This window comes from Cryptomeria japonica, chromosome 10 (assembly GCF_030272615.1).
Source record: "Cryptomeria japonica chromosome 10, Sugi_1.0, whole genome shotgun sequence".
NCBI classification, from domain to species: domain Eukaryota; kingdom Viridiplantae; phylum Streptophyta; class Pinopsida; order Cupressales; family Cupressaceae; genus Cryptomeria; species Cryptomeria japonica.
Window position 1 is genome coordinate 292722028 of NC_081414.1, and position 72089 is coordinate 292794116.

Consider the following 72089-nt stretch of genomic DNA (forward strand, 5'->3'; position numbering starts at 1 on the left):
GAATCTTGCTTCTCCTCTTGTGCATCAGGGGCAAAATGTTTTAGATAAGGAAGTAAATTTGGGTTGTAATATGATGCTGGAAGTAATTGTTTCTGATACGGAATTGGTTGAACAGGTAAATGATTTATTTATTAAACATGTCCCTCAATCAATAGGGGAAGTTGCGGATAGAGTTATTGATGCAATTGATAATGATTTAGGTGGGATTAATTCTTCCCTTCCTATTAATTTAACAGCTAACCCTTTTGAGATCCTGGCTTCTAAGGAGTTGGGGTCTGTCATGGCAGATGACTTAGCTTCTCCAAAATCTGGTAAGACTTTGCCAATTGTTCAAACTTCTTTATTCTTAACTCCACCTGTTGGCTCGCCTAGATGAGGTAGACCCCCTAAGAAAGCTCAGACTCAACTAGAAATTGATGCAGGGTTACAAAAAACTTTGTCCCTTTTTCCTGGTATTGGTCAGGGGAGAAAGACTTTTTCCCTAGGAAGACCTAAAAAATCTAGCTCGACTCCATTAAAGGGGAAAAAGAAAAAGGGGAAGCCTATGCTGACCAGTCCTCCTGTGATTAGGTTAGGGGATGTTAAAAGAAGCCTACAGAGTTGTTTTGGTAATAGCAATAAAGCTCTGGATGTTGAGAAGAGGGGAGCTTCGGCCTCCCCTCAAGGACAATGAAGATTATCTCTTGGAATGTTAGGGGCTTAAATTCCCCTAACAAGAGACGCTTGATTAAATCCCAGATGGATTTAATTAAGTGTGATATTTTATGTTGCAAGAGACTAAATTGTCTCAGGCTTCCGCTGATGTGCTTTTTTCATCTTGGAAAAGGTAGAATTTTGTTTCTCACCCAGCTAATGGAGCTTCAGGAGGCTTAGTATTACTATGGAATAATTTCAATATAGATGTGCAGTTAGTAACTTCGACTGCAAACTGGATGTTGTTTTTTTATTATTAGTAAGATTTCTAAGGTTAAGATTTGGTTATTTAATGTTTATGCTCCTTTTGCAGTTCAGGCAAAATTCAAGTTATGGGGTGATTTGAAAAGGATTTCTTCTCCCTTGAGGCAAGAGTATTTAGTCATATTTGGGGGAGATTTTAATGCAATCATAGACTCAAGTGAAAAAAGAGAAGGCATTTTACCATCTAAAAAAACTATGGTTGATTTTGGGAATTTTATTTTTGAAATGGACCTCTTTGATTATAAGTTTCAAAATGGGGTTTTACTTGGACAAATATGAGAAGGGATTTTTCTCAAATAGAAGAGAGGCTAGATCGTTTCTTTCTTTTAGAATCATGGTTACAATCAAATTTTGAGTTTTTTTCCCCTATTTTGCCTCTGTTAGGTTCTGATCATTTTTCGATTTCATTAACTATTTTGGAGGTTAATCCTAGTGTTAAGTCTTCTTTTAAATTTGAACCCATGTGGTTCAGGGATTCCTCCTTTTTACCCCTCCTTAAGGTATGGTGGGAATTTTCTCCTTTCTGTCCAGGGTCTCGAATGTTTCAGATTGTCAAGAAACTTAGATTTTTGACGAAAAATTTTAGAGAGTGGAATTCTTCACATTTCAAGAATATTTTTCATGAGAAACAAAGAATTCAAGATATGATTGAATTCTTAAACACGCATGCACTTACTCATGGTATGGTTTCACATGTGTTTGAAGAATTAAAATCTCTAAAATCATAATTAGAAGAAGTTTTAGCCAGGGAAGAATCTTATTGGAGACATAAATCTAGGGAAGTTTGGCTTTCAGATGGGGACAGAAATACAAATTTTTTCCACTCTTCCACCAAACTAAAAAGGAGCCAAAATAAGATATCTTGCATAGAGGATCCCAATGGGAAGTTGCTTACTGAATTAGAAGACATTGCCTTAGAAGCAGTTAACTTTTTAAAATCATTATTGTCCTCGAAGGGTGGGTGTGGTTTGAATGATTTTATTTCTGATATTCCCTCCTTAGTGTCCCTTGAGGATAATAGGATGTTGATGTCTCCTTTCTCTTTAGAAGAAGTCAAATATGCGGTTTTTGATATGAATCCCGACAAGGCCCCGGGGCCGGATGGGTTTACCACTTTATTCTTTCAAAAGTGTTGGGGCTTTGTGGGAAAGATATCCTCTTGGTTCTTGAAGAGGCTAGGAGAAATAGGTCAATCTTAAAAGAACTTAATACCACATTGATTGCTATTATCCCTAAAAAAGATGTCACTAAGACCTTTTCTGAGTTTCGTCCTATTGCGTTATGCAACACCCTGTATAAAATCTTTACTAAGGCAATTTCCCTTTGATTGGCAAGAATTCTTCCCAAAATCATCTCCTTAGAGAAAGGTGGTTTTGTTCTCGGTAGGGAAACACCGAAGGGAGACATTGTGGCTCATGAAGTGCTACATTCTATCTCTACTCAGAGGGTCTCATCCATGATTCTCAAATTAGATATGATGAAGGCCTATGATAGGGTTGAATGGGAGGCTTTAGGTTGTGTTCTTCTCAAGTTAGGTTTCTCCAAGGCTTGGGTCAAATGGATCAATGGTTTTATTTCCTCTGCAAGATTTTTGGTTTTAATCAATGGTTCTCCTTGTGGTTTTTTCTTCTTCTAGAGGACTGAGATAGGGGGATCCTTCGTCCCCTTTCCTGTTTATAATTTTAGTTGAATCCTTTAGTTGGGCAATTAAGGCTGCAAAGTCAAAAGGATTATGGAAGGGGATTGCAATCCATGGGGTTCCCATTCCTATTTCACATTGTTTATTTGCAGATGATACTCTTCTTGTTGGTCAAGCTTCCTTGAGGGAGGCAAATACTATAAATGGAATTATTCAAAAGTATGTGACTTTTTTTGGCCAAAAGTGAATATTGAGAAGTCAAAAATATTCTTCCTTAACACATCACAGTTAGTTCAGTAGAGATTGTAGTACTTTTGGGGTTTTGAACCTAGTATCCTTCCTTGTAAGTATCTCGGTATACCTTTTTTCATCAAACAAGACAAACTAACCTTTTGGGATAAGCTTATTTCTATCATCTCAAAGAGGATTTTATCTTGGAGCCATAAGTGGTTAAGCCTTGTAGGGAAACTTGTCCTGATCAAATCTATGTTGAATGTGGTCCCTATTTACCTTATGTCAGTGTTAAAAACCCCTAAATCAGTGTTGGTGAGCCTACAGGACACTCTTAGGTCCTTTCTCTGGAATAGTAATAAATATGGGAGGAATAAACTACCTTTAGTAGGTTGGGATAAAATTTGTCTGCCCAAGGATCTGGGGGGTACAGGAATTAGGAACTTGGAAAAACAAAATCTAGCTTTGGGAGCTAAATTGGTCTGGAAATTATATGAGAATTCTGATTCTTTTTGGGCACAAATAATGTTTGCAAAGTATTTGAATAATGGACCTAGGCAGTATATTTTTCAAATTTCAAACTTACCTTTAGGATCGGTTATGTGGAATTTTATTTGCAAATCTTGGAATATCATTTTGCCACATCTTTTTTGGATTGTTCATAATGTGAAGAAGGTTATATTTTGGGATGAGGTGTGGAATGGTCATACTCCCTTATGAAATATAAGGGATTGGTCCCCTTTGATATCTACCCTTTCTTCCCTTTGGGGGGTTTTTGTGGCAGATTACTTCAAGGTAATTCGTAGTGGAGATCTTAAGTAGGCTAAATGGAAGTCCATTGAGTTCTTGGATGTTGAGCAAGATCTCAAACTGCATTATGCAAAGGTTTTGGAAGAAAGAATGATTATCCTATCTGACCCTGAAGATGAACTTGTTTGGACAAGGAACATCTCGGGCAAATATACGATTAAAGATGGATATAATTCTCTTGTGTTTGTTAAAGACTAATCCTCTTGGCCACATAAGATTTTTTGGCATTTGGCCTATCTACCGAAAGTTGGGGCTTTCACCTGGTTAGCAGTTTAGGATAGGGTACTTACAGGCATGTGCTTGGATAGACTTGGTATCACTAATGTTTTTTCTTGTGTGTTATGCAACAAAAATTTGGAATCCTCCTCTCACCTTTTCCTTCACTGTGATTTTACATTTCAATGTTGGCAGTGGCTTTTTGATAAATTGAATCTGACTTTTGTTATAGGGAAAGATCTCATTTCTCACTTCAGAGCTTGGCCTCTTCTGTTTGCTTCATCTTTCTATGCTTGTCTTTGGATTGTTTCTCCTTCTATTTTAATCTGGAATATTTGGATAGAAAGGAACAATAGGATCTTTAAAAAAACTAGCTCTTCTCTTGAGGAGATCTTAATGAAAATTGAATCTTCTATTTCATAATTTGTCTTGACTTATATCTTTAGGAACCTAGAAAATCTTTCTTCTTTCTCGCACTAGGATAGTAGGGTGACTAGGGTCTGGAAGCTGTTATCTATCTTGCCTTCTCAAGGATCAATTTTGAAAAATAATGATGCTTTAACCAAAAGAAATGTTTCTATATGGAGCCTCCTCCTCATGGGCATTTTAAATTGAATTTTGATGGTGCTTCTCATGGAAACCCCAGTTTGGCAGAAGTAGGTATGGTGATTTTTGACCATCATGCTAATTTTGTCCAGGCTAGAAGTCACACTGTTGGGCATAAGTACAATAACTTTACAGAATTTAATGCCCTATCTCTGGGCTTGGACATGGCTATATCCTTGGGAATTAAGGATCTTGTAATTGAAGGGGATTCAATGGTAACCATTCAATGTGTTATGAAGAAGAAATCTAACTATTGGAAATTACAATATGTTATGGATTTAATTTTACAACAGTTGGCTTTTTTTGATTCTTTCTTGATCACTCATTATTTTAGAGAAATTAATAGAATTGCGGATTTATTAGCAAATTTAGTTGTTGATAGTAATGCATATTTGCGGGATATAAATATGGAGGAGATTCCGGCTTCCCTTCTGAAACATCAACAATAAGTCTTTTTGGTTCTTCCTAAGTATGGATATCATAAAAAAATTTAGTTCCCTTATGCCTTGAGAGGTAAGCATGTTTGGTGTATATGCGCAAGTGGTAAGGATGCTTAGTAGGCAACTCCTAGTTGGCTGTTAAGTATGGTTATGATCTGGCATAGGCAACAAGGGTGGGTACTTTTTATGGTATTAAGGTGTTGCCCTATCAACAGTTATGATTCAGCTTGTTTATTTGCTCTGCTCTCGCACGAGTGTTTTAAAGGTTTTATTGTTATGTGTTGTACGTAGAGAATGTGCTTTGGTTGTAATCAGTCATGGTTATTTATGTTGTCATCATGGTGGAGTAAGCAATTTGTTATGCGGCATTGGCTAGGATATGAAGTACTGCTTTCCCTAGCCGCCACCATCGTGTGAAGTCCTTTATTTATGTGTTATCTCATATGAGCTTTAATCTTGCTTTAATTGCCTTTACTTGTAATCATGAGGTAGTATGATTTGATAGGCTCATGTTTTTGGTGGTTGTTTGTCTTTAAAAGTCGATATCATTTTCAATACAATAGTAAAAATTTGAATTGATCTTGTTGGGATCTTTTCATATGTCGAGTGCTATTGCTCTTTCAAGATATAGGGTCATTGTCAAGTGCCAGATTGAGGGGTATAATGAGGTTCTGAGTAATAATTCTGAAATGCTTGGGAAGGTGTTTTGTTTGCTTACTCCTCAGGTGGATTTTGAGGTTCGCAGGGTGGTGGGAACTCTCTGGTTGCAGTCTGGTCCTTCCTTTTCTGGCTCTGAGATTTTGTCTCAATTTCTTACTATTTTCCATGACATTTTGCTTGATAAAGATTTACTCCAACTCTTAGTTCATGCGTTCATCCCTCCCCCGATTTGGTCCTAGGAGCTTGTTAGGTCTGCATTGGATAATTATCATTTTGAGCTGGGTTCTTTTTATTATGGGGGCTTTCTTCCTCATTCTGATCTATTGGATAATGGGAGGTGTGGGGATTTATTGTTTGAGTTGAGAATGGGTTTAATGCGATAGATTGGGGGACACTTTGAATGCATTTGAAACCTTGCTAGAATCGGTTCCCTCACAGTTTGTGGATAAAGCATTGTTGGTGCTTATGGGTTTACATTCTCTGCTATCTTTTGGTTTTTTGGCCTCCGCTCCTCCACGGCTAGAATTTCCCTTGCAAACCATCCCTCCTTTGAGAATGGATAGAGAGCCTCATGTTGAGAGCTCAAGTTCTTGGTTTCAGATTTAACTATTTTATGCAGATATATGTGGGTTGATGTCTTTTGGATGCAGGTTTCTGATCGGTTGATATGTTCAAATTTTGGCGAGCCTGGGAAGCCTTGATGCTACGAACCTCTTCTACAGATCATATATCACGAGCTGGATGATTCTCTCTCATGTTTTTTTGGGTCATATGGATAATTAAATGTATATCTTTGAAAGCCATGTAATGGGAGGGTGATCAAAATCAAATATATAATTGGGTGTATGGGGTTTTTTAATTTTTTGCTTTTTTGGGCCACAACCGGAGGTTTTCTTGCGGGTTCTTTCCTGCCGGTATGCCCTTTGAACCCGTTTGTATCAAAATTCAACATAAATAAAATATAGTTTAGTGGCTTGCCCACTTTTATCGAAAAAAATAAAAATTTAATTTTTTCACTATTCTACTTAAATAGTATAATTTATAATATTAATTTATAGTTTTATAATATTTATTATAAAAAATATTAATAAAATTTTTAAAATAGATTTTTAAAAATTCTAATAAATATTTTATAAATATAAATTTAGAGACTTACTTCAATATTTAATATTTTAAAGAAAAATGTATTTTTTCTATAATCTCTATTTATATCATTCTTATGGTTTTTAATAGTGGAATATAATAAAGTATTTTCTTTTATCCGCCATCCTCCTTGCTCACAACATCAACGTTACTTGCAACTAACCATTACAAGTTGTTGTTGTTGTTGTTGTTGTTGTTGTTGTTGTTGTTGTTGTTGTTGTTGTTATTGTTATTATTATTATTATTGACATAATTGATTGATCATTAAACTTAGGAGAGTGGAAGTGAACATATAATTAACATTAAATAATTCAAAAATTAATTAAATTAAATTTTAAAAAACTAATAAAATATTTTTTAACTTTTCATGCATTGTTACAAACATGTCAAATTAAATGCATCTATTTTCATTTTTATTGATGGGTATCTATATGTAAGTATAATACATCTTGGTATAATTATTTTTTAATGTAATGCTTCAACAACATGCACACACAATTTTACTTTAAACAATTACTTTTATATTTATAATATTTTATTTAATAATATAATAGTATTATATCATTATTATTAAACTGAAAGGCGTATTAATACTCACATAATGGATTGATAGATATGTGAGGTTAAATATCCTATGTGATTAAAATTGGCAGTTGTCATATTGTATGACACGTCATAATTACAATTAGTTTTACTATAACTTAAATAAAAATAATTTAGATAACTGTAAATAACCTAAATTAAAATAAATGCATGAAAAGAAAAAGAAAACATTTAATTTAATTTCTCCTCTAAACTACCACTCATTCTCAGTTTAACTATTAATTAATCTTGTCTATCTCCATCATATTAAGAGTTAACTTTGTCATTATGTCAATCTAAAAGTATAATAATAATAATATAAAGATACAATAATATAATAGTTATTATTATTATTTGCTTTGGTGAAGAGTTTAATAGAAATATAAAAATATAGTAACATATTCATAATTAAAATTTAATATTGATTACAATATCATATTATAATAATAATTTAATATTAATTACAACATAATAATATAATTGTTTTTTAAGTGAAATATATATATCTTTTTCGGCGTACTTTACCTATATTTCTCTAAAGATAGTTATACTAGTTAATAATAGTGCAGTATTAATAAAAATAAATTATAACCCTAACTCTAACCTAATATAAAATTGTTTAATATTACATTAATAGTATATTTTATTACTAGTATAACAAGTGCCACGTAGTGGCGAGTAATTGCCTTTATAATATTGCAATAAAAATATTTATTGTAATTCTTAGTTATTATGATTTTGAATCATTGTTATCTTAAAATTATATTATTTTAATTAAATTTTTGTAATATTAACTATAGCTCTTACTTTATTAAAGTAATAATAATAATTATAATATAATATAAACATTATATAAAATATTTGTGTTTCTTTCAAACATTATTGCTATGGAGTAGGAGTAGGGGCAAGCGGTAGTAGGGCAAGATTTGAATTTGAATACCAGTAGGATGTGAAGGATCAAGGGGAAACAAGAAAAAAATGGGGAGACATAATGGAGGTAGAAATATCACAGAATGGCAGAGTATTGGATGGGGATTCGAAGGACAGGAAACACATTCCACATTGGCTGTTTGAAAATGTTTGTTGAGTGGACAAATGTGCCCCTAAACAATATGCAAAGGAACCACCATATCAAGGGCAACAAGAATAGTTGCCATAGGGTGTGAAGGAAAAATTCCTGAATACTACCAATAACAAACCTAACAATCTAGCCTTTTGAAATAATTCTAGATGGCAAGAGCAAGGTAGATTAAAAAATAATGCATATAAATGGAATCCTCCCTTTCACAAAGGAAGACAATGTGGGATGTTATAGCAATACATTTCTCACACTACTGATTCTTCCAATAATTAGCAATCCAATAACTTTAGAAATTGCAAACAGAGTGATTGGAATCAAATAAGAAAAAAATGAAGAATTAAAAAAGAAAACAAAACAAGAGATTCATCAACCTAAAAGGCTTGATGACCCAATCTCTAACACTAATTTGCCAATTAATAGACTTTCTGTTTGCATTCAAAACTCTCAAAGTAAGCATTTGATAGGGAGGCTTAAGGGAGTAGGCATGATCCTCAAATGGGGCAATGAATGGCCAGACATTAGTGAGGTTAAGAAATAGGGCATAGATAAATGGAGAGAGGAGACAATGGTCATGAATTTGGCAAATGGTTTCTTTCTGATTGAATTCCCTACCAGTAAAGATAAATGTAATTTCATTGCCAAAATTTCATATCTAGCAAATGGAAGAAAGGTCCACATCAAGGATTGGTGCCCTAACTTTGATCCTTGGAAATATAAGGTGACCAAAAATCTGATATGGATGCGTCTATACAACCTCCCAGTAGAATACTAGTCAACAGAGACTGGTAGAAATTGGTAATAGTTTAGGTTCCTTTGTAATGACCGAAGGAATTGTGGAAGATAGCTATTTAGGGACATATCCTCGAATTTGCATTAGTCTCAAGGAGAAAATATCTATTCCAAAAGAGAATGATATTCAAATGGAAGGGAATAATTGGTTGCAAATTATGGAAAGGGAAGGTTTGTTATCTTTATATTAGGGGTGCAGATCCAAATGTCATGGGAACTCAGATTGTAAAAAAGATAGCAATAGATAGCACTATGTTGCAACCTACTAATGGATTGGAGATAGTATTGATTGAGGCAACCCTATAGGTCGAGGGTAGAACACCAAGTACAAACAATAATTTGGAAAAACACATTAATGGAGAACTAGAAACCAAAGCAGACATGGAACTTGGATTTGAATCCAATATTCAGGATTTTTCAGGCAGATCAACAATATCTCAGTTCAAAGAAAAAAAATTATGATATGCATATCTTGGGGAAAATGGATGATCCTTTCAATCAAGAAGAAACAGATATCAACAAAACCTTTTTATAGCCAATACAATAGAAACTTTAGCAGCAATAGTGGAGATCTCAAATTTGAATTAAGCATTCGATACCTTTACCACCCCCCTAAACAAGGTGTCTTAAGAAGCAATAGGTGAAGTGGAAGGGACATTGGACTCAGATTCTGATCAAGAGGAGAGTTTTGAGGAAGCTCAAATAGATATTCTGTTAGAATATGGTATAGAGAAAACACAGTCCAAATTGAAGAAACCAAAACTAAAACACAAACAGAAGAGGGGTGCTAAAACAAACAAAGCAAAGTCGGAAATGGTTGACATTGCCAAAGGGGAAATGAAGCTTAAAAGTGGGAAGGGGATTCCCCTTCCTATGGAGAAATGAGGATCTTAACATGGAATGTTAGGGGCATCAATGGCCCTATCAAGTGGCACCTAATCAGGTTTCAGATAGACCAAAGAAAATAAAATTTATTATTATCGAAATAAATGAAATGGAGCAAAGAATCTAGTATCAAGCTAGAATGAGAGGTTGGAGGCAATGGGTTGGCTTGTTAATGGAATCGATAGGTGCGTTTGGTGGCATAATAAAAAGGAACTTATGGAAATAATTCACTCAATGGTTGTCCCATATGAATGGTGAGTTTGGGGTGTTTGGGGGAATAATTCAATAAAGCAAGGGGGTCTACATAATATCTCTAGAATTCAACAATATTTCCAAGCCTTTGTTGATTCTAACAATTTGCGGGATGTTCCAACTAAGAATGGGAGATACACATGGACTAATAGAAGAAGAGAATTTATAGGCATAGTAGAAAAAATAGATCACTTCTTCCTTTGGGGAGAGGAGGACAATGTCCTGCACTCTTTTGAGTCATAAATTTTTCCATTCACAAGGTCAGATCAGTTTCTTGTTCAAATAGCAATCAAGCTGAAATATCCTAAAGGTGGATGCCCATTCAAATTTGACAATACGTGGTTAAGGGACTCATCACTAGGTGAGCTAATTCAAACATGGTGGAAGGAAGTAAAGATGGGTAATCATTCAAAATTGTATCTATTCAGTAAGAAACTTGCTCATATAAAAAGTAGACTTAAATAATGGAATAGAGAGCATTTCAAGAATATTTTTGAAGAAAAGGACAATTTTGTTGAGGATTTGGAAGACCTAAATGATAATATCATTAATCATGGCATGAGATCATAAGAATTTGAGGAAGAGAAGTTGAAATTAGAATTGGATGTTTTTAGGACCATTTTGAGGAGACATATAGCCATTTGTAATGCTTTCTCATATTTCAATTGGCATAGTTGCTAACTAATATTCCATCCTTTCTTTCCAATAAGTGTAATTTGTGTCATCGAACTTTGAAGCCTTGTAGGTGAATTCGTATGCCATCCTGCATCTTCCTTAAGTGGTTAAACTTCTTAAGGGGAACCTCACTCTGATACCAATTGTGGAACACACCACAAGACTGAGAGGGGGAGTGAATAAGTTTGAACCTCTAGATACTTATTATTTTATAGATTTGAATCTTCAAACCACAACTTTATAATTACTCCAATAGTGAATCATGAAAGCAAAAATCATTGTAACAAACAAGTGAACACTACTTTTACGTGGAAAGTTCCTGAAGTGGGAAAAACCCACAGTGAGAATCACACTCACGAAATGAATATAATATATTATAATGTTCTCTTTGGAACTTAATTCTATAGAGAGGACTTGAAAAACTAAGGTGCACAACCTTAGGACAATATACAAAAGACACAAAAATGAAACACACTATTTCAAGGCAAGATACAAAAAACTACCAAAAGACTCATTGTCTACTAGCAAAGAAAGATATAGATAAATCAAAATGAACAAGATCTATTAATCATGAAATTGACCTTGAACCACCATGTCAAGAGACCAATGGCATGTCAAACATTGTCTCAACACACTATCATGTTGTAGATATCATCATCAAAGCTCTACACAACTGTCTTTCACACATCACCAATATAAAATTTGTTTGTGAATCATTCACATTAGCTTCACATAAATACACATACATCTCACACAATCACTCATGCATCTGCACTTCTTTGTACAAGATTAATCATTAAAACCCTTGATTAGGTCAGCCACAGACAAAATATGCATTAGTACATAAATCTGGTCACCCAGACCGATAAGAACCATTGGGATCCACTCCAAGAAATAAAGAGGACTAAAACACATCATACCACATACATATAAGTGAATTCCAATTAACCTCACACACTAACACATCCTCCAAAGTTGGCATCAAATGAAATGTGTAGATAAACATTAAAATGCATTAACCAATTGGCCCAAAACTATACTCCAATGCAAATTATAGAGTGCGTATCTCCACATGTCACGGTGAGACCCAAAACACTAACCACCCTCATTCTTCAAAGAAAACCTGGACCAAAGAAAATGATCCAAGTAAGATAAGTCAATCGGACTAGCTGGAACACAACACAACTAAGCATGTCGAACATAGAATAACATAACTTTACTTTCTTGTAAACTTAACACCCAAAAACTGAACTGGGACACTGCACAAACCAAATGAACATGTCTTCCAAACTATAGCACCTGAACCAACATATCCAAAAAAAACCAAGCATTATTCAAATCTATTCTAATGAATAACCTCACTATCATAAACATCAACAATCAACTCTCCCAATTGAGCCACAGAGGACCTGCAAACTTGATAGTGCATTATACACATAAAATAAACTTTTTATTCAAAACCACAACATAGAATCTTCACATACTAGAGGAATGCAAAGTATCCTTCCACTAAGACGTTAAATACTCTTTCCTACATATTGACACTTCCACTACACCATCCTTCCACAAACACTTCAACATCTTCATCGGACCAGACACCAATACCAAATCTTCACTAGATCATAAAACAATGCCAAAATACTCACTTCTAGACCATTTGCAACATATAGTGACATTAATGGCAACACAAGATAGGTTGACATCAATGACAACACAATACAATGACTCAAGTTTCTAACAAACCTTCACCCATCCTCGTTCAAGCTCCTTCTATACTACGCTTTCCTACAGATTGATGGGAAGATTAGCCTTCTTGGCCCCATTAATAGGAGAGCATGGGCATGGATATTAAATATTATATAAAAAATAATTTTAAATTTTAAAATAAATGACAGAATATTAGTGTGAAAGATATGAATAAAGAAAGTTAAAACATATAGATTTTGATATTTTGGCAATTAGTTTATCCAATGGTCAATGACAAGGCTATATAGTATAATAATTATATTCTTCATCAAGTTCGAGATAAGTACAAAGCAATACAAAATATAAAACTAATTTATTATCCAATACAAATTTCATGCAATACCACTCATCATCGAAATTACTAGATGGGTCTAGCTCCTACAACTAAACTCCAAATGTATAGTTTGGTCCTCCTTGATGTTTGTCAATTCCTTTGAATCTACATCAAATAATTTTGTTGGGCTTTCCTTATGCTCAATCATATTGTAATTAATTAGACATAAGGCCTTATGTGCATCTACAAGTTTCCTTACTTTCTTAGAGGCATCAGGTTCCTCTTGATAGAGTTGATGAAATTATATGTAGGTAAAAGCACATAATGTGTCATAGTTTTATAAAGGAAGTGACCAACACAACTAAAACTATTTAACTTTGACTGCATAAAAGTGACATTTCTAAATTGAATTTCAAAAAGATGTAAACTAATGAAATGTAGAAATATTAATGAAATTTATGTCTGTTATTTTTTAAATTTAAAAAAAATGACATTTTTTTAATATATTCAAAGACAAATTTTTTATTGCTAAAAAATGTTGAAAATCAGGTGTTCTAGTTGGCGTCACCACAAAAAATGAAAAAAAAAAAAAAATTAATTTTTCAAATAGATGACACATATATGCAGTGCTAAAAAAAATTGATGTATATTTTTCTTGTAATAAAACTTTAAAGTCCAACATAGCTAAATTTGGTAGTTTTCATTCAATATCACCTTTTGTCTATTAAATTTTTCATTATTAAAAATTTAATAGACAAATATTAAAAATTCAACGATACTGAAAAAATATTTTGTACAAAACTTTAAAATCATTGAATATTTTTTTTTTAATTTCAAATCAACCTCTTCTTGAACTTAAAAAACCTATGTGCAATGTTTAAAAAATAAAAAATAATCAAAATATTAAAAAAAAATGTCCAGACTCCTGATTTTGAGCTCTACAAAAGAGTATTTTTCAACTTTTGGGAAAAATATTCTGCTTGAAGAAAAATACAACAAAAATTGAAGAGTCTAGAAATGCAGAGGAAATGGTGATTTGGTTGCCAAATCACCTGACACATAGACAAGTTTAGTTGATTGAACAGTCTCTTGCCGGTAGTTGTCCCCCAGCCGACCAAATGACTAAATTTCGTGTTTTTTGGTTTGTTTGTTTTTTGTCTTTTTCACAAAGTCAACCCATGGTTAATTTGGAGGTCATCTTGAACATATTTTTGTGGGCGACTTTTGAAAGGTATTCTTTTATCCAACTTTATATTTTTTACATTAATTTCAATTTATTAATTTAGAAAATGGTTTAATATTGATATTATGTGTGTAATCTAAAATATTTTCTTTTAAATAATGCCAAAAAAATAGAAAAAATGTTTATTGTAAATCAAAATTAAACTAGATAACATTTTGATTTGGTTCATTAAAAACAACCCTTGTATCAATTAGATTAGAAACATTTTGATTTTGCGTAGAGGGTGATTGGGTCATCCTTCTAGGCTTGGAGGCCCCTACTTGTCCTCTCTCGAAAAGACAAAAAGTGTACATGCCCATCTAGGTGTGATGACACTTGAGTCGATGGAGATTCCAAGATGTGGGTTGTTAATGTTGCCATGAGGCTTTGAACTTAGGATAAGAAGTGTTTGAAGTGTTTTTTATTGTGTTGAGACCAGTGGAAATTGGGCTAAATTTGGCCTACAGACATACACATTGACGTAAATTTTTTGACAATCACACTATAACAACCATTGTGTCTTCTTGTTTGTAGTGTTTGATCTAATTGGCTAGAAGAAATTTATGCACAACACTTCTTATTTAACATAATTTACAGGTAACATAGATATTTAGATGATTATTTAGTATGTGTAACATGATTTGTACCTAACACAAATATCTAGATGATTTAGTACATGTGAAATAATTTACCTGCCATATATATCTAGATTATTATTTAGTACATGTGACATAATTTAGCTAACATAGATATAGATATATGATTATTTCTAGTACATGTGAATTTACTTATTCATGACATTCATAGCCAAAATTAAGGTCTACTTAGGAGAGTCCATAAGTTGTCTACTTGATATGAACATGATTTGTTGGTAGTGTACTGAGCATGTATACACAACTAACTTTTGTAAGCAATAAATTTTTTGTGTAAATATTTCAACCATTTGTTTCTCTGTAACATACATGACCAACAAAAGCAAATAGTTGAAATATTTACACAAAATTTGAATCGATTACAAAAGCTAGTTGTTAGTACTTGTAAGTCCATGATACATTACCAACGAACCATGAATCTCAGGCAACCTATGAACTCTCCTCACACCTTATTTTGGATATATTAATCATGTATAAGTATTCACATGTAAGTTGTATAATCTTCATAATTTACGTAAAATAGCTATCTACATGATTATTAAATAGTACATGTGAATACTTATACATGATTTGAATATCCATTTGAAATAAGGTGTGAGGTTGCATGAGATTCATGGTTCATTGGTAATGTGATGCAAGCATGTACTAGCCACTAGCTTTTGTAACCAATTCAAATTTTGTGTAAACATTACAACCATTTGCTTTTGTGTAACATGATAATGTGACCAACAAAGCCAAACGGTCGAAATATTTACGTAAAATTTGAATTGATTACATAAGCTCACTTTACTAGTACAAGTTTATTATGTATTACCAACAAATCATTGTTCTCATGCAACTTATGAACTATCCTCATGCACCTTATTAAAATATATATATGAATCATGTATTTAAGTACTCACATGTTAGTATAAATAATCATCTAGATATATATATGTTAGGTAAATTATACATTACATGTACTAAATAATCATCTAAATGTCTATGTTAGGTAAATTATACATCACATGTACTAAATAATCATCTAAATATCTACGTAACATAGAATTCTACATCATGATTATAAGTCTATATGTTGCCTAAGATCCATGGTCTTTTGATAATGCAATGAGCATGGTTCTCAAACAATGTATGGACTCTCCTAGGACCTTGATTTGGAAAAGAACATGTATAAACTTGTACATATGGATGTACATGTAAATGGACCACACATTAGATTAGTTAAGTGGACCATTCATTATTAGTTAACAAGAGAGTCATCATCAGTTAATTATTCATGTAGACCACTGATTATCTGTTAAGTGGACCATTCATTATCATTTTGTACATGGACTTGACTTAGAATAACTTAAACATGCATATTTAAAGTTGGGTCCAATTCACTTGACATATATGTGCATGTGTGTATGTGTATATAGGGGTCTAAAAATCTGAATTAATACTCAATAACAATTTGTCCAATGGGGAATAAAAGGACTAGATTACGGAAGTATAATCAAATAAAAGAGATAAAAAAGGGATACAACACCTACTCAAATAAAAATCCACTGACAATGAAGTGGTTGCAATTCAGGAACGACAAGAAATAGGTCCTAGTCATTCCAAAAAAAAATCTTTGGTATGGCCAATTTGATGGAGATGAATGAAGACTCTCTTTTCAATGAGATTTCAACTGAGGTTATGGTACCAGAAAGTACATTAAAATAACACTGCAAAAAAAATTGGGATAAATATTTTCAAGATAAATCTCTAATTGGAAGAGCACAATTATTTATAAAGTTATTTAGGAGAAAATAAATGACTCTTGTTTTGGAGTTGTTGGGCATTGATAACAAGAAGAAATCATCAGACAAATCAATAAATCAAATAGAGGTTGAAAATTTGCAAGAAGCACTTAAATGTATTGAGAGCACGATTTGAGCCAAGTTGATTTAAGTGTTTCCCATAGAGCATTAATGACTATGATTTCTAGTAAGAAATTATCACATAGAAGACAAACTCAAGCAATTTCCCAATTATTGAATGTCTCTAGAAGAACTATCTAGAGATATATTAGGAAAAGAAACAGGTTGGATGAGAATGGAAGGACACCTGGTCAATGTCTATATCTAGAGTTGCATCATCTATTCAATAAGAAGACTAGTATAGTGGCTTTGACTTCGAGCAAAGGTGTAAAATCATGCTGCATACGCTGAGGGGGCTTAGGTGTAGGATCAACTGGTGTAGGCTAAGGAGGAGGTGCAGGATCAACTAATGTTTATGGTGGAGGGGTTGTAGGATGTATTGGAATACCCTCCTCTCTCCTCATATCACCTTGAGATGCTCTACCACCATGGCTTCTAGATCCACCTCTATGAAGATATCGTCTCACTTGTGTCAATACAGAGTCAAGTGGGATCCCATACTCAGAAGAAATAAATAGATAAGCATCCAATAAATCACTAGAGAGGTATGCACTCATCTAACACAAATGATCAACCTTTGACAATCATGTAGCATCAAGGGGAGATGGTATGTCTACATAGATGTAAGGATCATAAATGCTAGATGACGCATTTGTAGCCTAAGGAATGGTAGTCTGTTACTACAACAAATATCTCTCGACGCGATCAGATGATATCTAATCTACCTAAGTGGTAATATGCACAATGTTGGAGAAAATATCTCGCTGGTATCATCAACTACTGCAGCTACTGCATGTGCTAATTCCAAACATTTTGGCAGAACCAAAAGGTTTGGACCAGCTAATGCCCGTTTATTAACGAGCACTGGTGCAGCAGGTGATCTATACTTTAGAGATATTAAATTTCCACCATTCATGATGAATATTATGTTGAGCTTCTTGATTTAATTGTCATAAAGTCTCCCTCTCCCCTACCCAGCATGTGATGGAATATCTATGTAATCTACATCGTACTGCATGTGAAACTCTGCAAATAATTATTTGCAAAAATAAAGTGGCAACTCATCCTTTTGTAGCCATCTATGATGAGTTGCTGACCATCTAGGATAGATGAATGGGGCCACAAGTGGATCAGTGCATATGGTGACCAAATAAGCCCTAACTTTAGGTCTCCCCGCATAATAGGGAACGTGGTATGCACCTATGTCGTAGATACATCCTATGAGATGGTTTTCCATCTCACCATGACAACCACACTACACGAGAGACAATTATAGAAAAAATCAATGCTAATATCGTGATATGGATTAGATGATTGAACAATGTTAATCATATTTAATAACTCATCTCTAATGCTATGTGCCTTATCCATGTTTGGTTGGGTAGGGGTGTTATGTAATGTATTATCAAGATGGTGTAGGGCACGTTGTAGAGCCTCAAGGATTTTGGCATGAAGTCAAGCCCTAGCATCACTACAATTGGAGAGCCTTTGACTAGACTGACTAGAAGTCTAGTCACCCCCATGATGAACACTACCCTCAAGTCAATGATCAACCATTTGGAAAATATCTACATGTAGTTATAAAAGCAAATAAAAATTTAAAACTAAATCAAACTAATTTAAAGTAATTAAAACTAATTAAAAGTATTTTTAAAACTAATTCAAACAGGACTAGATCCCCTTGTGTAACATTGTCCATGTGAAAGATCAACAACTATTGATGGGGAAGACGGGAGCTGGAGGAGTTTCCTGCGTAGGAGTTGCAGAAGATGGGGAAGACAATGATGCGGATGAGGATGATTTCATCCCTCTCCTCCTTTCACCTTCTATGTCGTCTGATGGGGCTCTTCGTGGCTCTTCTTTGCTGGAATGGTGGGTGGAGGAACTTGGTACTGAGGAAGGAGTGGAGGCTGCGACAGCGATGGAGACGTTTTGGCAAGGGTTTTTTGTGGCCTCTATTTTTTGTCAGCAGGGGTGTGTGATGGTTCCTGTCAATGGCCTCTTTTCTGCTCTTTCTTTTGTGGGGTGTGTTTTCCTGTTGGTGTTTGGGCAGATCTGGGACCCTGGCGGATCTCTTGTGGAGAGGCTCTATGTGTTCTCTCCTCTCCTTTGTGTTGAGGATTTGTTGTTGTTCTGGCCTTTGGTGCTCTGGTTCTTCAAAGGAGCTTCCTTTTTCGGTTCTTCTCTGTTAGGTTACTCTCCTATGGAGGTGGAGAGTTGTCTTTGGTGTGAACCTTTGAGAGGGGTTTCTTGGCTCTTGCTCTCTTCCCCTCCTTGTCTATTAGAGGTGACCATATTTCCTATGGAGGTGGATTTTTGGTGGAGGGGAAAGGGCTGGTTTTTTCTTGTTGCTAGAGAGTGCTGGTTGTTGTCTTTCTGCTTCATTCTTCGTCCTATAGAGATGGAGCTCTTTCCTATTGAGGTGGAGAGATGGAATGTTGGGGATTTTCAACTTTTGGTGCTCCTCTTGCAGAGTTCTCCTTGGTGTGAACCTTTGACAGGGGTTTCTTGGCTCTTACTCTCTTCCCCTCCTTGTCTGTTAGAGGTGACCATATTTCCTATGGAGGTGGATATTTGGTGGAGGGGAAAGGGCTGGTTTCTGCTGGCTGCTGGAGAGTGTTGGCTGTTGTCTTTCTACTTCATTCTTCATCCTGTAGAGGTGGCGCTCTTTCCTATTGAGGTGGAGAGATGGAATGTTGGGGATTTTCAACTTTTGGTGCTCCTCTTGCTGCTGGCTATGGTTGCCGGTTTCTTCTCTCTTGGGAGTCTCCTTGGGTGGGGTTGGAAGTTCTTTTTTCCAGACTCCCAGCTTGTCTCCTGGACTGGTTCCCTTTTGTTGTTTCTTGGTTTGGCCTCCTTCCTTCAGGTTTTTGGAGTCTTTGTTCCCCCTTCTTCTAGTCGTGGGTTCCTGGTTTATCCTATAGGCGGGACAGTTGCTAATAGTTTTAAAGGGCATAGTCTGTATTTTTGTTGTCTTTGGTTTGGGGAAAATCCTGTGTTTGGAGTTCTGAGCTCATCATTTAAGGCTGAGGGTGCTTGGAAAAACCCCTGGTTGCTGGTTTTGGGTTCCATTTTAAAACCCAGTTTGAAGGTTGAGGGAGCCTTTCAAAACCCCTTCTGGCCAAATTCAAATTGTATGAATATCTAATGTAATCTGGTGTTGTTATTGAAGGTTAGGGGTACCTTTCAAAACCCTGATAGTTGGTTGAGGGTGCTTTGTATACCCTCGATTATTACTATTTCGTGCTATAGTTTGGAGCTGTAGCTTTGTTGGGTGTGGCGTGACTATGCTGGTTGTTGTTGGTTTTAGTCATCTTTACTGGATTTTGCTACGGTTTTTCATAGTTTATTTCTTTTAGCAGCCTACTTTGTTGGGTTCTAGATCCCAGTATAATCTATTGGGTTTCGGGTCCCTCCAAAACCTGTTGTATCGGGTCCCCTCAAAACTTGTTTTTCCCCTAATCAAAAACTAATTCAAACATATTTAAAAATGATACAATTCTAATTTAAAGTAACTTGAACTAATTCAAACTATTTTTAAAACTAATTCAAACAAATTTGAAAATGATACAATTCTAATTTAAACTAATTCAAACTAATTTGAAAATGATGTAATACTAATTGAATATAAAATGATACAAATTACTTTAAAGAAAAAATAAAAGTAAATACACATACACACATACATACATATATACATAGACACATATAAATACACACACACACACACACACACACATACACATGCACATACACATACACATATATACATATACACACACATATATACATAGACACACATACACATGCACATACACACATACATGTATACATACATACACACAAACATACACATACACACATACGTACATATATGCATACACATAGACACATACACATGTACACACATACATACACATACACTTGAACACACACACACACACACACACACACACACACACACACACACACACACACACACACACACACATGCATACATACACACATATGCATACACATACACATACGCACATACATACATACATGTGCATATACATAGATACATACACATGTACACACATGAACATACACACACATGCATATACATACACACATACATACATACACACATACATATACATACACATACATACATACATTCATACACATAGATACATGCACATGTACACACATACATACACATACACATACATGCATAAACATACATATGCACACATGCATACATACATGCATACACATAGATACATGCATACACATACACATGAACACACACACACACACACACACACACACACACACACACACACACACACACATACATACATGCATGCATCCATACACATTTAAACACATACTTACACATACACATGAACATACACACACATACATACCAATACATACTATATATATACTCACATAGACACATACATACTATATATACACACACATGTACATAGACATACACGTACACATACACATACACACATACATACATATATATACATACACTCATATACACATACACACATGCATGCATACACACATATACATGTACATACATACATACATACATACATACATGTACACACAAATACATACACATTCACACATACATACACATTCACACACACACACACACACACACACACACACACACACACACACACACACACACACACACACACACACACACACACACACACACACACACACACGCACACACACACACACACATGTTCATCTTTGTATGCATGTGTATGTGTATGTGTATGAGGATTGAAGTTTGTATGCGTATGTGTATTGATACAAAAATTTTATGGTTTAATAGTAAGGGTAATGAGAAAATGAATATTTTTGTGTCATGGTTTAATAGTATTGCTTAGATTTTTGTTATGGTTTCATAGTAAAGGTTTCCAAAATTTATTTAATTTAATGTATTTTTTAGTTGTTTAATAGGTTTTTAGAAAATTGATAAACTAGAAGAAAAAAACACATAACAAGAAATATATTTATTTTTTAAATCACAAAAACAAAAGAAACAAGGGAAGAAATTTGTACATCCCTGAAAAAAGATGACTCGACACTGCTCTCTCTGGGTTTCAATCGAACTCCCAAAGCTCTCAGGTGCTAAATGGCAAGGGCTAATAGAAAAGCGGGCTTATATAAAAAACAATCCAACCAAAATCAATTCGTTCAAACTATTTGTGCCATCTAGGCACCAAATGTGTGCCAACACGTGCCATGCAGCTACAAAATAGTTCGACCGGACCGATTTCGGCCGAACTCATTTTGGTCGAAATTATGAAGTTGGCCTTAAGTGTGACACAACATTGTGCTTTGGCCCATGTAGATTAGTTCATCTAACCAACAAAGGAACTAAAAATGTATGAAAATAAGGGTTAGTGTGCATATAATTAATGAATGCACTTACATTGGCCACCAATTGACCAGGTTCTCCTGTAATAAAATTTTTAAAATAGTATGTTGCTTCCTTGAGTTATCTAAGGCTCTTAAGACATTACACTCAAAGCAATCAAGAAAGGTTAGAAAAACAAAAAACCACTTTTATTTTTTTTGTCCAGTTAATGTGAGATTTTTTACCTAGCCCATACCAGGTGAGGCCAAAGATGGGGGACCTCGTCCCCCAAAATTAAACCCCTTCTAACCAAAGAAAGAAAACCTCTAAACAAATACAAAGTAAGAAGCAAGGAGAAAGTAGGGGCATCTCGATAAACTTTAACTCTAAGAATTCACTCCACACTTAGTGTGAGAACAAAAAAGCATGTTCACCGTTACCTCATTTTTCTTCTTAAATTCCTTTGCACCACTATCTAGTTTTCCTCTATATCCCTCAAACACTAGATCTCCCTAGGTTTCTCTAGGGGTTTTCCTTCACCCCCATGAGACAAAAATTTTGAGCTCACCATCTGATCTACCCTCACCTCATTTGGTTCCTTTGTAGCCTTAATGCTATCTTTCCTCTCAAGAGGGGATGCAACCAACACCCTCAGTGAGATTTGTAGTTTACTTCTTTGTCCACTAAATAATGATGAGGTGAGACACCTCACCTAGAGTTTTATATAATTGGACAAGTAGCTAATGTTTTGTAATTTAAAAATAATACTAATGATATTTATAATAAATTTTATTTATAAAAATTTTCATTATTAGATAAATAAAATCTTTAATTTCATGTTGTACATTTGTTCATTTAAAAAATGATATGACATCAGATTTTTATAACATCTAAGTCTACCTATTCTATATAATTTAATTTCACATGATATCTTATTATTTCTATGAAAATCTAGGTCCATTCTATATAAATCTATTTCAAATGACAAATCTAAAAAGTCGTATCTTATCATATTTATATGAAAATCTAAGTCCATTTTATATAATTTAATTTCACATGAGAAGTCTAGTCAATAGAAAAATATTGCATCATATTTCTATCTAAATCAAAGTCTAATCTATAATTTAATTTCACATGGCTAGTCTAATCAATAGAAAAATATGACATTATGTGTCTATGAAAATTTAAGTCTACTCTATATGATTTAATTTCACATGGCAAGTCTAGTCAATATAAAAGTTATACACCATCATATTTCTATCAAAACTTAGTCCATTCAATACAATTTAATTTCACATGGCAAGTCTAGTCAATAGAAAAGTGATATGAAATCATATTTCTATCAAAATTGAGGTCCATTCTATATAATTTAATTTCACACGATAAGTTATATCTTATCATATTTGAATAAAAATATAAGTCCATTTTCTATAATTTAAGTTCACATGACAAATCTACAAAATGAAAAAATATCACATCATATTTCTATAAAAATCTAAATCAAGTTTACAAAACATCCATTTCTGCAACAAAACCCATATTGACTCCAAATCAACACCTGTTTTTCATTATAATTACCCACCCTCTCAATATCCTGTCAAAATGAATATCTATCCAATACTCTGTACACACATTTTAACCATATTTATCAATTTATTTAAAAATCAAAATCATCTTATATTATTACACTGTTTCTTCTCATCCTCCCATGCCCAACCTTTTCTTGTTTTTTATTATTACACTATTTCTTCTCCACTTCTGCTGCGGTTGTATTGAGGAGGAAGCCCACGATCTTCTTCTCTTCAAAGCCGCCTTAAAGTACTCTTCTGGTTCCCATGCCTATCTGAGTTCATGGGAGAAGGGAACAGAATGTTGCCTCTGGGATGACATCTCCTGTGATAACACCACCCACATAGTCTCTGTTGATATTCACGGACTTGGAGGAGGAGTCATATCTCAGAGCTTGTGCAGACTCACTTCTCTGACAATCATTGACCTCTCTGGCAATGGACTAACAGGTACTCTGCCTCCCTGTTTAGGAAATCTGTCTTATCTCATAAAACTGAACTTAAATGGGAATATGTTGAGTGGGAACATTCCGTTGTCCTTTGGGAACATGTCATTGCTCCAATACTTTGATGTTTCTAGTAACATTTTAGGTGGCAGTATCCCAGATTCCATGGGCAATCTCTCTTCACTGGAAACTATGCAGTTGTCTTATAATACTTTAAGTGGTAGTATCCCAGATTCCTTGGGCAATATCTCTTCACTGAGACTAATGGATCTGTCTCATAACAGTTTAAGTGGTAGTATTCCAGATTCTTTAGGCAATCTCTCTTCGCTGGAAACTATAAATCTGTCCTACAACTTTTTAAGTGGCAGTATCTCAGATTCCTTTGGCAATCTCTCTTCACTGAAAGTGATAGATCTATCTCATAATACTTTAAGTGGTAGTATACAACATTCTTTGGGTAATCTCTCTTCATTGGAAACTATGTTTCTGGGTTATAACACTTTAAGTACCAGAATTCCAGATTCTTTGGGCAATCTCTCTTCACTGGAACTGATGGATCTGTCTCATAATGTTTTGAGTGGTAAAATCCCAGATTCCTTGGGCAATCAGTTTTCACTGAGAACTATTTATCTAAACTATAACATTTTAGGTGGTAGTATCCGAGATTCCTTGGACAATCTCTCTACATTGAAACTGATAGATCTATCTCATAACACATTAAGTGGTAGCATCCCAGATTCCTTGGGCAATCTCTCTGCACTAAAATGGATGGATTATAATACTTTAAGTGGTAGTATCCTAAATTCCTTGAGCAATCTATCTTCACTGAAATGGATGGATTTATCTAGGAACCAACTAAATGGAACTCTTCCCTCCTCAGCGCTACCCTCTTCACTTGAACAGCTCTCACTCTCCCTAAACGGCCATCAGATTATTTCAGAAGCTTGGTTTCAAAAGCTTGGAAAATTAGAGTCGCCGTCCTTATCCGATTGTGTACTTAATATCAGCACCGCCTGGATTCCCCCATTCCAGTTAAAAGCCTTATCATTGACATCTTGTAAGATACATGGTCAAATCCCCTCATGGATTTCTACTCAGTTCTCACTTGAAGAGTTGAAATTAACTGACAACAATCTTGTTGGAGAAATTCCCTCTTGGCTACTAGATATGAAGCTTTCATACATCAATTTCACAACAAATCATCTGGAAGGTCGCCTTTTGCTAAATAGTTCAGCTTGGAAGGGAATTACAGCCTTGAATATGTCTAACAATGCATTATGCGGTCAGATACCATTAATTTGGCCTCCTCGTATAATACTATTGTTGCTCAATGACAATTTGCTGACGGGGAATAAATAGACAACCCCGCACGCAGTTTGGGAGGGGAAGAAAGCGGAAGGGAGACCAGTGGAGGCAACACTACTGCTGCGTACAAGAACAGGTAAGTGGTAATGTACTTTATGTAATGCTTATTTACCAAAGAATACATTTAATTAATATACTAGGGGAAAGGACCCAGTAGTCGTGCACCCTAACTTCACGCTTCTCAAAATCTTACTTGGAAATTTCGAATCACTCCGATTTTTTTACAGCAGCTTACTTGGCAAGTCCCCTGCTTATAACTAAGGTTTCAGGGCCACATCATCAAATATGATGCCACATCAGCATGCTTTTTGCCAAGGTGTCCAAAACAGCCCCAAAAAAAAGTGAGACCAATAGGCATGCAAAAGAGACCCCAATAGTTGTGCAGCCGATGTGGCATCACCTGATTAGTTACTTTTTACAATATTAGTACATTTCTTAACAACTATTGGTACATTTCCTAACAACTGTTGGTACATTTCCTAACAAAAATTGATATTTTTTGTTTCAAACAATAGGTTTTATTTGTTCAATTTTTGGAACAAAAGGTATCAACAACCCTCACAACAATTGGAACATGCTCAACTACTGGGTCCTTTCCCCTAATGCTCATCTATTGTATATGGTAAGGAATATAGGTTATTAACAAGTTAATGTTTATTTACTGTAGACAGTAAATAAGTAATTAATATCCTAATTTATATAGTAATGAATGAATATGTTAATACAGATATGATGAATGAAATTAATGAATATTGAATACATATGTTAATAAATGTAATTACTGCATACTTGATATATCTATGTTAACAAATAAATGTTAATACATAGTTAAGAATGTATGTTAATAGATTAATGTGAATACATGTTAAGTTAGGAACATGTAAATGTCGATTATGAAATGGAAAACAGTATTAAATTGTAAAATATAATTTAAATGTGATTACATGATGAAGGCTATAGGGAGGAAACTCCTTTATCTTAATGGAGGGATTATGATAATCCCTGATAGGCAGTATATATATACTGATGATCTATATGCATATATGAATGGCTTGGGTGACAATATTCATCCAAGAAGAGATGGATCTGGTCGGTCCCCTCTAATGGACTTGGATGATGTGATGCATCATCCAAGGCAAGGAATTGACATATGGGTGTTCCTTGGATGGCTTGGGTGTAAGAAATTACATTCAAGATAGGAATCGAATTAACCTTCGATTTCCTGGATGGCTTGGGTATAACCAGTTATATTCAAGACAGGATTCAAAGTAACCTTTGATTTCCTGGATGGCTTGAAACCAAGATGGGTTCCAAGAAGGCGAGCTCCACAGTCACCTAAGGACATATCTCTGTGTGGCATTCGTATCCTTTTTATTAGATGAGAATTGTGATTAATGTTAATTAGGTGTTCTCAAGTTAAAATTGCAAGTAGATTAGTTTTATATATATATATATATATATATATATATAATTGTTGTATACTAACAATCTGTTTTGCAAGAAAGTGATCTCTAACTAGTAGGGACATTACAGTGGTATCAGAGCATAATCCTACCAACTTATGGGAAGGATTCATAGTTGATGATCACATATCAGAGGAAGAAAGGCGCAAAAGCAATGGCTGATCAATTAGCCAAACAACTTCAGACCTTCATGGAGCAAACCAATGAGAAATTCGAAAGAATGAACCAATTAATCCTCCAAAGTACAAACAACAACAATAGAGATATGCCAAACCCTAGAATAGAGACACACTCTAATCACGCCGATAACGAACGATCTCCTTAGAGTTCTAGACAAACAATTCCCGAATTTCTGCCTAGAGAGGAACGTGTGGGGGAGGAAGAGGAACTGACCACTCTTGGGGTGGAGGAAATCACCCAAATTTATGCTAGGTTAGAGTCAGAAGTTCAAAGGGTGGTTTCCTTCAGGGACTTCTGTGAGTCCAAGACTAGTGAAGGTAGAAGAAGGAAACCTATGGGTAATGACCTCAAAGCTAAAGTCAACAAAATGTCCCTACCATGCTTTGATGGGTCAGGGAAAGACATCGCCCAAGCTTGGGTACAAAAATTAGACACATACCTCTCATACAGTCCCATGACCGAAGGAGATGCTATAAAATTTGCCATACTACATTTAATAGGAGCAGCCCATTATTGGTGGCATAACGGTCTCATTACCCTAGGACACAAAAATGTCTCCACCTACAATGAGTTTACCCAAAATCTCATCAGCCGATTCAACCAGAAAGACTCTGAATGGTACTTCCAAGAATTAACACACCTTAAGCAATTAGGAACCATTGAAGACTATATAGGCCAATTCCAAATCTTGTTAGTAATGGTCCCTGACCTATCCCAGAGAAGGATTACCTACATGTTTTTAGAAGGCTTGAAAGACTCTATTAGAAATTTTGTAAAACCCCTAAAATCACAAAATATAGGGGAGGCCATTAAGAAAACTAGGATGGTCGAATTTAGTGCTCCCAAGAATACCTCAACCAAAACACCACATAGGAATGAGGTTTCCCAGAGGGACCGCCGAGACAGGCCTTACCGCTTTTGCAAGAAACCTTGGAGTTTGAATCACCAATGTAAGGAGAAAGAGGAACTCAGGGAGAAAGTGTTATGTTTCAAATGCAAGGCTCCATGGGGGAGAGGCCATGAATGTAAAAGAGGACAGATAAGTAACACAGAAGAAATACGAGATGAGGAAAGGCCTTATAAAAGGGTCAGATTTGAGAGCAACGAACGAAGTACCTCGGTAGTCATCACCCAAGGAAGTGAGAATAGATGCTTCAAACTCAAAGAAACTATCAAAGGATAGAAAGTAATCGCATTAGTTGACACAGGAGCCTCACATGACTTCATTAGCAAACACTTAGCAACAAAAAGAAGGTTAAATACTCAAGAGTCTAGAGGGTTTGAAGTGCTCATGGGCAACAGAGTCATAGACAAGTGCACTAAAATTATATCTCAATTGGAAGTCACCCTGGGGGGACATACCATTACAAGGAACTTCTTTGTGGTGAACCTAGAGAATGACATCATTTTGGGGATGCCATGGATAAACTCATTGGGACGCTTCACCATGGATAGTCCCAATCAGGAGATATGCTTCCAACATGAAGGGAGGGAGATAACATTAAAGGGAATTCTCGATGGCTCTCCAAAGATAGTATCATGCAATAAAATGGAGAAAATCCTTAGACATGATAAAGGAGAGTGGGCTGCCCAATGTATGGTCTTGGATAAATCTCCAACCGAAGGTAAAATCATTCAGAATGATATACAACCCATCCTTAGGAGACTCAAAAAAGTCTTTGAAGACATTCCTCCAGGTTTAGCCCCAAAAACGGGATTTGAGCATTCCATGAATTAGAAGAAGGAGCAAAACTGGTCATTACCACTCCTTACCGCCACCCCCACAAATTCAAAGAAGAAATTGAAAAAACCATAAAAGAATTATTAGAAATGGGACACATCCAACCAAGCAACAGTCAGTTTGCTTCATCAGTTGTATTGGTCAAAAAGAAAGATGGGACGATGAGAATGTGCATAGATTACCGGGCCCTGAATAAAAAGACTAAAGAACATATACCCTATCCCAAGAATTGATGAACTAGTGGATGAACTCCACGGAGAAAAATATTTCTCTAAAATTGATCTAAGGTCAGGATATCACCAAATTAGAATGAGGGAGGAGGATATACCCAAAACAACATTCAAATGTCACTATGGACATTTTGAGTTTTTGGTTCTACCAATTAGTCTCACTAACGCCCCGACCACCTTTCAGTCATGCATGAATCATACATTCAGGAAACAGTTGCAAAAATCCCTTCTAATATTCTTCGATGATATACTCATTTACAACAAAAAATGGGAAGAACATCTCCTGCACATCAAAGAGGTATTAAATATTCTTGAGTCTGAATCCTTATACACTAAAGCCTCCAAGTGTGAATTTGGGATGAGAGAAATCATCTACCTAGGACACAAAATTAGTGAGGCGGGAGTAAGTGTGGATGAGGAAAAAATCAAGGCCATCAAGGAATGGCCCACCCCTAGAACATTAACACAACTAAGAGGGTTTGTGGGACTATGCAGCTACTATAGACATTTTGTAAAAGGGATTTCCAAAATAGAAGCACCCCTCACCGACCTAACTAAGAAAGGAGCCTTCACATGGAATGACCAAGCCCAACAGGCCTTTGAACAACTTAAAATAACCATGAGCTCATGTCCAGTATTAGCCATTCCTGACTTCTCTATACCTTTTGAACTACAATGTGATGCATATGGGGAGGGAATTGGGGCAGTCCTCATGTAAAAGAAACACCCCCTAGCTTTTGAGAGTTGTAAACTTATCGAAGCAAAAAGACACTACTCTATTTATGACAAAGAAATGTTAGCCATAATGCATGCCTTGGCCAAATTTCGCCAATACCTCATATGTGGGAAGTTTGGTGTGAAAACCGATCATAACAATCTATGCTTCTTCTTGAGCCAAATGGACCTTAATGATAGGCAACAAAAATGGGTGAGAAAAATACAAGCCTATGACTTTGATATAGAATATGTAAAAGGGGTGAATAACAGGGCAACATATGCATTATCCCAAAGGGCACACCTCAATGCCCTTACTAGCATCTCAAAGGACTGGAAGGGAGAAATCCTAGATGAATATAACCAAGATCCACAAACAAAGGAAATCTTGGAGGGAAACGTTCCCAATGAAGACTTTAAAATTAGGGGAGACCTCATCTTGTACAAGGGAAGGGTATATTTGACCCCTCAAACCAAATTCAAACACAAGCTCCTATAAGAATTCCATGATAACCCCCTGATAGGACATCAAGGATACTATAAAACTTATAAACACATAAGGGAAAAGTATGCATGGAAAGACCAAAAGAGAGATGTCCAGAAATGCATACAAGAGTGCCTAACTTGTCAATGCAATAAAACCAAACTCACTCACCCAGACAGATTGCTTCAACCATTACCTATTCCCAAATAGAAGTGCGATAGCATTTCGATGGACTTCATAATAGGGTTACCAAAAACACAAGGAAAAGATAGCATTTTTGTGGTGGTAGACAGACTCACGAAGTATGCCCATTTCGTTGCAGTCTCCACTGAATACAAAGCCTACCAAATAGCCAATTTGTTCTTTAGAGAAATTTTCAGACTCCATGGACTCCCTCTAAATATTGTCAATGACAAAAATAGCAAGTTTATTAGCCAATTCTGGCAGAAACTCTTCAGAATGGCAGGAACGGTCTTGACCCCTAGTACCAGTTACCATCCTCAAACGGATGGGAAAATTGAAATAGTGAACAAATGGATAGAGGGATACCTAAGGAATTATGTTACAGGGCAACAGACGGCCTGGGTCAAGTGGTTACACCTAAGAGAACATTGTTACAACACGACACACCACATGTCAATCGGGATGAGACCTTTTCAAGCCTTGTATGGCTATGAGGCCACAAGCTTTGGAGAACTAATAAACCAAGAAAGTAAAGTACCAAGAGCACAAGATTTTGTTCAACAGAGTAAGGATATCATAAAGACCTTGAAAGAGCATCTACAACAAGCCCAAAATCAACAAAAGATATATGCAGACAAGAAGTGTACAGAAAGGACGTTTGAGGTCGGAGATCTGGTGTTTTTAATGCTACAACCATATAAGCAATCTTCCCTCGAGAAGAATGGGGCTGAAAAATTGAAACCCCGATTCTATGGACCCTATAAGGTAATTTGAAGGATTGGGGAAGTAGCTTATGAAATAGAACTCCCCAAAGACAGTAAAATACATAATGTGTTCCACGTCTCCCGACTCAAAAAGGTTCTTGGGAAACATTTGGCTCCGTGCAGTGAACTACCACCCTTAGATGATGAAGGGAAACTCACCTTGTACCTTGAGATCATTTTAGATACACGGAAAAAGGCGTTGAGGAACCGAACCATTACCAAACACTTGATTAAATGGAAGAATCTCCCCAATGAGGATGCTACTTGGGAAAAAGAGGAAGATCTAAAGATGCTTGAGGACAAGCAAAATTGAGATGGAGGGACTGTGATATCCCCTAAGGTATCACCGAATGTAAAAATATTTAAATAATGTTAATATATATATGGATTAATTAAATAAGGTTATAAATGATTAAAATAATAATATAAGTATTTATTAAATAAAGGAAATATATTTAATATATAATAAAGAAAAATGTCATTTAATATTTAATACATTTAAAATATGTATAAAGAAAAAAGTGTGATTTATTATTTAATATATTTAAAAATATATATATATATATATATAAAAATAAAGGTGCTTATTTATTATTTAATATATTTTAAACAAAAGCAAATGACAAATAAAACGTATATATTTTAAAAACATAATGTAAATAACTAAAGGGAGCCCCCCCCCTCGCCCGATTACCTCCGCACAAGAGGTGCGATGGTAATCACAGCCTGGGCTGGGATTACAACTGCACCCCTTCATGTGGAAGGGGACCATGGAGGGCCACAACCCTTCACAGGGAATAAATAGACAACCCTGCACGCAGTTTGGGAGGGGAAGAAAGTAGAAGAGAGACCAGCGGAGACAACCTCAGTGGGAGACTCCTGCTGCGTACAAGAACAGGTAAGTGGTAATGTACTTTATGTAATTCTTATTTATGAAAGATTACATTTAATTAATATGCTAATGCTCATCTATTGTATATGGTAAGGAATATAGGTTATTAACAAGTTAATGTTTATTTATTGAAGACAGTAATGAAGATAAGTAATTAATATCCTAATTTATACATTAATGAACGAATATGTTAATACAGATATGATGAGTGAAATTAATGAATATTGTTCATACATATGTTAATAAATGTAATTACTGCATACTTGATATATCTATGTTAACAAATAAATGTTAATACATAGTTAAGAATATATGTTAATAAATTAATGTGAATATATGGTAAAGGATGAAATACATGTTAAGTTAGGAACATGTAAATGTCGATTATGAAATGGAAAACAATATTAAATTGTAAAATATAATTTAAATGTGATTACATGATGGAGGCTATAGGGAGGAAACTCCCTTAGCTTAGTGGAGGGATTATGATAATCCCTGGTAGGTTGTATATATATACGGATGACCTATATGCATATATGAATGGCTTGGGTGACAATATTCACCCAAGAAGTGACGGATCTAGCCAGTCCCCTCTAATGGACTTGGATGATGTGATGCATCATCCAAGGCAAGGAATTGACATATGAGTCTTCCTTGGATGGCTTGGGTGTAAGAAATTACACTCAAGACAGGAATCAAATTAACCTTCGATTTCCTGGATGGCTTGGGTATAACCAGTTATATCCAAGACAGGATTCAAAGTAACCTTTGATTTCCTAGATGGCTTGAGTGTAAGAAATTACACCCAAGACAGGAATCAAATTCATTTTCGATTTCCTAGATGGCTTGAGTGTAAGAAATTACACCCAAGACAGGAATCAAATTCATTTTCGATTTCCTAGATGGCTTGGTACCAAGATGGGTTCCAAGAAGGCGAGCTCCACAGCCGCCTAAGGACATATCTCCGTGTGGCATTCGTGTCCTTTATTAAATGAGAATTGTGATTAATGTTAATTAAGTTTTCTCAAGTTAAAATTGCAAGTAGATTAGTTATAGATATAATTGTTGTGTTCTAACATTTTGTTTTGCAGGAAAGTGATCTCTAACTAGTAGGGACATTACACAAATATTCTTAGCTTCGTATATTGAATTTGGGGGATAATAATTAGGAAGGTGTGATGTCATTTGAGTTTGGTATGCTAAGTCCGCTATTGTCACTAGTGATAAAGAATAACCAGCTGAGTGGAGCATTCCCTCCCTTAATATCAAACTGCTCATATTTAACTTTTCTGGATATTTGGCAAAACCTATTGAAAGGCGGTATCTCAAAGACAGTAGGAAACCTTTCAAAGTTGCAAGTGTTATCAATGAGGAAGAATTATTTTGAACGCAATATCCTTGCAGAAATTGGTCAGCTGAAGTATCTTCAAATCTTGGATCTTTCTTCAAATCGGCTATCAAGGTTCATACCACGCAACATTTTCAGTCTGCAAGCCATATTAGTAGAAGCAGAAGAAGGATATATCATGCCTTATAAAATAGTCTATAATATAAAGTCCATGTATAATAATGAATTGAATATGAATTCAAAAGGCAGAGATGAGAAGAAATTTGAAGGGGTTGAAGGTGCTCTGCCTTTCTATGAACAATTTCCATGGCACCATTCCAAATAGTATTGTACAAATGAGTTGGCTGGAATCATTAGACCTTTCTACAAATCATTTTTCTAAACAAATTCCAAGGGACCTTGGATCTTTGAGCTATTTAGGGGCACTCAACTTTTCTAATAACAATCTTTCAGGTAGCATACCACAAGGAGGACACGTGTCAACATTTACAAAATCATCTTATTCAGGAAATCCAAATTTATGAGGATGTCCACTTCCACAAAAATGCTCCTGGCCAGAATTTGCTCCTGCTCCTCCCCCATTTCAACATCTACCAATGATGAAGATGTCGAGGGAAGTGTGTGGTATGAGATTGAGGGACTGTGTTATGGAGTGGGTTTTGCAGCTGTGGTGATTTTCATTGTAATAAAAAGGAAATGGGGGACAAAAATTCTTTTGGGGAATTGATTTGGTATTGAAATTTTTATTTCCATTGCTACGAAATTCTACAATATGAAGGGTTATTTCTTCTAATAAGGTGAGTTGGACTCTAGCTGCTACATTGATTTTTTATTTATTATTTTTTAGGTTTAAAATTTATTTAATAAAATTTTGTTATTTAAATTTTAGATTTATTGCAAGGTTTTTTATTTCTCTTTATATATTATGAATTTATGGATCAAACAATTTATTGTTCAACATTATTGTGAAATTTGTATTGTGATTAATTAATTATAATGACAGATAAATGTCTTTAAATATGGAAGTACATAGCATTTAATCACACAAACATATGTTTAGTTAGATTTAGGTGAGAAAAGAACAGGTAATGCCTAAATTTATATTTAAATTTTAAAAAATTACACATCTAATCTGCAAGTGCAGGATTGATATTGTACCCCTATATTATTTGGTCCCTAATGCAAGAATGTTGAGATTAGGGTGGATAATGAATCTATGCAATGAATGTATAGATATGTGTAATTAATGCATAATAGAGGTGAATATTCAATATATCAATTCTATGACCATCCATGTAGATAAGTTGTGAAATGTGTAGGAACGTGTGCATGTTGTCCCACTTGTATAGAAAGTAATGAGAAAATTATGTAGAGTATTAGACACATGAATTGTGGTTATTTCACAACCATGTACCTTGTGTTAACACCTCATCTCTTTTACATTGCTTTCCTTCTCATTACTTTTCCAAATCACAAATTGATAAACCCAAGCTCTCATAGCCAAGCTATTCTTATTTTCGTATTTAATTATTTCTTCTTCACTTTTACCATAGATATATTGAGTAAGCCAAGCTCTTCAAATTTTTAAAGCATATTTAAATGACTCCCATCACTATCTAAGTTCATGGGAACAAGGAAGAGATTGTCGCCTCTAAGATGATATATGCTAGAAGCAATGTGATACCACTCAACCAATTGAAGATCATCATATCTCATTGCTTGTGTAAACTCTTGTTTCTTACAGGCATAGACCTCTGTTACAACATATTAAGATTTTTCTCACATAACCATCGCGCTTAGGTGGGTATAGCTTTAGTGGAACATGTCATTGTCATTTTGCAACGTGTCTTTTTTTTCCTTGATTTACAAGAAAACAATTTGGTAGGTGAAACCATCCTTAGTACCATTTTTATGCTCAATAGTCTAACCAACCCTAGTGGGGTTTATCTTGCTTTCAACCAATTGAATAGAAGAATACCCTCTTGTTCAAGTAATCTCTCTTCTCCAAGTTGTCTACTTGTGATAGCTCTCTTTCTAAGAATCAACTCCAAAAAAAAATTCCCTTTTTTGTTTAATATCTCTTCTCTATAATGGCTAAATCTTTTTAGAAATCAACTCGTAAGAAGTATTCCCTCATCTTTATACAACATTTCCTTTCTCAAAGATGTTTCATACAATTTTATGAGTCACAAAACGCTGAATTTAGAGGGATTGATTCTATCTAAATTTGATAAAATAAATAAACTATAACTATAGTGACAAGCTAAGTGGGTCATTCCCTCCCTCTATATCAAACTACACAAAATTACAAAAGTTATTGAAAGGCTACATTCTCAACTCAAGTCAGTAGGAAGTCTTACAAAACTACAATTGACAAACAATGAGGAATTATCGTTTTGAAAGGTAATACACTCAAAAATTTGCATTTCCTCCAAATTTGGACCTTTTCAAATAGATCCTACCAAGAATTTGCCCACAACACTTTTAGTATACAAGCAATATTTGTAGAAACACAATAAGAATTTGTTATGGTTTAAATATACTTAGCACACATTACTAAGGAGTTCATATTTAAGGATGGATTGAATACAATTCAAAAGGTGCTAATCTACTACACATCACAAAATGTTGTCACCTATCCATGGACTTCAATTGCTAAGCAAAGGACTGCTCCATTATGCCAACTGTACTCTGACATGAATGAATATGCTTCAAAGGCCCAATTAAACACATACACATCAACATACTTTTGCAGAATTTGCCATATTGGATCCACTTAATGATGTGTTCATTTGCAATGGACTGGAAGATGATTATATTCCACAACGAACCGATATTTGGAACTATAGAAGTTTTGTGATCGATCGCCTACATGAAGAAATGAATCACTTAAAAGGAAGGTTACCATCATTGTCAAGTTAACAAAACAAAAGAAGATTTCTGCAACCTCCATTTGAATCTTTATAAACCAAAAAACCATAAATGCAAAAGAAGATATTCAACCATGGGGTGAACTCACAATACTGGTTCCCACTTTTTGACCAACTTTGACACTTAGATGAACATTTTGCAGAAAACCTTCACTTTTCGACACCTATAACTTTTAAACCGTTAAGAATTTGAAGATGATGTATACTAGTGATTTGTAACATCTTTTTTGCATATTCTAAATATATTTTTTTCAATTTTTTTTGAATAAAATTTTATTAATTTTTCCATCTCCCTCAAAAGTAGTTTTTTATTGCAAACAACATTTTTTAAGAGTGATGTGCATCCCAAAACGTATTACTTTTTTTCTATATATGATAAAAAAATTGTCTCTGTTAAATTTTGGTTTGTAGCATCAATACCCAGGGCATGCAGTTGGTTTGATAGTGATATGTTGAATATTTTTTTTTTATTAATTTTTGAAGTCTGACTAATTATAATTTAGATATAGGTGTACATTTGAACACATAACTTGTTCTATATATATCAAAATTCAGTTTTATTTTTTTTGTTAGAAAGAAGACATCAATACCTAGTGCATAGATATTTTTTAGAATTTTTTTGAATTAGTTTACTATTTTTCCCAATGCATTGAACAAAGAAGTTCATGCTCGGTGAAAAACCTACATTCATAAAAAATAAAATAAAAACATATTAATGAAATTAAATATATTAAAAATTATACTATTTGGAAAGCTTCTAATAAGGACTAAATCCTTAAGAAAAAAAAACTTCTAAATGAATTCGTTTGACCCCTCAAAAGCTAATGTAAAATTGGTTTTTTATTAGCATTTGATAGATGCAAAGGAGACTCCATTGCAAGTATGATTTAGAAGTAGAGAGATTTTATCCAAGAAATTTTGATCTAAGAGCCTTTGGTCTAACTCTCTTCAATTAATTACTTCAAATGGGACCTCTTAAAGCTTAAATCATTATATTTTCTAAAAATTGTATGATTTCAACAAAAATCAGGATGTACCAAAAAGTGGGAACCATCTTTGTGAGTTCACCCCATGGCAACAATTTTGTAGAAAAGGCAAGGAACAAACTATATGTACACAATGCATGAAGTTCAACAAAAGAAATACTCCTAAATATAATAAACTTATCTCATATCTATGGCCAACAAGTCATTTGGGTAGTTGCATGAGACGTTTCCCATGTGGCATTAAGATGGTGTGCCTTTATAAAGATTCCTTTCACAATGAAATTCTTTATTGTAATCCCCGATACTTTGTTAATACATTTTCTTTAGGCATTGAGCTGTAATTTTACAATTTCAACTACTCTTTGATTCCATTAGAATGGCCATTGACATAATGGAAAAAATCATTTGAGAAAGTTCGTGTTTGTGGTTTTTAATAGTTTGCAAGTAATCTTTCCTAACTCTGTTAACTAGCGTATGTTAATTTCTATTGAAAAATTTCCTTTGATGTTGTGTCTTATTTTTTATCATATAATATTGCTTCATGTGGCTCACCATAACTCCACTCCTTCATTGATAGACTAGAGCTGATGCCATGTCAGTTACCCACGTACAAAATGACCCACATTGAGAAAAAGAGGAGAAAACTGGTGCAAGAGGACCTAGTTTTTAGTACATTTTCTACATTTTGGTGTGTTAGTTTATAGTTTGGTTTTGGATTGTGAATAAAGGACTACTCATAGGTCCACTTTTTTTTGTGATATTCATTGTTAGGTTGGATGTCAATGAGATCATGCATTTACTCATGTAAGCCTAAAATGGCATAAACGTGCATTTTGGTGTAAAACATCTTGAAAAGCCTTAATTAGCATTGAGACATGTCATGTTAGTGGTTTTTAGTCATCTTGGGTGGTTTAGAATGAGAAACAAAGCATGAAATGCAAAAATGCACTTTTTGGCAAAAGTTGTCAATGTTGCTTGACAACATTTTACAACGTTGGGCAACTTTTTGCAAGTTTGAGAAAATTGATGGTTAAGAAATAGATGGAGAGTTAGTTAGGATAAAAATTTAATATAAATTCCCTAAGTATGAATGTAATGAGGTTAGTGAACGTCTGGAGCAGATCATAATACATTTTGAAGACCATTTTCCAAGTTTTACCTTGTGTTTTCTCAAATATGGAGCAGCAGTCCGTACTTCATGGATTGATTGCATTGTCATTCTTTAATAATTGATTTGTATATGTTCTCTTAGTGCTCAGGAAGAAATTAGATTAGTCTTTGTTGTAGGTTTGAATTGAGTTTTTTATTTTTATAGCTCTCGGCCTGAGGAAGGGTTTGAGAGGCCCAAACATGGTTCCAACTTGAAGTCCTTTGAGTTCTTCTCAATAACCCTTGGGACTCAAGACATGGAACCTTTTTACAGTGTACATATTCTTTGTTTTGATTTTGAGGTCATCGAAAGGCCAATGGACATCATTTCCTAGGCGAGCTCAGTCATAGCCCGGTTAGGAAGTGATTGAGATTTTGCAAGTGTTTGCAGGGATGAGTAGGTTTGAAGTTACCAAGTGTTTGGCATGATCAAGTGGGGTGTGGAAGATCCTATGTGAGATTTTGGAGGTGTGGTAGATCAGGGAAGTCATTAAACCCTTGGAAGAAGACCAAAAAGACCCAAAAACCCTTCAAAATAAACCATTTTCGGGTTCCGTACCTGTACGATCAGACCTATTTTCCTCACTTCATGAATCTTAAAGTTATTCCAAAAGGGTACTCAGATCATGAATGATTTTTCCTATCTCTTTGGGAAAAATTTGATTAAATCCACAAAACTCGGTTAGGTAGGGCTAATTGGGGCTCTAGGGCTACTAGGCCTAGAAAATAGGGAAAAGGAAGAGCGATGGAGAAATGGATGAAACCCAAACACAAAACCAATTGATTGGCCTTATAAAACCTTATGGACACCTACTACAAGCCTTGCAAACATATGTTAGGAGTTTGATAGAGTAAGGTTGGATTTATCCTTGTGAATCTCAACCATGCCTGAGCAACCAGTGAGCAGATACTGATTGGGAGCACTCCTAGAGAGTTTTAATGTTTAGTTTGGTTGATAGACCAGTGTATAATGAAGGGATCCCACTAAGATATCACTTGACTTCCTTTTGGAAAAGGATTGACTCTCTTTGAGTAGCCCTCCCATCAAAAACTTATAGGGAAAAACTCTCTCCCCAATAGAGGATGAAGAGAATGTGGCTAGGTGACCACACTCAAAGGAATTGAGAAGGATAAAACTCCATGTGAGGAAAAAATCCCCTAGAATGGAAAGAAGGTAGACCATACAATTCCCCCTCAATGTGTAATCCCCTACAATAATGGTACATGTTCAACCATGAATGTTGAAGATGATCTGTGAATATCGAACAACATTCCTTCCTCAGGAAAAAAACAACACAAAGGTGTATGCAAGATATCTTCTTATTATAGAAATGAATAAGGGGGGGGGAAATTAAGATATACACTATAAAATTCTCAAATGTCACCATGTTGGTGTTGTGAACATTGTTACAATCAAAATAGGAGTTGCATGTCCAACTAGAGAGAAAGTGACATGATATAACCTTGGGGAAATAAATGTAGAACAAATTTCAATAAGGATGATGAGACAATAGATATTATAGAGACATCATCAAAGAGGATATAATTTTCCTCAATGGTGTCCTCCAATTGTACAAGAAGAGACTCACAAAACAAACCTATAAGGTTAGTCAAATACTCATCCCAAGGAGATATATCTAGAAGAGTATGAATATGATCTTGCTCCACTAAATAATTGGAAACCCCATAAGAAGCAACATTAAATTAAAAATAAGCAAGAGAAGATGAAGATGAGATCTTAATGCCTACAATCCAACTACATTTCTCATCCCTATATTACATGTTCATACAAGATTTTTGAGTATGAACACTAGTTGTATCTATGTATTTTTCCTTAAGACAAGAGTCCTCAACCTTCTAAATCTATAATAGGAATCATATAAGTTGAAGAATCAACGAGAGTCTCTATAAGAGAAGAAGAAGCATCAAGAGAAATCTCTATCTCATCACAACATTTAAGCTCTTCCTATTTAACAAGCATTATAGTCGTCTCATGATTATATGGTAAAAAAACATCAATATGTACAATACAATTCATAGAAGGATAGTCTAGGAATCAAGATTCATTCGAATCTCGAAACATCTTTGATATTTTAATCTAAAGGTCACCAAGGAAATTAATATAAGTGGTGTCCATCATGGTGTCAATGTTGACATAGGTAAAAATCAATCCTAGCATTATGATCAATCTTGTCATGCAATGTAAAATCTATTGATATGGAATGCAAGGTTTGGGAACAAGTCTATATAGATAAGGCAAGAGATTAAGCCATCTAAATAGCTTCAAAATTCCATCTCACCAAAACTTATAGCTCTCTTTTCTAGTTGATAATAGCTATTAGCTAGATACTTTTTTATAACGATGATTATCTCCTAAAATGAATTAAATAAATAACACACTAATAAAGATAAATAAATTACAAGATCATTACCCCCAAAATTACATAATCAAGAAAACTTCCAATAAATTATGATGACATCACTTTAAATTTAGTACAATTACAATTGTCAATTTTCAAATCCAAAGTTTTAAAACTTGGACTCGTCACGAACTCGCCAAACCAAAAATTTAGACTTGAACTCGGACTCATGAAAGACTCGCCAAAGATTCGGCAAGGACTCGGCAAAAAAAAAATCGTAGTTTTACAAAAAAAAGATAAAGAATGCATTTAGAGAACATAAGAGCCATAATTGAAACATTACACATGTCATATGATCTACAAACATGCAATATTTGAAATTTCATCATTCATATTCATAGTTTCAACTCTAAAATGTATAATAGCAACATAAGTTTATAAATGTTTACAAAATTACATATAATAATATGTCCAACTCCAATGTGAAAAACAACAATGAACAAACTAAAGAGAAGACTACATCTTCCTCTTTCTATTTCTCCTAATATAGCTCAATTTTTCAAGCCTTGAGCTATAAATGGTAGCTAGAACAAACCTGTCATAACCAAGCAAGAATGCTAATTTAGGGCAATTTTTTTTAAAAAACTCACTTGTAAAGCTTGCATGACGTTTTTTCTAGGTCGCACAAGTCCATCTAAAACACTCGTGAGTTTGTGCAAAAGACTTGTGCGAGTCTGTGTAAAGACTCACAGGAGTCTTTGAGATGGACTCGCCTCGCGAGTCTTTGGTGAGTCAACTTGTGGCTCCCATGGACTCGCAAGTCCGTGGTGAGTCCACGAGTCTTAAAACTAAGGTCAAATCAATGAAGTGGTATTGATATTAATATATTACAAAGCTAATTAGAGCATAATGTTGAAATTGTAATTTCTGATAAAATATAATATATCAAAACTACATAATAAAAAAATGTGTGAAAAGATATACTCTTTCTAAAAAATTGCACTAAAAATAGAACTCGATTAAAACCAAGTACAAATTCTCAAAATGAAAATTGCTCAACATTAGCTATGATAATCTACAATTTTTGAAAAGATAAACATCAAAATTAAGAACCATTCACAACACTATGAATCTCTTAAAAAAATTATCCTAGATAAAAAATTGCTTTAAAAAAGATGCCAAAATGAGAATGAACGAGGCCCCTAGAGATTGGGTACCAAAATCGTAATGCAAATGGAGTGGAGGGTACAATGGGGTTAAGACCTTGATAATGATAGCATAATTTATATGGACAAAATATTACTCTAGATCTCAAAACTATCATTAGCTTATCTAGAACCACCATGAGCACGCAATACTACTATTTAAATGTGGGAAACTACTTGTCATTTGATATTTTTGATACTTAATATAAGTACAGATCCAATAGCCAACAAGGTGAGAGGGGGGGGGGGTGAATCATACAAACTTAATCATCCATAAAAACATCAGATTCAACCTCGGTAACATATATTTCAGTAATATAACCAAAACTGTCAAACATGCAAACTCAAAAGCATATAAACATCATAAACCTCATAACACCAGATTTAACATGGAAACCCAAATAGGGAAAAACCACTGTGGGATTTCGGACCCACTAAGAAATATACTCTTCTAGAGTATGCTCAATTAAAATCAAATCCTATTAAAGATTACAAACACATTGCTAGATGTGACCCGGTTAAGGGATTTCCCTCAGATCTGTTAGGATCTTCACTTTGTTAGAAGTGACCTTGTTAAAGGATTTCAAACACTCAATCAAAATGTCACCTTGCTAGAGGGTTTTACAAATAAGACTGTTAAGTCCACTCGGTTAAGAGATTTTCTGTCACTTTCACAAAATAACAGTAATAAAATCTATCTGCAACTTCACATCTAAAATGCTAAAGAAGATTCCTATTTGTTCAATACAATCTAGACATAGAACTAATCTTGTCTATCTGATGGGCTTCTATACTCTATTATTCAAACAGGTCTTCAAGCTTCTATGCTCGGTAATCACTATGTAGCATCCCTGTGCATACACTTGCCCGCATACATTGTTTATCAACAGTTTCCTATTTATAAACAATTAGGTAACCGCTTAATCTCCTTGATCACATTTCCCATGATCAATCATAGCCATCAGATCTTCAATCTTGTCCAGGTTCAATGCATCTTTCGATCTAATAATGTTTTACCCCACCTTGGAACTTACATATTAGTCTTGGAACTTGTGCCAGGGTATTGCGGTTCAATCTGAGCTGTAGATCTTCATGCCGACTTTCCATTGCCTTAGATTCGTTAACAAACTTCATTCATGGCTCACCAATCATTGATCTGTTCCAGCTCATCAACTTCCTTCATTAAATACCGCATGTAAACATTTAATGCATTCTGTTATAGCTCGGTTACAACTCGATAACAACTCGGTAAATACTAAACTTCACTCAGTAGACATTCTGCCTTGATTAATTGATAGCGCTAACCTTAGGGTTTACCGACTAGGTTCTTTGCTTGATAACATAGTATAGTATTAACCTTTACATTTTACAACATATGTATGATGTTAAAACAATCTAAAACATCATGATCTCATCATTGTCTAACTCAGTACTAGTTTCCCATTGAATACCTTATTCTTCCCCTTATTCATCATATTCTTTCCTGTGTCTTTTACCGACATCTTTATAATCTTCATATCATACTTCTCAAGATATGGCAACATCATACTAAATTAGAAAATCAATTTCTTGACATCAATGACAAAATAATAATATCAAGATAGTAAACATCTTTAATCAGTTATATCCATAATCATCAACAACCTTCTCAATATCCTTATTGAAATGCCAACAATCTTTCATTGTCTGTTATAAAGCTATGTTGCCAACAATCTCCCCCTTTGGCATTGATGGCAAAACCAATTGATTTGACATTAAAAGATTTGGATTGTTGTGATTCTGAAATGCTGAAATGCTCTCCCCCATACATTAGACTTCTCCTGGTTTCAGTCTTCTTTCCAATCTGTAGTCTGCTTAGTTTTCTTTTAGTCTTCTCCCCTGATAGGTCTTCTTCCTCTATATTAGTCTTCTCCCCCTTTGAGAACAATGCCAAAAAGTAAAGAATGAAAACATAATTTCTTTCTATAAGAACTTATTTCCTGTTGTTGTGTATCAACTGAGTCTCGGTCAAAGCATTTGTCTTCAATTCTTGTTCCCTGTAATATTTCTTGTATTATTTCTTGTATACCTTTAGAAAACATCCTAAAGTGTATAAATCAGCATCAACTCCCAAAAGATATTCGATAGAGTCATCGGATTGATGCTTTCACCGAACTCAGTCAGTGAGTAGAAGATAGGGGTAGGACCCCTAACTTACTTCTGAGATATTCAAAAGTGTCCCTTGGTAGTGGCTTGGTGAAGATATCTTCTATTTGTTCCTTTGTGCTAACATACTCCAACACCACTTTCTTCTCTTGAGCTTCTTCTCTAAGATAATGATATTTGATAGAGATGTGCTTTGTCTTAGAGTGCATAATAGGATTCTTTGAAATATTAATGGCACTAGTATTGTCACAGAATATAGTTACTGGCTCGGTAACTTTCTCATTTATACCTTCCAACAATTGTTTGATCCATGCAATGTTGGTACAATTCAATGCTGCAACAATGTATTCAGCTTCTGTTGTTGACTGTGAAACACATCCTTGTTTCTTGCTAAGCCAACTCACTAGTCTTTCTCCTAAAAAGAAAGCTCCTCCACTTGTGCTTTTTCTGTCATCAATGTTGCCTACCCAATCAGCATCGGTATAAACTTTTAAATCAAAATCATTTCCTTTCTGATATACTAAGCCATAATCCTCTGTGTCTTTCAAGTATCTAAAAATTCTTTTGATTGTTGTCATGTGTGTTTCCTTAGGATCTGCAGAGAATCTTGCAACAATACCTACTGCATGTGCTATGTTTGGTCTGCTGTGAACAACATATTATAGCTTTCCGATCATGGATCGGTAAAGTGTCTCATCAATAGATGTAGATTCATCATTCTTTGATAATTTACAGTTGGTAGTCATAGGAGTACTTACTGGTTTTGAATCCTCCATTCCAAATTTCTTCAAGATTTCCTTTATGTACTTGGATTGAGTAATGAAAATCTCATTTTTCATTTGCAGTATTTGTAAACCTATATAATATTTTATCTCACCGATTAATGACATCTCAAATTCTTTGCTCATTTCATTTCCAAAGTTCTTGCATAAAGAGTCATTTCCACAAAATATAATATCATCAATAAATATGGCTTAGATCAGTATTCCATTTTCATCATTCTTCATGTACATGTTGTTGTTCTCACTTGTCCTTATAAAACCAATCTTAATCAAATAAGAGTGCAATCTTTCATACCATGCTCTTGGTGCTTGTTTCAAACCATATAAAGCTTTGTTCAATTTACATACCTGATCTTTATTATTGTCTTCAACAAATCCTTCAGGTTGTTCAATGAAAACTTCTTCTAATATTCCATTCAGAAATGAAAATTTGACATCCATTTGATATACCTTGAAATTTTTGAAAGAAGCATAGGCCAACAATGTTCTTACTCCTTCAAGTCTAGCAACAGGTGCAAAAGTTTCACCATAATCAATTCCTTCTTCTTGAGCATAACATTTGCAAACTAGTCTTTCTTTGTTTCGAATGACCTCTCCTTTTTCATTTAGCTTGTTTCTGAAAATCCACTTTGTACCGATTATATTTTTGTCCTTCAATCTTGGGATTAGTGTCCATGTGTCATTCTTCTTGATTTGATCAATCTCTTCTGTCATAGCATTTATCCAATCTTCACTGTTAAATGCCTCTTTCACTATTCTCGATTCAAATTCAGATATCAAACATGTGTTCTGTCTCAGTTTGTTCCTTGTCATCATTGGATCATCCTTATCTCCTATAATCTGACTTGGTGCATGATGTCTTTTGACATACTTGGCTAATATAGGCTCGATAGGCTCTGTATGATCTTCTTCATCACTCGGTAACTAGATATTCTCTTCATTTTCTTCAACAGTCTTCTTGGTAGGACTTCTCGATTGAACATAGACAAATTCATCATAGTCTTCTGGTTCCTTGGAATTTCCTTCATCATTTCTTTCTGCAAATTCATCAATTTTCACATTTGCACTTTCTACTATTTTGTTAGATGATTTGATCAGACATTTAAATGCTTTGCTTCTAGAAGAATAACCTAGTAACGTTCCTTCTTCACTTTTCTGATCAAATTTGCCATTTCTATCATCTTTATGAACATAGCATCTACTTCCAAAGATTTTAAAATAACTTACATTAGGTTTCTTATCATACTAGATTTCATATGGTGTCTTCAAAGTACCTTTCTTCAATTGAACTCAATTCAAGGTGTAAACTGTTGTGCTTATTGCTTCTCTCCAAAATGTTTATGGCACCTTCTTTTCAATCATCAGTATTCTAGCACAATCCACAATAGATCTGTTTCTTCTCTCAGCTATTCCATTCTGTTGTGGAGTTCTCGGTGTAGAGACTTATCTTTTAATACCATGATCATTGCAAAATAAGTTGAGCTCATCAGATGTGAACTCTCCTCCTCTATCTGATCTAAGACATTTCAGTTGTCTTCCTGTTTCATTTTCAACTCTTGCCTTGTACCATTTAAATATTTGAAAAGCTTCTGATTTTTCTTTTAAAAACATTACTAACATCATCCTTGAATAGTCATCCACAAATAATATGAAATATTTATCACCATAATAACTTTGAACTTTCATAGGACCATAAAGATCAGTGTGCACTAGATCTAAAATTCCCTTAGAAGTGTAAGACTTACTTGTAAAGCTTGATCTTGTCATCTTACCCATCTGGCATCCTCGACACATAGCATTCTCAGGTTTTTCAAGACTCAGTAGACCTCTTACTCTGTGCTTCTTACTTATTTTGATCAGATTATCAAAATTGACATGACAAAACCTTTTATGACATAACCAGGTATCATCTAACTTTGCATGCAAACACTTATTCTGAGTTGAGTCAAGGTGAAATGTGTAACCTTTTGTTTGTGTCCGGTAGCAGCTAACTTTCCATTCTTGTCATGAACTTTGACAATTCCCTTCTGAAATTCTTTTCGATAACCTGTGTTGTTTAGTTGTGCTACACTCAACAAATTGTATTTCAAACCTTCAACTCAATAAACATCACTGCATCTTGCATTATCAAGAAGTGTTATAGATCCTTTACCTCTCACCGGACATGGTGCATCATTACCAAATCTAAAATAGCCTCCATCATAATCTTCTAACATAACAAACTTGTGTTTATCTCCTGTCATATGATGAGAGCATCCACTATCTATAATCCAAGAATCATTAGTGTTTATATGAGATATTAGGGCTTTTTCTTCATACCTTTCTTCAGCCTCATAGATTCAAGTTGTCCTCTTAGACTATCTACTTTTTCTCTTTGAACATGCTCATCTCCTCCATATACTGATATGAGCTTATCCCACATTGCCTTTGCATCATTGCAGCCTTCTAGATCATTAAACTCTGAATCGGTCAATGCAGATGTTATTTCAATCATTGCTTGAATATGTTCTTGCTTTGCCTTTATCTCTTCCATAGTCAATGGATAGGTGCTCAGTGTGACAAAATCATTCTCCAGATAGTACACAACATATTCTCTAACTCCTGATAGATGTAGCTTCATCGTTTTCTGCCATGTAGAGAAACTTGACTTGTTCAGCTTCAGTGCATCCCTCTTATACATCTTGGATCTTTAATTCAAGTGCCTTAAAACTTTCCTTCGGGAGTCCAAAGCTCTGATACCAATTGATAGTTCTGATACTTAATATAAGTATAGATCCAATAGCCAACAAGATGAGAGGGGGGGGTGAATCATACAAACTTAATCATCCATAAAAACATCAGATTCAACCTCGGTAACATATATTTCAGTAATATAACCAAAACTGTCAAACATGCAAACTCAAAAGCATATAAACATCATAAACCTCATAACACCAGATTTAACGTGGAAACCCAAATAGGGAAAAACCACTGTGGGATTTCGGACCCACTAAGAAATATACTCTTCTAGAGTATGCTTGGTTAAAAGAAAATCCTGTTAAAGATTACAAACACATTGCTAGATGTGACCTGGTTAAGGGATTTCCCTCAGATCTGTTAGGATCTTCACTTTGTTAGAAGTGACCTTATTAAAGGATTTCAAACACTCAATCAGAATGTCACCTTGCTAGAGGGTTTTACAAATAAGACTGTTAAGTCCACTCGGTTAAGAGATTTTCTGTCACTTTCACAAAATAACAGTAATAAAATCTATTTGCAACTTCACATCTAAAATGCTAAAGCAGATTCCTATTTGTTCAATACAATCTAGACATAGAACTAATCTTGTCTATTTGTTGGGCTTCTATACTCTATTATTCAAATAGGTCTTCAAGCTTCTATGCTCGGTAATCACTATGTAGTATCCTTGTGCATACACTTGCCCGCATACATTGTTTATCAACAGTTTCCTATTTATAAACAATTAGGTAACCACTTAATCTCTTTGATCACATTTCCCATGATCAATCATAGCCATCAGATCTTCAATCTTGTCCAGGTTCAATGCATCTTTCAATTTGAAAATGTTTTACCCCGCCTTGGAACTTGCATATTAGTCTTGGAACTTGTGCCAGGGTATTGCGGTTCAATCTGAGCTGTAGATCTTCATGCCGACTTTCCATTGCCTTAGATTCATTAACAAACTTCATTCACGGCTCACCAATCATTGATCAGTTCCATCTCATCAGCTTCCTTCATTAAATACCGCATGTAAACATTTAATGCATTCTATTATAGCTCGGTTACAACTCGGTAACAACTCGGTAAATACTAAACTTCACTCGGTAGACATTCCGCCTTCATTAACCGATAGCGATAACCTTAGGGTTTACCGACTACGTTCCTTAGGGTTTACCGACTAGGTTCTTTGCTTGATAACATAGTATAGTATTAACCTTTACATTTTACAACATATGTATGAGGTTAAAACAATCTAAAACATCATGATCTCATCATTGTTTGACTCGGTACTAGTTTCCCATTGAATACCTTATTCTTCCCCTTATTCATCATATTCTTTCCTATGTCTTTTATCGACATCTTTATAATCTTCATATCATACTTCTCAAGATATGGCAACATCATACTGAATTAGAAAATCAATTTCTTGACATCAATGACAAAATAATAATATCAAGACAGTAAACATCTTTAATCAGTTATATCCATAATCATCAACAACCTTCTCAATATCCTTATTGAAATGCCAACAATCTTTCATTGTCTGTTATAAAGCTATGTTGCCAACATCATTGAACACAAAACAACTTTTGGGCATTACAATACTTATAAGGTTAGAAAATAGTTTAAAGGAGAATACTCATACCAAGTCTAAGAGTGCAAGAGCTGACACCAATGGCAAGGGGGTTATCATCATTAAGGAATTAAATTGTCCATGGTTGTAAAATCCATTGTCTGTAGGTTCGAATTCAGAGAGTACTTGGAAAACTCAGCAGATACTCAAGGAAAACTCGACAACTTAGCAAGTAGTAAAAATTAAAATTTCCTAAAAATATATATATATTACAAAATTCAATTATAAAATATATTAAATTTTAACAATTTCAAAAGAGAAAATGCATGGTTTTATAGCCCCCCCCAAAAAAGTGAAAAACGTATTTTAACTAGCATTTTACTCATGTTGGCATTTTTAGCCATGATTTTTCTATGTCTATAAAGACTTGCAAATTAAACATGTAAAAACTCATCAAGAAAAAAAAATAGAGAGTACTCGACAACTCGAAGAGTACTCATAAAGTTTGCAAACTATAGTAAAATCCCATTAATCAAACCCGACGGGTGATGGCTAGTATAGAGGCTTATGCCTATTAGTGCCCCATACTCAACAGTGGGTTAGCTCTATGGACTAAGCCAATACCCTACATATTATAAAAAAAATGATTCTACAAAAAAAAACCTCAATTTTGAAAAAAATGCATACAAATTCCTTAAACCAACCCTTGTCATCATGTAGATTCACCTACATTATTCATGTATTAGAATGTGCCAAAAGATTTTGTCTAATATTCTATGACACATAATATTCTCTACTACACATCCATAGGATAGGGAAAGGAAAAAATTTCCTTCTTGTCCATGTGTAATTTTCATGAATTAATAATTGATCTATATTTTTTGGGACTTTAGATCAATGTTCCAAGAAGATGCATACTTAGGGAAATGTCACCACACAACACCACCACTTATGTCACTTCTTCCAGGTACACCATTGGGTTGCTTTCTATATGGCACATGCCATTACATACTGATTGCAACCTTTAACTTCATGAAAACTAGTTTGCCTTTCATGGGACACACACAAAGATGTTATATTTCAGATTTTTCCTTGATGGTTTCAATTCAACTCTATTTTTATATCAGCACTGCCACCCCACCACCACTCCACTACCATCCCCTCACCATCCCCAAATTTAGGCCCTTGGACCCCTGCGTCTCCCTATCCACCTATCAAGAATCTCTATGGAGCTATGCTTTAGATGTAATGATAGGAATTTTTTTTTCAAAATGCTTCAAATGATGAGTGATCTATAGATACAAAACAAAAAACCTTTATTTCAAATCTCTCTTGATATGGCCTATATTCAACTTGGATGGAATAATGGGTAAAACTAACATTCTTAGATGCTTTGAATCTAATGATTAAATTAGATTTGTCCCTTCAATCACCAAAATGCACCTCAAATACAAAGCCACAAAAAGAATTTCCCTAGAATTTGGCATTTCTATCAAGATTTTTATTCTCAGGATCACCATTCAATACAAGAGAATGTTAGGGGTCCCATAGATACTGAGAGGCGGGGGTGAATCAGTATCTGACCGGTAATTAGAATTTCTTAACTTAAAACATGTAGAACATAATATAACAGTGTACCGGTATGCAAGAAATAATGCAATAAACAGAATCAAGAACATCCACATGAAAAACACACCATAACACAAGATGTTAACGAGGAAACCTGGTGTGGGAAAAACCTCGGTGGGATTTGTGACCCAGAATATTCACTCACTGGCCAATAAGAGAATATTACTTACAATAGGGGCCTGCACATGCAAGAAGGCCAGTTGCCTAGAGCTCACTGCTCAATGGGAAGTCTCACTAACTTACAATAAGGATTATACAAATCCAATATCTTGTACTGCTTTACAATAGCATCTTCTATGCCAGATTCAGTACCAGTTCCTTCTCTGTTCTTTACATATACCTCTTGACCTATATTTCACACATTAGGTCTGCCTAATATTTTCCTTAATACTTCTACATCACTCAAATGTCTACAATGATCTCTTTTATATATAAGAGTCATTTTACAATTTTCCAAGTCGGCTTACACATTTTTACAATAATAAACAAAATATAATATAATAAAATCCTATCAGCCTCTGTGCCGGTATACTTCCTTTCTTTTGTGCCGGTGTCAATGTCCTAAGTGCTGGTGTGGAGTGTGACCTGTTGATGCCAATATAATGTCTTTGTCGGTGCCATAGGATTGCAAGGTTGCCATCAATGACCAAACCTTCAATCACATACAATGTCTCATTGGAGTGTGCATATGCCAACAATCTCCCCCTTTGGCATTGATGGCAACACTCATGAGAAATTTCAAAAAGTATCCAAAAATGTGTAGTCCAAAAATGTTACCAAAAATGTGTGTGCTCCCCCTAAGCATATGATTCCTGTGATTTGAATTTTCTCATTCCACTACTCCCCCTTTGGCATCAATGACAAAGGTTGTCAAGATGTCAGTAGAGTTTGTGGTTTCAACCTTATAGCGGGGTAGTTATAATTTGAAAAAGATCTCCCAAAATCAAGTTTATACTGTCCATAAACTTTTTGCTATCCTTTATTGTTGTCTCTATTCTCTTCACTATACCGGTGAGATGCTGCAAATGCTCTGTCGGTGTTTTGCTTCCCTATATTAATGCCTCAGAAATTTCCTTCCGCAGAGATGCTAGATAGTCCAATCTTGGACTTAGTTTAGATCTCAAATGTTTTGCCTTATTTATTATTCTTTCTTTCTCTCTTTCCAATTTGAGTAGTTCTTCCTCAAAATTTGTTATCTTCTCCTCAAAAACTGATAGTGTATCAGGTGAGTTGACAAAGCTATCTGCAAGTTTATTTATCTCATCTTGTACCTTGCTCATTTTCTTGTCAATATCTACAGTCATAAAGTTTGTTTTACATGTATCTTTATACAGATTTTTTTATTCTTTCAACAAATTACATAGTTCCAGTAGAAGTGTGTCAAAATCTCTATTACACTTCTTTATTTGCTCATCAAAGAATTTTTGTTTTTCAATTTCTACCTTATCCTTCACTTTTATCAATGTTTTCTAAGATGTATTTACATAGTGTATCCAATTGTCCTAAAGAATATTTGTTATCTATATTACAGTTAGGTGCAATTACCTTCAAAATTGGTATGGTATCATCAATTGCTTTGTAAGCCTGTGAGCTGCAATCAATTATTTTCTTGATAGAATCAAGTAGTACCTCAGCCACATTTGTTGATTTGCATTCTGATGATGATCCAACAATTTGAGTACCGGTGGAAGTAACCAAGCTTGTATTGACCTTTGGTAGGTCAGTTTGTGTCTGCATTTCTTTAAGCACTGGTTTTCCTACTTCACTAGTTACTGGTGGCACTGTTTCCTTATGTACCTATTTTGGTTGTTGTTGTTCTAGAGCCTTTTGCTCTATTTTTTTCTCTGTAGGTTTCATTTCCTCAGTCTGTGTCTCAGTCTCTACCTTTTTCTCTTTATCATTTGCCGGTTTATCAGTTTCTTTAGTCTCTGGAGGCTCACTAGCCATATCTGACTTATCAGTTGTGTCTTTGTCTACTACTATGTTGATCTTCTGAGTATCAACATTCACAGTATATAGGACTTCAGGATTAGGATTATTATCCTCTACATCCATACTCTCGGCTGCCGGTTGATCTTCAGTAGTTGTTAATGGTGGAGTAATTAAAGAAGGTGGGGGTAAGTTGTCTCTGACCTTGATACTAGGTGGTCCACCAACTTTTCCTTTGCCCTTGTCTCTATCTTTCTGATAGACTTTTATGGGTTTAGGGTTCCTGTACTCTTCTTGTTTTTCTTTCTCAACCAGGAATATATCCCATCCATCTTCTATTTCCTCTATCACTTCATTAACTCTTCCTACCATTAGTGAAATATGTCGGTGTGCAGTAGAGAATATTGACCGGTTGGCCTTTGCAATCAGATCATCAATTTCTTGTGGAGAGTTTACCGGATATACAACAAGTAGCTTCTCAATTTTTATTTTCTTATCCAATTCTATCACTGTCTGTCTTCTTGCCTCTAGTCTTTTGAATAATTCATCTGGTATTTCATTGACTACTTCCATCAAAAATTTCTTGTACATATCCATGTGCAATATAACACTATTTTCAACTTGTTCTTTCTCATCAGCTGTTAGAGTGTCATATATTTTCTCTATGTTCTTCAGTTTACCTTCCTCTGTGATTTCATTCAGTAGTATATCAAGAGGGGCCAAGTCTATGTTTGTCCTTTTCTTCTTCTTGGGTGTCGATTTCTTCTTTGGTGTGGCCTTTCTAACTGGAGATCTCACAGCTTGTTGCTTTTGCCTTGTCCTCCTAGGTGAAGGTGTGGTTCCCGGTGAGGGATCTCTTTTTCTTACAACTCTTTTAAAAGTTGCAGGCGTGTCACTTCCTGAAGAAGTACCTACCGGTGATAGGTGAGTTTCAGGCTGTGGAGCTGCTAACTCATCCTCTGTTATGCCGGTTTTCTTCAATACATCTTCCTTAATGGCTTTTGCTTGTCTGGACCCTTTCCTTACAACTGCCTCAACCTTTTTCACCCTTTTCTTTGATTGAATTTGTCTTTCAATATTCTCTGCACTACCAAATACTTCTTCCTTTGGTTCTCTGGGGGCTTCCAGAAGTGCTTTAGCATATGTTTCAACTATGTGATCATCTGTTTCATATCCCATCTTGGTTACCCAAACTGTCCTTGGGATGACCTCTTCCATCCAGATTTCATCTTTCTTGATGACAAAGCATATATCATCTTTGTATTTGTCTACAATCTTTTGTGATAACCTTACTCTTTTCTTCATTTTGGTCTTTAATGCTTGGAAAAAGTCATGAACATTGTTTTCCTTGTTCTCACCCATGTTATTGAATAGTTCAGTCAATTGTTTGCCTACCGGTATGTCATATCCAAGTTCTTTGTAACCTATACTGGGAGCCTGTTTTGTTATATGTAGCATTAGGCATACTAATAGATTTCCAAATCTGAAAGTTCCTTTCTTGTCCTTCTTGATCTTTCCAAGATTGTCAATTAATTCATCTTTTAACCACTCACATATGTCAATTCTTGCATTGTCTATGACCATGTCATGAGCACTCTTAATGCATAAACTTGAAACTAAATTAAGTCTATTAGCATGAGTAGCTTTATACCCTAATATCATACTGATGAATCTTACATTGATATCTTTTACATCATTAACCCTTAGAGACCTCTTGTCAAATGTTGCACCAGTTAGGTTTATAACTAGGTCATTCAAAACTTTCTTGGTTTTATCTGGTCTTTTACCGGTGGTCGGTAACCCTGTGACAGTTTTCACAACTTCCTTGGTGATCTTATGGATTGCATCTAACCAGAAAAATTCTCCATGTACCCTGCTCAAAACTATCCTAATCACATCCTTTGGAAATTCAGGAATGCTAAGGATTTCTGTAAATCCTAGGGACTCAATGATCTTGTGTTCATCCTTTATATTGCTGGTATTATCACATATCATGGTTTTATACATAGTTTTAATTTCCTCATCTCCTAACTCTTTAATGTTGCAGTGGATGTACATTCTAGGGTCTTCAACATATACAACTCCCTTAGGAATTTGAGAAAAAGCACCTAGGTTATCATCCTTCTTCGCTATCTCGGGAACTAACTGAAATACGGGCCTAGGTATTTTTATTACTTCAACAATAGTAGGGTTTGCTATGTATTCAATTGCAAAGGTGGATGCCATGATTAAATACCTTTTACTACCTTGGATGGATGATTGCTTGGAGTGTTCTTGCTTCTTGCTCGAAATGCCTTAGCTCAGAGTCTTCGCGCTCTTCAAAAATTTGAAATCACGGTGAAATGAAATGGAGCCAAAACCTTAACTTTATAATGTCTTTTCGCCATCTACCACATTAATTGCATGGCGGTTAAGTATTCACTTAACATTGTTTGCCGGTAATAAGTAATTTCCAACATCTTATCTCTAACCGAGGGAATAATAGCACATGTATCAATAGATTGCCAAACCCTCAAGGAAATTTTCTTGAATTGGATGAAGAACTTCCTGCTAGTGGAGCACTACTCTATCCTTCCAGTGAAGTATTGATTGGTTCTACCGGTGGAGGAGTATTCCCAATATTTAGATCACCTTTTCTAATCCATTGTTTTGAGAATTCTTGCTTAACCTCTTCAACTTTTTCTTTACCTTTCAATCTAGAACTTTTGTTGTCTACCAGTGTTCCTTTACTTCTATAGAATTTAGCAATATGCCCAATCTTGTTACATGCATAACAAGTTACATTATTTTTCTGAATAGCTTTCCCATAACCTATGTCGATTTGTGTTCTGCATTGATTAGATAAATGTCCAAATCTTCCACAAACATAACATCTCACATTCATTCTGCAGTTTTCAGAGTTGTGACCAACTTTGTTGCATTTAGAACATTGACCGATGGGTGTGTTGATATTCTGATAATTTCTAGATCTACATTCATTTGGTCTATGACCATAGTTATTACAGTTAAAGCATTTACCATTGAATTTATAAGCATCAGGTTGTCTTATTGGTTTGTTGTGATCCTGAGTATTTGCAGTACCGGAGCTTTCACCAACTTCAAAGCCAATTCCAGAATTGTCACCTTTAGGTTTTTGATTCTTCAGCAAGGTGCCAAGTTCCTCTGAGCTTTTCTTGAATTTTTCTTTGTGTTGATTTGTATTTTCTAGTTCTCTTTCTAGGAATTCTTTTTGTCTCATTAGTTCATTTGAGTCATTCTGAGTATGCATTAGATCTGTCTTCAACATGTCATTTTCATAGCTAAGTCTTGTGTTCTCATTTGTTGTATCACTTAGTCTTCTGGTCAATTCTTCTTCATTCTTCTTCCTATCCTCAATCTCTTTGCAAAATCTCATAGTCATATCCTGCATCTCATTCTTTGTTGTCATGATCTCTTGTTTCAACTTCCTTATCATATCATTAAGTGATTCCTTTTCATCATTCTCATTTTGCAATTTTTCACAAAGTTCTCTTCTCTTATTTCTTGCAACACTAAAATTTTCTTGAAGTGCCTAAATGATGTCCTGAGCTACTCTTAAATCATCTTCTAATTTGATATTTTTCAACTTTTCTACATCATAGTCTGTAAGAGCTCCTTCCAATTGCTTCATCAGATTTTCCATCTTTACCGGTGTCAAGATCATCCTCAAGCTATTAGGCATTTGAAAATAGAGGACCACGCTCTGATACCAATTGTTAGGGGTCCCACAGATACTGATTGGGGAGGGGTGAATCAGTATCTGACCGGTAATTAGAATTTCTTAACTTAAAACATGTAGAACATAATATAATAGTGTACCAGTATGCAAGAAATAATGCAATAAACAGAATCAAGAACATCCACATGAAAAACACACCATAACACAAGATGTTAACGAGGAAACCTGGTGTGGGAAAAACCTCGGTGGGATTTGTGACCCAAAATATTCACTCACTGGCCAATAAGAGAATATTACTTACAATAGGGGCCTGCACATGCAAGAAGGCCAATTGCCTAGAGCTCACTGCTCAATGGGAAGTCTCACTGACTTACAATAAGGATTATACAAATCCAATATCTTGTACAGCTTTACAATAGCATCTTCTATGCCAGATTCAGTACCAGTTCCTGCTCTGTTCTTTACATATACCTCTTGACCTATATTTCGCACATTAGGTCTACCTAATATTTTCCTTAATGCTTCTACATCACTCAAATGTCTACAATGATCTCTTTTATATATAAGAGTCATTTTACAATTTGCCAAGTCGTCTTACACATTTTTACAATAATAAACAAAATATAATATAACAAAATCCTGTCGACCTCTGTGCCAGTATACTTCCTTTCTTCTGTGCCGGTGTCGGTGTCCTGAGTGCCAGTGTGGAGTATGATCTGTTGATGCTGGTATAATGTCTTTGCCGATGCCATAGGATTGCAAGGTTGCCATCAATGACAAAACCTTCAATCACATACAATGTCTCATTGGAGTGTGCATATGCCAACAGAGTAAAGCATACTCAATGTTTCAAGAAAATGTGATCATGGTAAGGCTGATAAACTTTGGACTAGACCAAAAAATGAAATGAATATGAAAAGATAATTTATAGGATCATAGAACTCGAAGTAAGCTTTCCAATAAGTATAATATTTAATATAGGTAATTTTATTATTATATTTATTTTCTATTTTCTAGTGAAGATAGGTTTTTTAGCAATTGTGAATATCTTTGTTCTGATTAATTAAAAAAGTAGGTTTTCAGGACCTGAAACCTTTAACAAAAGATATTAAGATAAGACACCAAAAATATTAGAGCTTAAGAGCCGCATACAAAAAGACTGGCAAAAAGTCAGTGAACAGAAAGGACAACAAAACTAACAACAACAAAGAAACTAAGAAGGCACTACATGGAAATTTTCTTCAACAAGTCCTCTACCTTTATCACCAGCTCGTCATAAGAAGCCCCAATAGCTTTAAGGTCTTCCAGATCCTTGTTAGTTTTTTTGTCCTTCTTTTTGCCTCTAGTGTAGGTTCTGGGGCCTTGAGCTTCCCCTGTTCCTTCCATTTTCGGGTCAATGTCCAGGATTTCCTTTTCATCATCCAGTTTACTGATGAGAGTGTTGGTGTTGTTGGCTGAAATCTTCAGGATGCTAAGGCTCTATTCAACAATGTTCTTTAGAAACTCCTCAATTTTACCAATTTTGCTGATAGTTTTCGTGAGAGTGTGGTCGTTAGTGTCAGCAAGATTATTTCTTTCCAGCAAATCCTTCTCAATTTTTTCGAACCTGGGGTTGAAAGTATCTCTTATGTCTTCAGCTTTGGTGATGGTACTTTTCAGGTCCTCTATGAAGTTGGCCATGGTCTTCCCTTCCCCTATATTGATGGTTTCTAGGATCAAGATTCTGTTACAGAGTTTTTTATTTTTGTCCACAGCTTTCTTGTAACCATTGATGAGCCACTCCATAGTTTCCATGAAACCTTGCAAACCCTCAGGGGGAGGGTTAGAGGGGGGTCAACTTTTCTAGGGGTTTCCTTTTCCTCTTTAGGGGTATGCTGGATGGTTGTGTCAACAGTCCTAAGAACCTCTTCCATGGTCTCCTTTTATAGGTTCTAATCATCTTCCAGGGCCCTTACCTGCTTGTGGGCTTCTGGTTCCTTAACAATCTCCTCTTTCTTCTTGTGCATTTTCCTTGCCTGGGTGTGAGCTTTAGTCTTCTTCTTCAGCCGCCCTTGAGGGTACTCCTCCTCAGAGTCGTCCAAAGTCTCCTCTTCTGAAGAAATGCTAATTAGGGGTCTACCTTTAGGCTTTTTGCCCTTAGAGGATGAGGGTCTGGTTTTGATGTATTTCCTCTTCTTCCCACTTTCATAATCTAAGACATCCATGTTGTCCTCAGTATCAGTCGAAGGGTCACTTTCAGACTCCTCTTCCTCTGAGAAGGCAGGGTCAAACCCCTCATCCTCAGAATCCGCAGAGAGCTACATCCGAGCAATTTGGTTGGCCTAAAGATGGTCATAGATTAGTACCATGAGGCCTTGGTGCATGGTCGTATCACCCCGTGGGTTCTCTTTGTAGGCCTTGAGGGATGCATTCATCGAACAGAGCAAAAAATAAGAGAAGTTAACCTTATCATTGTGCCTAAAGTGATTTAGTAGAACAAATTGATAACCATAAACTTTAGTGAACCTACCATCTAGAGTGATGTATCGCATTAAAACAAAGAGGACTTCCTGTCAGGGTTTGGCAAAAGCCCTGGGCAAGTAGTAGGTTTTGCTCAACTTTAACAGTTGTTTCTTCTCTTTCTCGGTGTCCAAGTATCTTTCAATAGCTTCCCTACCGACTTTCCTATCTCTATAGAAGTTGCACCCTTCTCTTGTGAGGCCCGTAGCTTGAGCAATTAAATCTTCATCGATTTCTATAGTTTGGTCTCCCATTTTTAGCATGCCCTTTTTCCAATTTTTATAGAAAAAACTGGTGATCATACCATCGTGACCATGGAGTCTCTCCATGAATTTTGAGAAGCCACCCTTCTATAGAATACTCCAAAACTCCTCCTTTTGTTTCCATTCTTTACAACTACTCGGTTCATATTGCCTCTTGTTACCACCCATATTATCGTTGTTCAACACCAAATTTTGAAACTTGCAAAGTAGATTAGCCGGTGAGCTTTTCAAAACTATCAAAGTCACCTAGAAAGCATGGGAACTTATGGCATTGGTAATATAATAAATGAGTCTCTCATTATTATAATGACTTGAAGTACTCAAGTCAGTTCTTTTCATAATTATCCTATCCATCAAGTATCTTAGGAGTACTTCTATAATGATCATAGCAAATGATTTGCCTGACATCTTCGGGGAGTCCTTGTTCTCCCGTCCACGTGGTAATTGCTTCCTTGTTAACTGTCGCAGTGGCAGCCCAGTCAGCAGAACCATTGGCCTCCCGGTAAATGTGGGATATGTATCTTTCTTTAAAGGTGCTAATAAGGTCTCTAGCAGAGATGATAATGTTGTTGATCGACCATGAAGGTTTTGAGACTCCCTTAGACAGTTAATAATATTGTCTGAGTCCCCTTCAATCCATAGGTGGGGACAATTCCATTTTTTGCTAGGAGGATACCTTGGAGGGCAGCCATCGCTTCGGCTTTATGATTAGTTTGAATTCCAATAGGGACAACAACCATTTCCTTACACATTCCTTTGTCATCTCTAAGAATAGCTCCACAACCTGAAGGACCCGGGTTACCTTTGGCAGCATCGTCAAAATTAACTTTGAACCAACCATGAGGGGGGGTTTGCCATTTAACATCAAGCCTTTTTTTATGAGTTAGGTTTGGATTGTCGGTACTCTTCATATTCCACACCCTTAAAATATTTGCTTCCAGTGTATTGTTCAAAAAACAAGGACCCTCAATGATCTCTATATTTTCCTGAATCGCCCATTGGATTTTCTGGAACACAATATCCTGATTGAGGGAAATATCCTTGAAGATTTGATTATTTCTTTCTTTCCATAGTCCCCATAGGATGTCAGGAAGCGAGAGCTGCCACAAAGATCTCAAAAAAGAATTAGTCCATTTTATGTTCCAGGAGGAAAATAGATCTGTGATGGTGTTGGGAAACACCCAGGCAATGCTAAAACTATTGAGAAATATTTACCATATTGAGGTTGAGAAGGGGTAGTGAATGGAAAGGTGGTCCACAAACTCTTCTTCCTGAAGGCATAGAGCACATCTATTAGGGATAGCAAAGCCTCTACATTTCAGGTTGTCAAGGGTCAAGATTTTATTATGGAGGATGATCCATAAGAAGAAATTGATCTTGGGGGTTAGGCCTCTAATCCAGATTTTAGACCAGAAGGGATTACCTAAAAGATCAAGGGAAAAAACACAATACATAGAGGAAATAGTAAGGGTACCTTTGGGATCATGTTTCCAAATCAAGGAGTCAACCTCTTTGTTCAACCAAACCGCAGACAAATGGATCTTGAGCTTAGAGAGGCTTGGGTGGATGCTTTCAATATTCTTCCATTCATTACCAGTCCAGTACTCAGCAACTAAGGAGCCAAAAGATCTTATACAAGAGGGAGCATATGGGGCCCATTCATTGATTTCTATCAAAGGTTTATCAAAAAGCCAGGGATCCTCCTAGAATTTAACTTTTCTACCATTTCCAACTTTCCAGATCACTCCTTTAGCTATACTTTCTTTGCATTTAGAGGCATAATTCCATATGTGGGAGCCATTAATACTAATATCCGAATTGATAAAAGAAGAAAGGGAAGACGACTGAAGAGAGTACTTACTTCACCAAATTTTACACCATTCAGTATCAAGATGAAACACTCTCCAAACTTGTTTGGAAAGAAGAGCTTCATTTAGGGTTCGGATCCTCCTCAGGCCGAGACCACCATGGCTCTTCGGTTTACATACCTGGTCCCAAGCCACCAAGGACATTCTTTTCTTGTCCTCAACCCCAGACCAAAGGAATCTTCTTTGGATTTTCTCGATAGCATCAGCATACTTAACTGGAATTTTGAAAAGGCTAAGAGCATATATGAGAATACTTAGAAGAGAAGCTTTTAGAAGTTGGAGCTTTCCGGCCAGACTTAGGAGGGCTCCTTTCCATCCAGCTAACTTTTTCTAGAATTTGTCCACTAGCGAACTCTAGAAGGAGTCAGGAGGAGCAGTGCCCATAGGGAGACCAAGTTAGTTTGCAAGAAGATCAGCAATCCTACACTCTAGGATTCTACTGATTCTTTGTTGTCTTCTCTCCGGGGTATTGATGAAAAAAACTTCACTTTTAGTCCAATTGACAAGTTGACCCGATGCAGAGGCAAACTTACAAAGAGTACTCCTCAAATTTTTAGCTTCAGAAATACTAGATTCCCCCATGATAATAGTATCATCAACAAATTATTGATGAGAACAAACAAGATCCACAGAGGAGGGGTGGAGACCCTTAAAGGAGCCTTGCAAAACCAAATTTTCCATACTCCTTCCAAAACATTCTACCATAATAATGAAGAGGATGGGGGAAATAGGATCCCCTTGCCTAAGACCTCTAGAGGGTTGGAAAAAAGGAGAAGGTGAACAATTGATAATAACAACAAAAGAAGCAGAGGTGATAAGTTGGGTGATGAGATCCAAAACTTTGGGTGAGAAACCAAAAGACATTAGAACCTTCAAGAGGAAAGACCAGTCAACCCTATCATAGGATTTGGAGAGATCAAGCTTAAGGATGGGACCTTGCTTCTTAGCTTTAACAAGAGAGTGGATGTTCTCATGGACAGTAATAATAGGGTCAAGAATTTGATGACCAAGGACAAAACCATTTTTCTGGTGATTAATAAGAGTGGGAAGGACAGAAAGCAATTTGGAAGTAAGAACCTTAGAGAAAATCTTATAAAAGGAATTGCAAAGACTGATAGGTCTAAATTTGTCCATAGAGTCAATGCCTTGAGATTTGGGAATGAGAGCCAGAATTACAAGGAAAAATAGTAAAATAGAATTAAAAATATTGAAAAATAACCATCCTCTAAGTCTTGATGCTTTTACTTTAGCAAAATATTAATAATAATGAATAAAAAAAGTTATATGGTATCAAAGTAATCTATGTTTGAATTATAGTCAAACTCATTTCAAAAAGTTATAAAAAATAAATTATGCAATAGAAAACTATTTAAAAAAAGTCTATAATTCTATCCTTTTGACAAAGAAAGTTCTGTTAAAAAGTCACAAATTATAATTATTTTTTAAATATATTTATAATCTACAAACAAAATCTCAAAAATCATTAGTTCATGATGCAGCCTAAGTTTGCCTAGTGGTGAACTTGTGCTCTTGAAAGAGAGGTCACAAGTTCAAATCCCAAAAGGGGGTAAGGTATGTACACCTCGTTTGTAGTGCCGTTAGATACATCTCGCAAGGAGTACGAGGTAGTCTCATACTGCTCTAACCCATCTATAGACCCATACATAGGTGGTTGGCATCGTGGACTATAAAAGACATTATCATTATCATTATGTCATCTTCAATTTTTTTACAATTTAGTTGCTATAGGTGTCATTGAGAATCTAGTAAAAATGTTGATTTCAGTGTCCTACTTTGGCAAAAAAGTGGGACATAGTAATATACTATTGTAGGATCAACCAACCATCAAGATGAGAGCTTGCACTTTCCCAAGTTAGCATAACCTATACAAATTAGATAGAGACAACCATTTTGTCACACACATTAGTGTGGTATAGCCCCTAAGGATTCCTAGCCTTGATAGATAGATTTCCTAATGAATAAAGGTTACACAAATAAACTAAAACACTAATATATATAATTTTACTCCAATCAATCAATTCGATATGTTAATAAAACATTGCTATGAATAAGCTTTAGTTAACTAAGCACTAAAATATCACCCATCTTAAATGACACACCTTGGACAATAACATCTTATAAAAATAAATTGTTGGAATCAAAGACAATGCATAACATCATAGTCGATATAAAAAAATCTCGTCGTATTGGACCATTAGATAGCAAGTACGAAAACATCTCACATTAATATTTGAGTTATACATTAATAGTTCATATCACTATATCCATTAGAACATCTCTCTCTCTCTCTCTCTCTCTCTCTCTCTCTCTCTCTCTCTCTCTCTCTCTCTCTCTCTCTCTCTCTCTCTCTCTCTCTCTCTCTCTCTCTCTCTCTCTCTCTCTCTCTCTCTCTCTCTCTGTAATGCCTCGCCAAGAAACCCCGAAGGGATTAAGCTAAAACACAAGAATAGAGTGCGGATAAATTTTTTTTTAAATTAAACATAACATAATGATACAACGAGATATCAAAGTTCAGATTACTCAGCGGAAGACTTCAACTAACACCTAAAGAGTTTCCCGAAGTGATTACTTATTTCCACATTTAACTTAACTCACGCTAATTAATCCAATAAGCTGATTATCTTAAAAACAAGATAATTCTGAAACAAGGATAAATTTCTTTCAGTAAGATAAAAATATAGATCACATTATAAGGTACATCCATTAAGATTTATTCATACCTTACATTCAAGCTTTCATAAAAACTTAAGTCATGCATCTAATTTCATAACACACTTTAATTTCATCATAAACTAAGGAGTTCTTTCCAAGCATACTTAATTTCACTATCAATAACTGAATATATTCCATTATTCTAATCTACATTCTTTCATGATCCAATTTACTGCATTTAAAAGATGACTGCACACATGCATTTATGATTAATTTCATCTTATCCACTTTATACATTCTAACATAATGCCATCCATACATGCTAAAATTGGAAAAGGAAACATAAGAGCATAAGCTTCACATAACACCAAATTGATATCGGAGTTCACCCCTAGAGGGCTACATCTTCGGGTTTGCTCAATTGCTAGATCCCTCTGATCATTAAATTAGTTAAGAATACATAAGGTTCACATCATTTATAAATCCTGCCATCAAGGCGAACATAACCACTAATACAAATGACCACATTGGTCAACAAATACATAAATGATCCCTAAATAGGAAAGGATCCAACTGAACATAAAGAAGCAAATACAAGAATCCACTAGAGCATTTGCGAAACTAAGTCATCGCAACCCAAGGTCTAGCATAAAATCAGGTACTCACAAGGGCATAAGTAACATGATGACTCCACAAAAGTGCTCCTATCAAGACAACACAACAATACACTAGCGAACATAGGGGACAAGTGTCATCACACAACCTGGTATGGTTACCATGGAAGGTCTTCATAGGTTTCGGCCCCATCCACTGGGTTACCCTAGCAACCTAATCTGAACCTCTGGCCCATCCAAGCCTCATGTGGACCCACATATCCTTTCATGAAGACAAGGATGGTGGTTTGCCATTTCATGCCTTCTCACTACATGTCGAGTCTATGTTAGCACTCATCCCATGTGTGAGACACAATTATCTTACTTAGTGATTCATTAACTAACTCTCTAATATGCTATTAGGTTATCATTTTTTAGACACACTTCTGATGGGTTACCCAACAGCCACTTTCTCATATGACACTAGATCATACTCAACGAACTCTTAAACCCAGAAACACAAGGTCAAGCAACAGAGTTCAAAATGGAGGAAACAACCATTTGGTCAAACACGAATTCATACGAGGTGCGCTGACTGACGGTACTCTAACTAGAGACCTGACCAGCTATGGTCAACCATGAATCAACACTCGACACCTGCATAAAGGACATGACCAGTTATAACACCATCACAAGACAATAGTTAAACTCGAGATCGAGAGCAGAACAAGTATCCTAAATCAACCAAACGACAAGGTCCAATCAAACAAATCAAGGTCTTGGCATAGCTTAAGCAAAAGCGAATACATAAATTAAACTTGCAAAGGCAATAACCGGTAGAGACAATATTTTTCCATATTGATTTAACATAAAAATCGATCAAGTTCTCTAAATGATCTAAGTTTGATTGCAGTTTTCTACCTCATCTAGGTACAAGTCGTTCATGGTTTTCGAACTCGCTAAGGTTCATTTGCATCGAACATACATAAATGCATCATTATGATTTTGTAAACCAAATTCACATGAATAAAATTAAATAAATATTAACCAACTAAATATGATATTTATTCTTCAAATAAAATATCATTCTCATACTAGTTTGAAAACAATTTCTCCAAATTCATCTTTTCCATAACCAAGTTACACTTTTCAGATCAAGGAAATATATATTTAAAGAAACCAAATAAAGATAATTCATTCCCAAATTAACAAATTATTTTCTTGCGTTCATATAAAAAAAATTACCAAAATTAAATATTAATTAATTAGTATATACTTATTAATCCGTGACTAATAAAATATATATAATTAATAATTAATAATAAAATTTCAAATTAAATATTAATTAATATATATATATATATATTAGTCTCAATTAATAAAATACATATTAAGTAATAATTAATAAATAATTAAAAAAACTTTATTTTAAATAATAATTAATATTATGTTTTTATTTTTATATTTTTTTTTATGATAAAACAAAATTAAACAAAAAAAACAAAGAGACTAGGGTACCCTCGTGGACCCCCACGTGGGCCCCCTCCCCTCATCCCAAGGCATTGGCAATAGGAGCTACCTTGGTAGCAGATCACTACCCTTGGTAGCGCTGCTACCAATTGGTAGCAGTTCGCTACCTTGGGTAGCATTGCTACCAAAGGGTAGCAGCCACTAGCTTTGGTAGCCCTGCTACCACCCCACGTGGTGGGGTTTTCTTGCCAAGTTGGGGGGGGGGGGGTTTACCCACTAATACATTTGGACTAGATTTCTTTCCGACTGAGGTTTCCGATGGAGAAGGTATATTGTGACCAAATTTGATTTTTTTTTTTTTAAATGCCCGAATTCGTCATAATTCCGACGGTAATTTGCCATTTGGTTTCGACGAAGAAGGCATTAGCAATGAAAATTTTCTTTTTTTCAAAAAAGTGCTCGAGTTCATCGTAATTCCAATGATAATGGCCATTACTTAAAAAAAAAGAAGAGGGCAATTCATTTGTTCATTGCAATACCGCGTAGGTGTTCGTGGTGACTTCAACCCCCAACAACATCAAACCCACATTGAAGGCATTTGTGCATTGCTTGCAATCCCATGCAGGAGGTAGATTCTTCACCTTAATTTCATGTTGCAAAAAATATACCATTCAAGAGATTCTACAACTTTTGCTTGCTTTTATACATGCTAGTTACGCCTGCATTCTTGTGGGATATTGATCGATTGTGGAAGCAACTCTTGGAATATGAGAGATTCCTTTTTTATGCAAAAGATGTTAGGAAATGAGAAATGTGGTGGTTAATTGCCCTAGTTTTTAATGCAAATTGGTCAATCTCGTATTCATATTGATTATCCAATCTCAGGGCGGATGGCTCCTAGTCAAAGGTGTGGTTCCCTGAATGCATAACACCCTGTAGGAATCCATTCCTTGTAAAACCATAGAACTGTGATTGAGGAGTGAGCGTTCAATTTTTTCGCAACAATCCCTTCCTCCTGTATACATGTTGATTGATCACTATTTTACGAGCTAATATATAGGGCGGTGTCTGCCTCTGGCTACTGAATTGATGGAGATCAAACCAACGCACAAGAAAATAATGGGAATGAATATTATTCAAGTGATTTGCAACCTTCATTCAGTGTTGTTTGGGAAAGCCTTTCTTTCTCTTGCTAGTCAGCCTAACACACCTAACCTGGAAGCCCTAGGGAGAAACAATTGTGTTTGGTTTAGCACAATCCTAACCTAAAAGGGGTGGACTGAAAATCTCCAACCACACAACTTACCACTTTGTAATTAACATACAGTATAAAGCTAGTCTATATGACCCCCGAACCATTTTCTTACTGTCTTGGGTTAACCTAGTTTAGGGTATTGACAGTTTTTACTAAATCTTCTCTATTTTAGGCTATTGGCAACTATCTCTCCTTTTGCATAGTTTTAGGTGGCATACAAAGTCATTGCCTTCTTTGGCTTCCTTGCGGCCTCAACCTCAACGATCATCTTTTGCAAACTTACTTTCTTCAATACTCTCTTCTTTATCCTTTCAAAGTTGAATTGTAGCCACTTAGGAACATCTTGATTCTCATCACTTTGGATGGACGGGTTCATGGTAGTTACAACCTACTTTGGCCTTTGTTCTTCATCTTGTTGCTTGTGCACCTAAGTTTAAAATTTTGGAGGAGTCATCTTGGGGGTGGGGGCCTAGATAGATCCTCTTTTTCTTGTTCTCCATGCTTCTTTGACTCCATATTCTAAGTTCCTTCTGACTTATATTTCATTTTCGTGAGTCAACTTATAGTTCTTAATTAAGTTATAGGCTAGTATCTTGTGTGTTGATTGTACCTCTTAGTTTGATAAGGTTTTGGGTGGAATTTAATCTCTAATTTTGAGGAAAAAGTTTCCCTATAAATGTAATTTCAAAATTCATTTTGAGGGTCTAATAATTGATTATTTAAGGTCCAAGTTTAGTAACACTCATTAGTGTGTTTTCTTTCAAAAGACATTTAGCAATAGGCTGTAGATTGAATACTTTTGCTTTGCTAGTGTATTTTGAAGAATTAATGGAAATGAAGTTCATAGTTTGCAACAGTATTGGTAGTCTTTTTTGATTGCTTGGTATTCTTTTATTTCTTTCATTTTCCTTAGTCCTGAATAAATATTTACATTTATGAAACATCTTCTTTGTTATAATCAATTTGTGCATCTTTCGTGGTGATTGAGGTTAATAAGGAACACGTGAATGAATAGTAGTAGTTGTACAAGAACCACTAAACATATACCACCATGGGTCTTTACCCTCCCAACCACCTAAAGGTCAAAGGAAGATTCACTACTGCAACACTCAGTTTTTGTGACAGTATCAAGCACTTAGGATAGTCACTCCTTTTACGACAGTATCAAGATCAGATCGATACTGGACTGGGTAATAATGGAACTGCCAACAATGTATTTCTCATCTCAAATAATAAAGAGAATATAGGGCTGCATCTATGAAGAAAAAAATGTTGGAAAAGACTATTTCCACCTACTTGGCCATCGGAGTGGTTTTTGAGGTGTATTCAAAGCTTTTACTCCTTTTGTTGTATTTTCACTTGAAATATGGTTGAATTGGCTTTGTAAGCTCCTATATACTTGGTACATGTTATAATCGAGTTAAAAGAGTCTCAAGACTACCCTATAGTCATGCTCTACCTTATCCAGCTACTCAATTAGCTTCCCAAACTTATAGGACATATGGTTTTATTCCTTACTTTGAGTTGAAATTGTCTTGGGTTAGATATAACTAAAATAAGCCATTCCTTCAACTACTTCAAAAATCGTCAAAAAGACTTCATACTACTATCTACATGTGTTTCTATCCTTAAGAAGTCTAATTTATGCAAGTGAAAAAACACCTAAGAGGTCATAGCTACTCCTTTTGACTTGGTAATGTTCATGGTTTTTCTTTGTCTATTTAACTTCATTCCTTGCATTTTACCCACTATCTTGTAGCATACTTTGTTTTCTTTTTTAGTGAATTGCATTTAGTGGACTGTTGTGCATCTTTAAAATCATTTGACAACTTCAGGAAATGGTTTTCCTTCTTTATTACTTGACTATATCATTTAATATGCATGGATGGTATTATCATTTAATTTTCAAGATGGACCTTATATGGATGGTTCTTGCACCTTTTTAAATTGAACTTTGCAAAAGTCCAAATTTGGAGAGGAAATTCCTACTATTTGCAAATGCACCATTCATCTTTCAAATTTTAGGTCCAATTTCCATGAATAAGGGTTCCCAAGACCCTAGTCCTATAAAAATGAGCCATGAGTAACATCATGAATAAGGGAATGAACCAAATTTATGGAAACATTGTCAAACCTCAGTACAATTAGGCATAAATAAGGCATGACCACTTAAATTGAGTCCAAACTTAGTGTATATTTTTAAAGAGATACAGCTTATGATGCAATATTTATCCCCCTCTTAGCAAGAGTATGAAATTATGCTCATTTACTCTTTGGAAAAAATGGAGAAACCAAATTTTCTTTCACCAAGATATTGAAGAGTCAAGATGTCTACAAGTTTGGAAAGGTGGTAGCTCCCAAGACTTATGATATTGTCAATCGACAATATTGAGATAAAAGGGAAGTACAAAGTGAGTAATATGAGTAACATTGGTAACACACACGGAGCATTAAAAACAAAAAGTTATGACATTTAGAACTATTAAGATTCATATATTCTCACTAGGAACCATATCAAAAAGGCAAGGCATAGATCTAGGACTAGTAAGATCCTTATATAGTTACTAGGAGTCATGTCAGAGACACATAAAAGAATGATGTACCCAAGTTAGTAAGATCCTCTAATACTTAGTCATAGATCACATTCTAACAACAAATAGAGACCTAATTGTTAAAGTTTGAGGTTCATTGGGAAACAAGTTGTCATATTGTCGTGACAACTTTTGCATTTCTTGTAGAAACTTCTTAAAAATATGATTGGAAAGTTAGTTTATGGTGGTTTGAGGTTGTAACACACTTGTATGGGAATAAATAGGCCTTTGGCATGCCATCCAAGAGTTTTTCTTGATGAAATTGGGGTTTTATGTGCATTTTTTCATGCTATGTATCATATCATGCTTGATGATAGACCTTTTTTCATGCTATGTATCATATCAGGGAATAATTTGGTGGGAAGACCAAGCGATTGGTATTTTGAAGTGGTTGATGATTGAGAGAGGGGTGAGGGGACCCTATGCAACCTTCAGAAGGGTTTGTCGATCAAAACCGAATGAAATAGATTAAATTTCTATGACTGTCCTAAGGGTATTGATTGTCACAGTCATAGTTTTACTACTGATATTCTTTTTGTTTTGACAGAGTTGTGTTTGTAAACCCAAGTGTGGACATGTAATGGAGTCATGAGATGTCTTAAGACTACATCAATACTTAACAACAATATAGTGTGTAGGCACCTAAAATATGAAAGGACTACATATTGGAAGGTGCGTGTGATGATGCCATGAAAGGTCTGATATCCCTATGTATTAGACTGAGAAAACCAGTGAAAGACAAAAAAAAATGCATTGAGAAGGCAAAAGGTTGAATTGCCCAATGTTTGTTGTTGAAGTGATGTGTGGGGACCCTACCAATTCAAATACCTTGTTGTAGTTTCAAAGGGTGGAAAAAGAATAAGAATTTTATTTACCGTCCTAATAGACCATCCATCATAACAATTATTACTAATATTGATGTGTGCGTTGCAAACAAAGTTCTAGAGGAAGGCTCTTTCTATTTTAATACCAAGTGAGTGTTCATAGACCTTCTGTGGGGTCCTCCTAGCCTAGAGTTAGGAGTTTGAAGCCTACATACATTGATTTGGCCTTGCGGCCATCAATGAGTGCTCACCCAATAGGACAAGTCTTGAGACTAACAATTTTGGAAGTGTGGCATTGTTGAGAGCCAACACTTATATGTGAACCCCGTCTTCACGTATTATGATTATTTGCCATGATACTTGACCCTATCCTCATGGTGTTGGCTCAATTCATATTAGTGTGTTTTGTTGAAGAAACATGATGTGAGAAGTTTGATGTAGAGACAAGGGTAGAACTCAATATTTCATATTAGGACAGCAACAACATTGATTAGGAAAGTCAGATAAGGTCTCTCCAATGTTTAGGATATTGAATTCACATTAGACACTCATGGATTACCCCAATTAGACATCAGTCAACTTAATATCTTATACAAGGATTGCATACCACAAAGCCATTAGATATGTTTTGAGATGAAAAAGAAGAGTTAAATGGTTTTGGTTCAATGATGATAATTTATATTTTCAAGTAATTTAATTCAGTATATTATATTGAAATGTGATTTCATAACTAACATTTCAACTTCTATATAACTAGTTCTATAGCCCGATTTTCTTGCCTGTGAAGAAAGACCATGTTAGACAATATCAACGAACAACAAAATAAGGAGACAATTGCTAGATTGTGGTCTAACTTGAAAAGAAAAGGTGATGGAAAATATATTGTCCGTGCAAAATTTGTAAGGGGTTAAAGACTAGAAGACTTCTAATCAAAACAACGAAGAAACATTGTAGGCTGCATGGTCACATTGAAGGTGTACATGATTATCATCCATTGGTAAGTTTTTCATTATATCGTTTTAACAATTTATATACATAATAAATCACGTGATGATGAGATCATGATCATGGTTTATTTATGTTTATCAATTTTATATAGGTCGAGCACCCCGGAGCACATGTTATGGATCAACACAACCCAAAGAATATGGTTTTCAAAGTGGACGAACATGGAGGTGTGAATATCAAAGTTGAAGATAATGATCCCATGGAAGATGACGATCATGAGATAGAAAACATAATTGAATATGATGGTACAAATACATTAATCGATGACACATTTAGTACTCACGCAACTGATCATGATGATGAAGATGACCTTGATGTTGTTCATGATGTCCCTCTACTTGAGAAGACATCTAAGGCCCTTTACAAAGGCTCGTAGGCAACTCTTCTCTCCGTTGTATTGTTGTTGGTGAACTTCAAGG

General features: G+C 35.1%; 1 protein-coding gene across 1 annotated transcript; it reads left to right on the forward strand.

The window, feature by feature from the left end:
* The first annotated feature begins 18485 nt into the window (after nt 1-18485).
* LOC131858913 (probable leucine-rich repeat receptor-like protein kinase At1g35710) lies at nt 18486-25515 on the forward strand. The gene is made up of 2 exons (XM_059212398.1): nt 18486-18857; nt 23920-25515. The coding sequence occupies exons 1-2, from the start codon at nt 18486-18488 to the stop codon at nt 25513-25515; spliced, it is 1968 nt and encodes a 655-aa protein (XP_059068381.1).
* Nucleotides 25516-72089: the final 46574 nt, after the last annotated feature.

Bases quoted from the DNA above. Each gene is read 5' to 3' on its own strand.
- LOC131858913 (XM_059212398.1), top strand. From the start codon at position 18,486: ATGGGGAAGACGGGAGCTGGAGGAGTTTCCTGCGTAGGAGTTGCAGAA. The intron at 18,858-23,919 runs GTGTTCTCTCCT...GGTTGTATTGAG, and splicing joins CTCTTGTGGAGAGGCTCTAT to GAGGAAGCCCACGATCTTCT.